This window comes from Peromyscus eremicus, chromosome 10 (assembly GCF_949786415.1).
Source record: "Peromyscus eremicus chromosome 10, PerEre_H2_v1, whole genome shotgun sequence".
In the NCBI taxonomy this organism is placed as follows: domain Eukaryota; kingdom Metazoa; phylum Chordata; class Mammalia; order Rodentia; family Cricetidae; genus Peromyscus; species Peromyscus eremicus.
Window position 1 is genome coordinate 92803872 of NC_081426.1, and position 72089 is coordinate 92875960.

Genomic DNA, 72089 nt, shown 5'->3' on the forward strand with positions numbered 1-72089 from the left:
ATACATATACACATATAGTTTTAATGAACCTTTCTCATCTGGGCTGATAGAACTCCAAAGACCATCTAACAAAAAATAAAAACAAATACCAGATATGAGAATCCCTCTTGTGAGTTGTTGGCCAGGGCTGTCTAAGAGACTCCTAAAACATACAGTCTATTGCTATTGCCCTTAGTTATCCCCTGGAGGTGGAAGGTAATTCCCTATTGCTGAAGACACCATGCACTTCAGACACAGGTCCCAGAGTCCCCTGAGCTGTCACTGACTTGAATGCCCCCTCCCCACTCCTGCCCTGAGGACTATCTTTCCTGGTACTAGAAGGCACATGAAAGTTTCCAAAGGAGAGAGACACAACAGTCCTCCCTAGCAATGACATCATGAACCACATCGGTGATGACCTGTCCAGTAGCCCTGTGGGTGAAGTAGTGGCACACAAGGCCTGGCAGTAACTGTGGTGGTTTGAGAGAAAATGGCCCTCAAAGGAATTGACACTATTAGGTGGTGTGGACTTGTTGGGGTAGGTGTGGTCTTGTTGGAGGAAGTATGTCACTGTGGAGGTGGCCTTTGAGGCCTCATGTATGCTCAAGGCACACCCAGTAAGATAGACCACTTCCTGTTGCCTGCACAAAATATAGAACTCTCAGCTACTTCTCAGGCAAAATGTCTGCCTGCATGCCACCATGTCCCACTATGATTATAATGGAGTAAACCTATGAACTGTGAGCCACTCAATTAAATGTTTTTCCTTTATAAGAGTTGCTGTGGTCATGGTGTCTCTTCACAGCAATAGAAACCCTAATTAAGGCAGTCACCAACAGCCTTTCATACTGGAAATCTAGGTAACTAACCAGTGCTAGTGAAGTCACTGTTATTAGAGGGGAACCTATAACCGTAATTTACTAAACCAGCATAATCCTTAATAACACTCTGTAAATATTTGTCCTTACACCCATAGATAATTGTAGTCTGTACCTCTCATCAAGGAAAATGCTCTTTGCAATGGATAGAGACCATTACAGAAAACTACAACCAATTAAAATGCAGTTTGGGGACACACCTCCAATGGATGCATCTACACACTTTCTCACCCAAGACTCAGAGAACATTGTGGAAGAGGAAGGAAGCAGAAAGATTAGGGGCTGGGAAGATGGCTCAGAGGTTAAGAGCACTGACTGCTCTTCCAGAGGTCCTGAGTTCAATTCCCAGCAACCACATGGTGGCTCACAACCATCTGTAACGAGATCTGGTGCCCTCTTCTGTCCTGCAGTCATACATGCTATATACATAATAAATAAATCTTAAAAAAAAAAAGATTATAAGAGCCAGAGGATCAGGGAGTTTGCTGTGATGTTGCAGGATATTTAATCAGACTGTGAGAAAGACACCTGATTGGTTTAATAAAGGGCGGAATGGTCAACAGCTGGGCAGAAGAGAATAGGCTACACTTCCCAGCAAAGAGAGGAATTCATGGTTATGAATCTAGATGTGCAAGAGATGCCAGTAAGACCCTGAGCAAGTCAGATGCACAGAATGGAAGAGAGGTAAAAAGCCGTGTGGCAGACCATAGATTAATAGAAACAGGTTAATATAAGTTATAAAAGCTAATTGGAATGAAGCCTAAGCTAAAGGCCAAGCTTTCATAATTAGTAATAAGTTTCTCTGTCATTAATTGGGGGCTGTTGTTCCAAGAAAGTCTGAAAAGAATGTCCTACTAACTACACCAATAAAATCTCATCAACACAACTGCCCAAATATGGGCTGAAGAGGAGGACACCCATGAACATGGCAAGTGCGTGGAGAAAAGTCCAGGAGGCCTCAATTGTACACAAAGAACTATAGGCAGCTGATGAAAGCTGGGAGCAGGAGGGGTGGTCTTCCCCAGGGAGGAACACACCAACTGGTTGTCTAATACCAAATGGTCAGCCCTGAAAACATACATACAGGTAACATTATATGTACTCAGCAGGTTATATTTGGAAACACACACACACACACACACACACACACACACACACACACACACGCTTACAATAATAATTTAGGAACAAGAGCCCATGCATTTGAAGAGAGCAGGGAGGGGTATATAGGGAAAGGTTGGAGGGAGGAAAGGAAGGAGAAATGTTGTAATTAAAATACAATTATAAAAATAAACAACAACAAAATCAGTAAGAAAAGTGATAGTTGGTAAATTTTAAAGACTAGCATTATCTAATAGCACATCTGTAGATGAATCTTAAATGGTCTTTTTAATAAAAAAAAACCCTGAAACCAGATATTGGGGTGAATGCTGGAAGATCAGAGAAGCAGAATAAGCCACAGCTAACTTCACCTCAGCAACTTCTGAGCTGATCCTGTTTCTTGAAACTGGAAGCATCTATGTCCTTATCTGAATGGATCTCAGCTGAACTGCTGCTAAAAGCCTAAAAGCCTCTAGTTCTTGGTCCTCGTGCCTTATATACCTTTCTGCTTCCTACCATCACTTCCTGGGATTAAAGGTGTGTGTCTTTCCCAAGCAAAGACATGAGATCTCAAGTCCTGGGATTAAAGGTGTGTGTCACCACAGCCTGGCTCTGTTTCCAGTGTGGCCTTGAACTCACAGAGATCTGGATGGATTTATACCTCTGGAATGCTAGGATTAAAGGCGTGTGTTACTACTGGCTAACATCTATGTTTAATATAGTGGCTGTTCTGTTCTCTGACTCCCAGATAAGTTTATTGGGGTGCACATTTCTTAATAAAAAGCTGAGACAACAAATCTTAAAGCACAGAAAAATATCAAAATAGATATCACTGGACTTAGAATATGTTCCGTTTAACTATGAGAATCTGAAAGTTGTCGAAGATTTTATGGCAAAACTGTCAGGAGTGGAGACTATGAAGGCACAAACAGGAAAAAGGAGATAGTAAGCTTCACTACAACCATTCCCTTCTGGTGAGCTCCAAGTTTGGGGCCTCAGGGTCAGAGTCCTCAGCCTGATATTGTTAGTCATCCTAATCCCACCATAATCCTGGCAGTGTAGGAAGCACGCTTTGTTCATTTTAGCAGTCACTCAGACAAGTAGAAGAACCCAGGGTGTGCACAGTCTTCTAAGCTTCCAGAAGGTTTCTCTCACTGAAGGGGGAGTTTACTCAAACAGTGTCATATGTACTAAACTCTAAATGGACAGTACACATCACATGGATAGCTAGGATTCCCACACTAGGGTACAGAGAAAAATGTGGAAATTTTGTCATTCAACTATCATGAGACAGAGTAACTTTATGAGCAACTGTCTCCTAAATTTTCAAAGTACTCTTTTCCAAAACTACAAATTACAGAATATATACATTACTAACACGAAGAAGTAAACTCCAGGAGATAGAGAGATGGGTCAGCATGCTGGCTACATTTCCAGAGGACCAAGGTTCAATTCTCAGTACCCACATGGCAGCTCACAACTGTGACTCTGGTTCCAGGAAACCTGACACCCTTTTTTGGGCCACCACATACACAAGACATGCATGTGACATGCAGACATATGTGGAGGCAAACATTTCTACACATAAAAGAACAAAATAAATTTAAAAAGAAATGAACTCCAACACTGTAGCACCCATCACTGAAATAACTACACTAGAGACAACCATTCTAACTATAACTAGATAAGAGTGAAAAGGAAAGAGAATGAAAAAGCAAAGCAAATAATAGCACAAACAGACACACACACACACACAGACACACACACACACACACACGCACACGCATGCATGCACACACGCACACGCATGCACGCGCGCACACACACACAAGCACACATACACACACACTCACACACAAACACACACAGACACAGAACCAAATGCGCACACACACAGGCACACAGACATAAATGCACACACAGGTACACACACTCATAAAGACACACACACACAGACAGATACATACTCACACTCACACACACACACACACTCAGACAGACAGACAGACACACACACACACACACTCACTCACACACACACTCTACTATGGCAAATCAAAGTGTAGGCCAAGTTCCCTGGATCAGAGACAGACTACTGAGTACTCTGCACACACTGAAGAGAAAGCATTAATGCTTACAGCACAGAACAGCAAATATTCATCCACAGATATTACTTCCCTCAATAAATATATACTATTAAAGAATATTAAAGTACAAATAAGAAACCAAAGTCACCCACCAGTATTTTATCCAGCTGTGTTTGTCCAGTAGGGTTTGTTTTATAGAGTCTGTGATACTGATTTTCATTACATATATATTTATAGTCGTTTGTAGTGGATTGCTCCAATTATTAATATGTACTTATCTTTATTTTTCCTAACTTTGGCTGGATATCTGATTTTTCATCCTTGCACTTTCAGTCTCCATATACCTTGCCAGCTGGTTGAGTTTCCTGCTGCAATAAACAATTGGTTATTGTTTTGCTTTTCAATTCAGCCTGCCAGGTGCATCTTTTACTCCAGAATTGAGACCATTTTTAGTTAGGTTAGTGTTAAAATGTTTGTAGTGAATGAAATCCTATAATTTGGTGAGTTTCTCTTCGCGTGATTTTCTGTTTTGGCTTCAATTGCTGTGTGTTCTTTTCTCTCTCATCTTAGAAGTTTGCTGACTCACTGGCAGTTTGCTTCCTATTGCAGTGATAAAACATCATGATCAAAATCTACTGGGGGAGGAAAAAGTTTATTTGGCTTACACTTCCTCATCACAGTCAACGCTGAAAGAAGCCAAGGGGGAACTTAGGCAGGAACTGAATGAGAAACCATGGAGGAACATGGCTTACTAGTTACTCCTCATGGCTTCCTCAGCCTGCTTTCTTAAACATCCCAGGACTCCAAAGTGGGCTGGGTCCTCCCACATCAATACCTCCCACATCAATCATCAATCAAGAAAATGCCCCACAGACTTGCCAATCCGATGGAGGCAATTCCTCAGCTGAGGATTCTTCCTCCCAGATGACTCCAGTGTGGGTCAAGTTGACAAAAAGCTAACCAGCACACTTACTGAGTCAATACTGCTGATTCCTGAGAACTGCAGGAGTTATTTTCTCCTGAGCTCTTGGGATTGTAGCTTTCTGTCTTCTTCCTTTGTGATTTTATTTTCCTGGGAGTGTCTTCCTCACGGCAGCCTCAGTGGTCAGCATTGCTTTAGTTATGTTCATCCTGAAGGTCTTTACAAAGGACAAATTTGCTGTAGTCACATTGGTTGTCAGTTCTTTCTTAAGTGCTCAAAATACATAGTTCCACGCTATGGCCTTCAGCATTTCTGTCAAGGACTGTGCTGTTGTTCTGATTGGTTTGCCAATCAGGTACTTTGTTTGTAACTTGGCTCTTCTCTTAGTAGCTCCAGCATTCTTTTCTTGCTCTGCACTCTCTGCATTTTACCAAAAATGTAATATGGCGAGAATATTTTCTCATCATATCTATGTGGTGGTGTAAATTACTTCTATGTGAACATCTTAATCTTTCAGTAGATACAGGACATTTTACGATATTCCTTCAATGAACAGGTTTTCTATGTTTTTGGTCTCTATTTCAGCATTCTGTTCTAATGAAACATTCTTGTTTGCTCTGTCATGTCCTGGAGGTCATCACAAGTTTTTCTTTATTCTTTCTGAATGCGGTAATTCATTAACCTTGTCTTTGAAGCCCTGGTATTTTTATCTTTCAGTTAATTTAGTCTGTTGTTGGTTCTTTCTCCTGAATTAAAAAAAATTATCTGTAAACATTTCCAAAATTCCATTTAAAGAATTCTCTCTTTATTTATTACTTGTATCTTGTATTGTTTTGCTTATTTCCTTCCGTTGTCTCTTTTTGAAGCTGCAATCCTTTCTAAGTTAACCTCCTGAATGATTTCATCAGCATTCTATTTAATCGAGTATGCTTAGATTCAACTGCTGACAACTTATAATCATTTGAGGAAGTGATATAACCTAGTTTTCTCACATCCTTGTGTTTCGTTGTTGTGGGTGGTGCACCTGTGGAGTGAACATGTTTTAGACATTGATGTGAGGACGTGCACAGTCAGCATTCATCTGCCAAGAGCTTAAACCTCAGCAGGGTCAGGATGGAGAAAAGGAACCTCAGTAACAAGACCAGAACCAGCTTCCCCACAGTTACCATAATGGATATAATAAAACATGAAGTTATAAACTAATAAAGGTAAAAACAACACTAACAAAATAGTTGAATAAAGGATGTGTAGAAAGAAAGGTTAGAAAAAGAGAAGGAGCAGAAGAGAAAAGAGCAAGAGATTAAAAACAATATGGTTACATAGTTAAAAACATGTAAATAAAATAGATAAACCACAGGCCTTCCATCCTGACGTTTGGAAGGTGAGGCAGGAGGATTAGAAATTTGTGGCAAGTCTGAACCTTCCAAGGAGACCCTGCCTCATAGTCAACAACAGTAAGATTAAGGAAAGACAAGACAAGGATTTTTTTTAAAGATTAAAAATTTTTTAAATCTTAAAAGTAATATACTATATGAAAATTACACATAACATTTTAGTATCTGGAAGACAGAGACCTGGACGAGCCTCTCTCTTGATGCTCTCATAGAATTTGCCAGGTCTGGGGCATTGGGGTCATACTCGGTGCGTACCATCCTTCTCTGCTGCCGCCTTCCCGGCTGATGCTGTACACAGGACACAGGTGCCTTAAGCACAGAGCATCATTCACTCTAAGACCGACTGTCTTTGTATGTTCTTTGCCACTGCTAGTCCCAGAGGTCATGTGGCCTGTAGTCCAGGTAGACACTTCCAATTGTGGGTTTGTCTAATCCAAGCCTTGTCTCCAGAAGGCTTTGGGGGAAGTGGGTGTGAAGTTCAGTGTGGAGTTCCACAATGGAGAGATGTCCTGGGAGCTGAGCTGTGTGCCTAAGTAAGCATTTTCAAATCCTATCCAGCAGCAAACCACCATGCAATAAGGAGGAATCTGTGGAAATTGGATCATCCTTTCACTGGGGTTCTGAGTTCTCAGCCCCTGTCTGCTGCATACAAATTGCAGCATGAAGCAGTTTCAGAAACCAAAGAATCTTCCAGCCACCTGCTCAGAACTCTCAGGCTCAGCAGTCGTCCACAGGAGCCATGTCATTCCCGCTACAGGAGTCAGGGCTGCCTGTCCTCATGCCTCCACAGCCTGAGCCAGGAGTGTGTCTGTCAGTCACTCTCACCTGCACTACTGTCCCTCATGGCTGCCCACCACCCAGCGCATCCCAGGGCACCATGACATGTGCTTGATGGTTTTGGATCCACACCACAGCTCAAACTCAGAGAATAGAAGCTCCTGGGTTTAGCACTGTGAGAGACCGAGTGTGCAGAGCTCAGGCTGTGCCCATCTGTGTTCCTTTGTATTGTATAGGACAGTAGTTTTCAGAGTGTGCCTTGTCCTGGGTGACTGACTCCATTTTATACAGCAGTGGTTTGCTTCATTTTGAAAGCAATGCTGAGGCAAAATGACTCAATACCTTATATGTGCAAATGTCCAGCACAGATAGTAAGACATAGATTGATAAATAACTTATTAACACAAATGAACTATTCCTACCTATAAATGTATTAAGCCAGGAGCACCTAGACCCATGATATTTGAAAACCTTGCCTAAGAAACCAAGCTTGTGTCCTTGTCCAAAACACCAGAGCAATGAGCACTGTCATGCCCTCACTTGGATCACACCCACTGAGCCATCATCAGGTCACCTGATGTGAGCATCACTAGACACAAGGCAACAAACTCTCAACCCCGTCTTAGGACTTCTGCTCACCACAACCACATAAGTGAAGTGGCTCACTTGAGCTCCCATTTGTTCAGACCCTTGTGCCTGGAGTCAGCTCTGTGCTATGGAGCAATCTGTCCTTGAACCATCTCTGTAACTTGAACTGACACTGTGTCTTGAACCGTGTATTTTGGCCACCCTGTTCCAGAATTGCTCTCTATGTATGTGTATCTGCTACATGATTTTGTCTTCCACAAATCCACATATCTGAACACCTGTACATGTGCACACACACAACCCCCACACACAGAGGAGATGTGGTAATGGTGGTCATGTGTTCTACATTTGAATTTATATAATGTATTATGGTTTTGAAGTAAGACAAATCTGCTCCCTCATCCTCCCCTTCTTCCTTTATGAATTATGAATCACATTTATACTCTACTCGTTAGGGTGCATTTGTTTCTTAGGAATTGGGTGTCTAAGGGGAGTCTATGTACTCGGTTCCGTCTGGTTCTCACAGGGTCCTTAGATAATCACAGCCAAATGTCCTGTTCATCAGGAAGGAATCTGCCTATGACTTCACAGTTTAAAACAATACTAAAGTGTCCTGTGCTGTGTAATAATTTTTTTCTGTGTTCACCATCAACATAATATTGCTGTTCCTTCTACAGGAAGGAAGAACCTCTGGAGATGTCTTCCAATGATGACCCTGTTGCAATCCCGATGATAGAAAGAAATCCCAGTGACCTTCCTAGAATGGACACCAGTGACCCGGACACATTGACTGGAAAGGCTGTGTTGAGTTTTCATAACATCAGCTATCGAGAGACAATACAGAGTGGCTTTCCATTTCGTAAAAAAACAGAAGTGAAAGAAAGACTGTCAAATATCAAGTATGTGCATGAACTAAAGAGATCAATATACTGAACAACTCAACAAACACAGACTTTTTCTATTATCAATAACCTGTATATGTATGTGTATATATCTGTTTATGTATATATATACATATATATATATATGTTTGTGTGTGTATAAGTGTATGTGTGTATGTGTATATATTTGCTTGTGTGTGTGTATGTGTGTAAGTGTTCACACGTGCATGAAATAAAGAGGTTGCAACATTGAACAACTTTTTCAACCAACACTTTCTCTATTATTAATAAGCTTTGTATATATTTTTTTGTGTGTATGTGTATATATTTGTTTATGTGGGTGTGTAAGTGTATGTGTGTGTATGTGTTCACATGTACAGATGTGTGCATGCTAGGACACACCCATGGCACAAGGCCATCACAGGACAACCTTGAGCACTGGTCTTCACCTTCTACCGTGTTGCAGACAGAGTCTCTCACTGTTCAGTGCTGGGTATGCCAGGATAGCAGCCTTCAAGAGTCCTGGGATTCTCCTGTCTGTCTCCCGTCTCTCCATAGAGCATGGAGTTATGGGTGCCCACTTCTGCACCCAAGGTCATGTGAATTCTGGGTGTTTACCTTAGGTCCTCCCCCTCACACAGCAAGTGCTTCACTCAGTGAACCATCTCCCAGCCTCTTCTTGTCATACATAAAGATAGATTCATGATCTATTGTCTGAATATGAAATAACAAATGGGAACATAGTATGTTTTCTATAAGCATATGCCTTTTTCAATCTGAATATTCACTATGTTGAATAAATCAATTAGTTTTTTGAGACATAATTTGTGCTTTTGCTCTACCTATACATTAGTAAATAATGTCCTCTACTTGAAGGGTGTCTCCCAATTCTAAACTGAGCATATTCTAATCTCCTTATCAGGGAAGGAAATCAACATTTTGTGGGTGTGTATTAACTTTTATATTTTGATTAAGGTAGTGTTTTGTTTTGTTTTGAGTGTTAAACTTGGCAACAATCTTTTGTCCTCTGAGTGATTCTTTCTAGTCTTTGGATTTCTACTTAAGGTGCATTGATTTTGGTTTGATCCTATTTTAGTAGTAACAACACTGCTATCAGTATTCCATGAATCACTGGTTTCTTGTGATGAGGTTTACGAGGCAGCAAGCAGGGCTATATGAAGATAATGATCATCAAACATGAACAAGAAGCTGTTGTGTACTTGACACATAAAGGCCATATGTGTAATTGAGTCTTCATGAGAACCTGCTGCTTGCTTCAAGGAACACTGAACTTAGATGCACCATGTTTTAAAAAGAGAAGTCATTTAAATAATAAACAAAAAGGATTTTGTGATATCTGAGGCATATTTCTGATGAGTCCCCACTAGCAGTTGACATCTTTTGTAAATAATAGACCTCTATTAATATTTAAATTATTTCCTATGAGTTTGGCTTATTTTCTGTATACAATTTCATTCAATTACAACAGAATATACAGTGTAGACACTAAGCTAATATAACTTCTTTTAAATAGAAAAATCACCCATAATATGTTTTTGTGCTTACAGTGGGATCATGAGACCTGGCCTCAATGCCATCATGGGACCTGAAGATGGGAGCAGATCTTGGTGAGTATAACGGAAAGCACATGTGAGCCCTTTGTATCCAGTTTCTGTGCTGTAAAATCACTTCCACAGGGGTTATTTATGTATTGTGTGATTGTATATGTGTAAGTCTGTAAGTATTGTGAGTATATCTGTGAGTATATATGTGTGAGTCTGTAAGTATTGTGTGAGTGTATATGTGTGAGTCTGTAAGTACTGTGTGAGTATATCTGTGAGTGTATATGTGTGAGTCTGTAAGTATTGTGTGAGTATATCTGTGAGTATATATGTGTGAGTCTGTAAGTATTGTGTGAGTGTATCTGTGAGTGTATATGTGTGAGTCTGTAAGTATTGTGTGAGTATATCTGTGAGTATATATGTGTGAGTCTGGACCCATGTGCTGTGGATAATGTTCAGGAGATGCATTCTAATTTTCTATCAAGAACAGAAAGTCTTACAGGGTCCACTTTACTGATAGGAAATGAGAGAGTGATTGGCATATGGTGTTGGATCATATTATTATCTAATGTGGGGAAAATAATATTAAAATTAGAAAGATGAAGCACAGTTTTCTGGGAACAAGAAATCATCACCAGGGCTAATTCTCAAAATACAGCAGCACATTATGAGTTTGAGTCTCAAGGTCAGATTGCAGGGAGGGATGGTCATGTGGATCATGTCTTGCACTCATAATTCTGGGCTGTATTAGAGCACATAATGAGCAGAAAGCAGTGTGTGTGTGTGTGTGTGTGTGTGTGTGTGTGTGTGTGTGTGTGTGATGTCAGTTAAACTTACGATATGCAGAATTTTTGTTTTTCGAGTAGCTAAAAGGTGATAGCTTTTACTGAAGGGAGAAAGTAAACTATACAACATATATAACCCTTTGTAGGTTACTAGATGTTTTAGCTGCAAAGAAAGATCCACGTGGATTATCAGGAGATATTTTGATAAATGGAAAACCTCAACCTGCTAATTTCAAATGTACTTCTGGTTATGTACCACAAGTAAGTGTTCATGGGTTTGTAATTTTAGATTTCCTTTGCTTCTGTATGGTTAGATGCTCAGCTTATAGATTTGTGTGTTTCCAATCAAATATATGACACATTTGTAGGCCCAACTTTCTCTACACCAGCTTTTCCTAATGACTCATTAGCCTGAGGCTGGCATTATTAAATAGGAAGAAGGGGAAGTATTGGCGTCTGGCAGCTGTGGCTCAGTACTGTAGCTAGAGTTTTCCTGCCTGGCCCACAGTCAGGACAAATCTCTCTCACCTGCCAGTCCAACAGCCACTCAGACCCGACCAAGTAAACACAGAGACTTATATTGGTCACAAACTGTATGGCCGTGGCAGGCTTCTTGCTAACTGTTCTTACAGCTTAAATTAATCCATTTCTATAAATCTATACCTTGCCACATTGGCTCGTGGCTTACCAGCATCTTCACATGCTGTTTGTCATCATGGTGGCTGGCAGTGTCTCTCTGACTCAGCCTTCCACTTCCCAGCTTTTTTCTCCTCCTTGTCCCGCCTACACTTCCTACCTAGCCAATGGCCAATCAGTGTTTTATTTATTGACTAATTAGTAACACATTTGCCATACAGAACATCCCACAGCACAGTACTAGTAACTGCAGCTGTGATTTAATTCTACAAAGGACTGCTGTTGTCCGATTTTGCCATTCCTTCGTCTTTCTCCACTGCATAGAAGGTGACTTCTGCAAATAATTGCAGGTAGCAGTCACCAAAATCCCTGTGCTCTACCTGGAAGGCATGAGGGGGTGAAAATGATTACATCAGGCTCTCTACTTGAAATTAGTAACACTGAAGGCTTATTTTTTCAGTAGAATATTACATTGTGTGTGGTTTATATGAAGATTAAGTTACATTTGTTGGAATGATTGTCTTAGTGATAACTATATTTAATTGAAATACTATTTAACCTTAAGAATGACGTGGTGATGTGCACAGTGACTGTGAGAGACAATATAGAGTTCTCAGCAGCTCTTCGACTTCCAATGACTATAAAAAGATGTGAAAGAAGAAGGCGAATTGATGAAGTCCTTGAACTTCTGGATCTGGAAAAAGAGTCAAATGTCAAGGTAATGTGAAGAAAAATCTTGAAAGACTCAGGGCCAAAAAAGAAAAATATCCCCATGTTGATAAAATGACCCTCTATTATCAGTTTTCTATAATGTGTGTGGTCCAGGTGGCTGTTCTCTGAATTAAGAGTAAATGACTGGTTACATGATGTAAAGTGGAGATTGAGCTGGGAAGCCTTCTTAGCAATGGTTAAACCTGGGAATGGAGTGTGATCCAGGAGGGAAAAGCATTCCTCACATGGCCATTTCCAAGTTTCCTCACATGAGCCTCCTCTTCCTCAAACTTAAACTCTTGACTCATGGAGAATCTGACAAGTGCTTTCTTCTGTTTATTGTCTCTTCCCCGAGGACTTGTCCCTTTGTTGTTTCAGAATGTTTTCTGGACTGACATATGACGTGTTTCACTCTGCATTTATTTCCTCCAGGGTTGTACTTGGTCTCTTTAGCATTTACTTCTGACTTGTTCAGTGCTTGTTATTTTCTGTAGCCTTTCTGTGTTTTTATCCCATCCTGTCTGTGGCGGCTAGTGTTAACTGTCACCTTGACACAGTCTGGAGCCACCTGGAATCATCTAGAAGAGAGTCTCAATGAGGAATTGTAGCCAGTTGGCTTGTGGACATTTCTGAGGTGACTGTCTTGATTTAGTTAAGCGATGTGAAAAGACCCAGCCCACTCAGGCAGCACCATTCTTTGTGTTTGGGTCCTGGGTGTCATGAGAATGGAGAAAGTGAGTTGAACACTGACAGGCCTGCATGCATTCATCCTCTCTGTGCTCTCGACTGGCTGTATCCAGCTGCATCAGCTTCCTGCCTGGACTTCCCTGCAATGGTTGACTGTACTTTCAAATTTTATGCTGAAATAAACCTTTCACTCCTTGTTTACTTATTTAAGATCATTTTATCAGTAACTAGATGGAAACCTAGGATTTCCTTTTGCCCCTGCTCCCTCCTTCCTTATCTTCTGTCAATATTTAGTACCAGCTCCTGTGTTAGGTTTTAATGGTACAAACTTGAGCAAGAGCAACAGAGTGGACCTGGTGACTCCTGTGAGGATTTGTGCAGGATCAGGAGGGGTGAACTTCACAGCTAACTATATCATAGCTAACTAGTTTCTTACTAACATATTTTAAAAGACTATTATGTAATACATTATTACTAAATACTTAATTATTCTTAATCTTTAAAAATTCCATTCTTAACTATCAAAATGAATAAAATCCTTATATCTTCAGCCTGTCAGGTCTATAACCATTTGCAGTCCCCAAATGTTTTTTATTATTATATTGTTATATTTTTATTATTATATTGATTAGGTACTTTATTTTTTAAATGTTTAGAGATTACACTATCAAGATTGCTTCACACTTCTTGTGTCCTCCAAACCATCCTGTCTCTCACAAGAACATGGACTCATTGAGAAATTATATGTAGATGTCTGCTGAGCAGACATTTGGTTGTATGGATGGAAATGGGCTCCCCAGAATACAATTTGTATGGATTAACTCCTGTGGTGACTCCTCCTTAGAGGCAGTGAGGAATAGAAGATAATGGCTATCGATTCCCATTATACTTCTCCACAGTCATTTATGAGATGTTTGTCTTGTTGGGAAGAACAATAGAAAAGCTCCATTTACCATGCTTTTTTTTTTCCTGAGTGATGGAATTTTTGTTTGTTTTGGTTCTGTTTTATATTTACAATAAAGTTCTTTCTTTGGTTCTGTTTTTAACAGTAAGTACTCACTGCCCTAAGTTGTTTACTTTTTTTAGGGACAACATACAAAGATGTTTTTTAACTTCTTGAAGTCATGAAATGTAATGAATTGCCAGAACTTTAATATAATTTTTTAATAATAGATTTTTAAAAAATTGTGTGTGTGAGTGCATGCATGCTTGTGTGCATGCGTGCGTGCGTGCGTGCATGAGTGCATGCGTGTGTGTGTGTGTGTGTGTGTGTGTGTGTGTATCTGTGTGTGTATGTGTGAGTCTGCCTGAATGCCATAGCATACACATGGAGGTCATAGGATACCTTTGTCAAGGATCCTCTCTCTCCTCCACCTTGTTGTTAGTCAGGGTCTGTCTTGTTCTACTGATGCCCTACACCCATGCCTGATGCTCCTGATCCACCTCTCATCTCACTGTAATTACATCTTGATGGAATTATGGATGCATTCCACTGCATATAGCTTTTATATGTGAGTTCCAGGGATTGAACCCAGGCTTCAGGCTTGTGTGGCAAGTGCTTTTCCCTCCAACCTTTCATAAGATTTTGATTTAAGAAATGTAGAGGCAATATGTAGTTTCTGTAAAAAGTTTGACTGTTGTATAGCCAGCACAATAGTACACTTGCTAATACCAGCCTCCTGGGCCCATGAGTGTTGACAACAGCATGCTCACTAAAGCTGTTTCTCACTTCGGCATTTTAAAAGAACCTTAGGGAGTATCTTACTCCTGAGTACTTAATTACTTTTCATCCATAAAAATAAGAACATCTGCTTATCTAGAAACTCTATTCTTAACTATCAAAATTAATAATTCCTTTATATTCTCAGCCTTGTCATGCCCACACTCACCCATATCCCCAGACATCCTTTGTTGTATGTTGTCAGTAGGGCTTGATCATGATTTTGGTTATCATGTTTGGGGAGAATTGTTCCCTATTTATGTGTCCCCATGAATCTTGATATTCCTTCTCACCTTACACAATGACATTGACTGGTCCAAGATTGTGACAGTTTGACCTATAGACAATAGCATCCTTTGGATTTGCATACAAGGATGAGTCATGAATTCTGTGGTGCTGTACAGTATAAATGTCAATTTGCAAAGTCTTAAGGAAGTTAAAAAGGTCATAAAAAGGCAATGTGGAATTTTTGATAAAAAGCAGTATGTGTGTGTGTGTGTGTGTGTGTGTGTGTGTCTGTGTTGTGTTGTGTAATGTGTATATTTGTATGTATGTTGTGTAGAGTGCCTGTGTTGTGTGTGTATGTGTGTGTTGGGAGGGTGTTAAATGACTAAATTACTAGAGATACTTCATCTTCTCCTGTCCCGTCTTCCTCCTTCCTTAGACAGAGATCTCACTGTGCCAGTCTTGGAGTATGATAACTCATTATCCTAGAACATGTGAGTTGATAAAGAACAAACAGTAACTGTCATTAGCATGGGCTTCATGTCAAGTCTGACCTCAGCCTCTTTCTACTCACATGGAAAAGAGAAAGTTCTTCTTCTCCCAGGTGCCCATACTCTGCGTCTTGGGATAATGATATAACAAAATCTTTATTGCTGGAAAAGGCTAGTTCACCAAATGACAATGACTGTGAGTGTTCTTGTTGATAATGATGGTTCTTGTTGCTTTAGCCTAGATCTAAAGAGCTCAGGAAAAGAACCAGTATAGCAATGGAGCTGGTTGCTGAGCATCCCATCTTATTCTTGGATGATCCCACCACTGGCTTAGACTTGGTAACTACAGTAGATGTCATCTTGGTTATGAAAAGGTAAGTGCCAAAGGAACATTAAGTTTTATTCACTTAATACCTGGACACTTGTGTATATTTATGTGTAGGAGATTCAGAAGTAAGCATCAGAATTTCTTCCTTGATTGTTAGAGGGAAACTTCAGTTAACAAGTAACACACATCAAGAACAATGAGACAAGAGCATAGGGAAAGATGGCTGTGGGGAAGGTGGAGCACTGCTTTAAATAAGTGTCCCCATAACCCGCAAGCATGTGATAAGTGAGCTGGGGATGAGTGGGTGAGATCTGAACAGAGTGCTGTACAGAGGGGAAATGCATTTGTTCTGAAGCAAAGCATGTTCGAGGTGTCTGGAACATTAAATAGCCCAACTTGACTAGACCCGGTGGCCTGAGGGGATGGAAAGTTGCTAGTGTACTTCTAAAGACACTATAGACTGGATGACTTGATAGAAGTTAAATTTATTACAGTTCTTGATACCAGAAGCCAGATATTGAAGTATCCACAGGCTGTGTCTCCTGAGGCCTCGGTCACTGAGCTGTGGATAGTGTCTCCTTCCTCTTCATGTGTCTATGCCCTGATCTCTTAAAGGACACCAGTTACATTAGGACACACTAGTAATTTCATTTAAACTTAATTACCTTTTTAAAAAACTCTGTTTTCAATTATTGCCACATTCTAAGTTTTTAGATGTGAGTCTTTAACAAATGAGTCTTTGGAAGGACACAATTCAGCCCTCCACATTCACAGTTGAGATGAGGCAGGTTGGTTGGGTTAGATGTAGATTGCCTGGACCACCTGGGTTTCCATGTCAGGGGATGTGAGAAGGCTTCTGAGTTTAGAACAGAGCATGAACCATGGAGAAGGTTGTCCAGTTGCATCATGGGGATGTAAAGATGTCAGCAGGAGGTTAAGCTGTGGGGATTCCTTAGCTAGGAAATGGTGTGTTCTGGAGTGCTTTGAAGATGGAATAAATTATGGTGATATTTTATTTGTACTGAAATGTGATTTTTTTTTTTTTTTGGTTTTTCGAGACAGGGTTTCTCTGTGTAGCTTTGTGCCTTTCCTGGAACTCACTTGGTAGCCCAGGCTGGCCTCGAACTCACAGAGATCCGCCTGGCTCTGCCTCCCGAGTGCTGGGATTAAAGGCGTGCGCCACCACCGCCCGGCCTGAAATGTGATTTTATTTGTATGTTAATAAATAAAGTTGCTTGGGGGTCAGAGCTATTAGCAATACATAGCGAAAGCTGGGCGGTGGTGGTGCATGCCTTTAATCCCAGGACTTGGTAGGCAGAGCTAGGTAGATCTCTGTGTGTTCAAGGATACAGCCAGCATTGGAGACACATGACTTTAATCTCAATACCAACCATAGAAGACCTGGAGGTCTGTACAGACAGGCAGTGACTAGGAGGTCATGTGGTTGGGTTTACAACCAATGAGAAGGCAGAACAGAAACTCTATTAAAAAAAAAGACAGACATAGGAAGTAGCTCTCTTTCAGAGAGGTACAGCGACAGTGAAGGGTAAGGTTTTTAGCTCTTAGCTATTGCTCTGATCTCTTGGCTTTCATCTCTGTATTGGCTGTGTGTTTCTTATTTAATAAGACGGTTGGTTACATCTACAATAAATAGCATTATCTTTGGGATTAGCTCTGGATGTGGTAGCTGGGGGAATGATTCCTAAGTTCTAGGTCCTAAACCTGAGGAAGAATGAAATAAAAGAAATGGCATTTCCTTCTCTCAAAAAAGAAGTCTGTGACTGAAACATTTATAGAAAAAAGTGTAAGGGTTAGGTTTTTACATTTTAAAAATTAATAAGAGTTTCAAACTGAGTGAATAACCCCAAGAACCATATAAGGACTGTCCTATTCCCATGACCTGGGCTCCTGGCTGTTGAACTTTACTGCACTCTCTGTCTGTCCTTCCTTCCCCTTGTTCTTTGTTTTGTTCTGACATCACGGTCCATCACCCTAAACACTCCTGCCTGTCCCTCCAAGAACCACATCATCCACCGTTGCACCTTCCCAGTGAGGGAGTCAACACCTGGGGCCTTGTCACCTTCTAGTCTGTAGACTCCTCAGGTGTCACACCTTCCCTGTCTGTCCCCTCTCCTGTCTGCTTCAGGACACTCTAAGATCAAGTTCTTGTTCATTTTCAGTATGGAATGCTTCTCTCGGTCCCTGTGTCTCATGCCATGGCTAGTCTTAGTGCATTGCATGGGTCATCCTAAGTAGTTTCTCCCAATGTTCTGGGAGCAGACTCAGGCCCTGATATGCTGTGTTCTCCTTGGTCTTCAATACTCCTGGAAGTGCATCCTCCATGGTAGGAATATTTTATTTATTTATTTATTTATTTATTTATTTATTTATTTATTTATTTATCTATCTATCTATCTATCTATCTATCTATCTATCTATCTATCTATTTAGTGTGTGTGTGTGTGTGTGTGTGTGTGTGTGTGTGTGTGTCTATATCTGTATATCATGCATATAGGGGTCAGAGAAAACCTCGGGAGACTTGGTTTTCTCCTTCCACCAGGTAGGTTCTGAGAATTAAGCTCTTTAGACTTGGCATCAAGTGTCTTTACACATTGATCCATCTCTCTTTTCTGTCTTGAATCTTGATCATCTCTTCATGCTGGTGGTTGCTGGGTTATATCATATGAAATTACAATTTTTTCCTTTTGTGATTACTAACAGTCTGACAGGGAACAGTTGGCTGTTTGTCATTATTCTGCTCCTTATCTCATCTCCACCAACCAGCTGTCCTGTGAATTAGTAACTCTTCTTGTTTTAATCACTTCACCAGCTGACATGTCACTGTGTGGAAAGGTTTCTGTCCCCAGTTCCTATGTTGTACTGTAATGTGTTATTCTTCATTATTGTAAGTATTAAATCAATCCCTCTTTGGCTAGTGGAAGCCCTTTCATTGGGAGGTTTTTCATGTTTTAATTTATTTTTTTTTTAGAAATTTATACAACATATTTCAATATTGTTCCTTCTTTTGACAAGGATTCATATATTTAAAATAAAATTTTTAAATTAAATTATTTGACAAGAGCTGTAGAGATGAATTAACAGTTAAGAGCACTTGCTGCTCTTCCAGAGGACTCAGGTTAAATTTCCAGCACCCACATGGCAGCTCACAACCAGCTGTAACTCCAGTTTTAGGGGATATAATGCAGGCTTCTCACCTCCACATACACCAAGGACACATGGTATACATACATATACTTAAGGCAAAACACCCTGTACAATAAATGAATATTTTTTAAGAAATTGCTGACAAGGATATATATTTTTAAAATAAAATTCTATTTTCGTGTAACAAAAAACCCACCTTCTGTTTCTGTAGGTGTGAATCTGCATGTGTGATTCTGTATGTGTGAGTTTGTATGTTTGATTCTGTAGGTGTGATTCTGTCTATGTGATTCTGTAAGTGTGACTCTAGGTGTGATTCTGTAGGTGTGAGACACTCCCCACATTTCCAAACTGAATGCTGTGGGAGGAGATACTGAGGCCACAGACCCTAGACCTTACTTTGAGGAAGGCTCGTGCTGTGTGTGGCTGCTCTCTGAGTCTTTGCAAGCTCTCTACTACCATCCACCTAATGAGCCAGCTTATGACAGAAGGGCTCTTCCTGAGCCTAAGCTGCTCTTCCTACAATCTGTTTTAATATTTTAATTCCACACCTGTTATTTATCTTTCTCTGTGTCCTTTTTTATCTACCTCTCTAATCCTCCCTGTCTCTTCTCCCTGCTTTCTCCCTTTCTCAAACACGTTCAGGCACACACAATCCTTGCTGTGTAGCAGTGAGCTCTCATAGTTTCTTGGACAGACATTTTAGTTCACACTGTGTACAGCTGGTTCTTTCTCTTCCTAGCTGCTGGTATTCAGTTTTACCTGCAGATGGATTGCAAATCTACTTCGCTTTCAAGGAATCCTTGTCCACTTCTGTCCACCTGCATTGATATTACTATCTGGCCTGGCTGTCTTTGAGGCTATCTGTCTTTGGATACAGTAACACCTCATAGTATATGCTTATGAGATGCTTTTCTTGAAGTTTCATAGTTGTTCATTTCTCTGTAGCTCAGGCTGACCTCACTTTCTTGCCTCTGACTTCTAAATGCTGGAATTCAAGGTGTGCACCACACTTCACAGCTTTCTCATTCTCTTTTCCTTGTCTCCCTCCCTTCCTCCCTTCTTCCTTCCTTCCTTCCTTCCTTCCTTCCTTCCTTCCTTCCTTCCTTCCTTCCTTCTTTCCTTCCTTCCTTCCTTTCTTCCTTCCTTTCTTTCTTCCTTTCTTCCTCCCTTCTTCCCTCTATCCCAACCCCTCTCTTTCTTTCATTCTTTCTGTTTGTCTTTTTGAAACAGGGTCTCATGTACCCTAGCTGGGCCTTGAACTCCTGATCCTCCCAAGTGCTGGGATATTACAGATATGCCACCATACCCAGCTTTTATAGAAATATTTTCATAGCAGGTTTAAACACCTTTTTTGGTTATTGTTTTTCCTAACAGAAGATATGACTCCCTGAAATGGTAGTTTAGCTTATTTTTTCCTATTATGGAATTAAACCAAAGATCAAATCCCAGATTTGCCCCTCACTGTGACTCCCTGGCTTGTTTCCTGACCTTTTAAGCCTTATCAACAGAAAGGTGGAAATTGTATTAGACATGCCATATGCCGATATTGTGAAAATTGAGATGAGGTTCTTGCTGAAGGGTTTAGCAGGAAGAACAAGTGGTTAGTAATGTGAATAACATTATCAGAACAATGAAAACCAATTCTTGAAGAGGTAGAATGTGTAAATGATTGAAGGGAATTGTGCATACAATCATAGTTGTAATCTTTGCTCTGTCATGGGTTCTCAAGCTTGAGTGAACATGCCCATCACCTGGGCTGCCTGTTCATGATATGGATTCCTTGCACTGACTCCCCAATATTCCGATTCAGTGTCTGAGAAGACTGTGCACAGATCTACATAGTAACACTCTAGTGAACCCTGGACTACTAATGTCCCACACTTTACAAAGCTAGTCTTTTAAATAAAAGCTTGGAACTTGGTTTTTCTATTAGGTGCATAATACAAGTGAGAAGAGGTATTTTTAAGAAAAATTCAAGCTGAAATGGGAACGAAGAATATAACTTCAGAAATAAAATATTTGTTGAGAATTTCAAGGTTTGGCTGACCAGTGACTTATGACTTTTTCCTCTATGAACTTAGGTTGTCTATGAGGGGACAGACAATCATCTTCTCCGTTAATCAGGCTCAGTACTCCATCTTCAGATTTTTTGATAGTCTCACCTTAGTGGCCTCAGGAAAAGTCATGTATCACGGGCCTGCACAAGAGGCGTTGGAGTACTTCACATCTATAGGTATGGCTGGGTTTTGCTGTGAGATCTCCTTCATTCACGGGATCTGGGGAGAGAACAGGGTTTCTCAGGAATGTTCCTTGACCCTCATGCAGGTTTACTGTGTGTGGCTTTCTCCATTTTAAATACCTTTGGTTAATTTGGTGACAGGACTCTGTTAGTTGTGCAGCACAGGCTTGTTGTTCAGGTCTCTTTTCTTTCTGCTGTCCTGTGTCATGTCTGTGTTACAGTATTTTTCCTAGGCCTCTTGTTCTGCTTCCAGTTGTGGTGACCCTCTTAATTAATATGCTGTCCTCAAGTCTGGTTATCTGTCATTGGAACAGCTTTGGAAAGCTCAGCATCATCGTGTTCTTGCTCAGGTAGCAGATGGTGGTTTTCAGTTTTCCCCTAGTGTGATCTGACTCTGAGGAGCTGTGGAGATGTTACTTAACTTAGCAATAACTTGGTGTTTCAGGTTTAGGCAAAGCTTGGGGGCTGTAGTGGCTCAAGTCTGACTTCTGTGGACTTACATATTGGTCTGCCTGTATTTTTCAGAGTCAGGTTGGATGAAGACATACTTTGTAATGGTTCATGCTGTCAGTTTCATCTTAGAGAAATATGAATATAGTTATGGATGATTCTCTTTACAAATATAAGTTAAATATTTGTTGTCCATCACTCATTATTTGTTTTTGGTTAACCTTTGTCATTTAAAAATGTGTAAACGTTTGTGAGTCTTTGGAGTCCAATAAAAATGTAGGCCAAATTCAAATGATTGTTTCATTGGAAGAGTTCATACAAATATGTATAACATACACATAAGCATACATATATATTCATAAATGTGTATATACATATATAATATATATTAGACTTGGAAGCAGATATTATTGAAATATTATGCTTACATATAAGGGAAAATGATGTTGATGGGGGAGGGGCAAGAATTGAAAGAAGTTTTAGATTCTGTCTCCCCTCCCCATCCCACTCTCTGAAAGAGGGTCCTCAGGTTTGTGTTCTTGGCCTACCTTCTTTGTAGGTTATGAATATGATTCCCAGAACAACCCTGAGTTCTTCTTCCTGGACATCATTAATGGAGGTTTCCCTGCTATATTAGACACAGAAGAATACAGTCATGCTGGTATGTGAATCTTCTAGAGTCAGATTTTTGCTTAACTGATTTCATTAAAACACAACAGTATGGTTCATTAGAATCTAGTTTTTTAGCTTTTTATGTTAATTCAGTGTCCTAAAATTAACTAATAGAGTTTGCTGTCTGTTAGTGTTTGGTATTTTTTATTTAATTTATAAGAGACAATTTATATGCTACTGTCAGTTGTAAAGAAAATTTCTGTTGTACTCACTGTTTGTCATATTATCCTTGTTATTGTTTTAGATGTGGTTTGCTTATGTAGCCAGACTGGCCTTAAATGTGTGCTCTTTCTACCTCACCTCCCAATTATAGGTATTACAGGGTTTATTGGCTAGTTTTATGTTAATTTGACAGAAGCTAAAGTCCTGAGAGGAAGGAACCTCTGTTAAGGAAATGCTTCCATGAGATTGGGCTGTAGGTAAGCCTGTAGGGCATTTTCTTAATTAGTGATTGATGGAGGAGGGTCCAGCCCATTGTGTAGGGCCATCCCTGGGCTGGTGGTCCTGGGTTCTGTATGAAAGCTGGCAGAACAAGCCAGTAAACTGCACTCCTCCACGGCCTCTGCCTCAGCTCCTGCCTCCAGGCTGTTGTCCTGTTTGAGTTCCTGTCCTGACTTCCATCAGTGATGGACCACCATGTGGAAGTGTAAGCCTAATACCCTTCCCCCCACTTGGTTTTTGGTCATGGTGTTTCATCACAGCAATAGAAACCCTCACTAAGACGCAGAGATATGTCACCATGCCTGCTTTTTTTTTAAATAACATTTTAAAACATACCTGGCAGTTTACACATTTGCATATACATTCACGTTTGGCAGAAAGTAACTCCGACCATGGGAGACCAGCTCACACTATCAGCTCAGGGTAATAAAAGGAATGCCTCAGAGTAGCAAAGGATAGGAAACTTTTTTATCTGAGGGTATTTAGGAATAAGTTTTAATCTTCCTATGAATGGTGAAATAAGGAAACACACGCTTACTGGTGGTAACTTTCTCTTTTATTTCTTTTTTATTAATTTTTATTTTTATTTTGCAATACAATTTAGTTCTACATATCAGCCACGGATTCCCTTGTTCTCCCCTCTCCGGCCCCTCTTTTACTTCTTAAAAAATGGTCTCTGACTCTTTCTGTCTCCACACAAATACATTCCACATTGTTACGTTCTCCATAAAGGAAAGTTACATTCCACACTGTTACATCCCTCACTCAGCACACACACACACACACACACACACACACACACACACACACACACACACATTCATTCTTCCTTCTGCACAACTCTTTTCACAGCAGTTCTCTCCATAGCTTTTTACTTTTCTCTGGCCATTCAGCTGCATCCCTCATTCAGCACATACCCACACTTTCTCACTCACTCACTCCTCTTCATCTTTATTCTACTACATCTCCATTCTAATATGTCTCTATTCTACTACACCTCTATTCTACTACACCTCTATTCTACTACATCTCTATTCTACTACATCTCTATTCTATTAAATCTCTATTCTACTACATCTCTATTCTACTACATCTCTATTCTATTAAATCTCTATTCTACTACATCTCTATTCTACTACATCTCTATTCTACTACATCTCTATTCTATTAAATCTCTATTCTACTACATCTCTATTCTACTACTTCTCTATTCTACTACTCATTACAAATTACCAAGTATATATAATCCATTCATTAGCAACTTGTTTGTAAAAACTACAAACTCTCAGGGACAAATATTCTGATAAGAGTCACACTTGGCAAAGACTTGGTCAGCTTTGGTGACTGACAACACCTGTAGGTTGTAAAAAGTGCTGTCTGTCTCTTAAAGGGATAGCTGCAAGGGTGCAAGGGAAGAAACTAAACCAATGAGAGATTTAAGGAAAAGGCAAAGAATATGTGTACCATTTTATGTCATTAATAATATTCAGATATGGTTAGTTAGTTAACAGCCTTTTACTGTTAATCACTTAAATCTCAGGACCTATACATAATTAGTCTACTGAGCCTAGAATCTTGCATTAAAAACTGAGTAGAAATAAATACAAAGTGTTAATTATTTTTTTAATCAAAGCGGGGAGGTGCCGGTGGAGACGCTTAGGGCAACCTAGGTGTTATTGATCTCTTGAAGGACTAAGATATACCAAGACCAGACACTGCACTATCACTTCTAGTCCACTGTAATTCTTCTGAAGGATTTTGATCCAATAAGACAAGGTTTGATCCAATAAGACCAGGTACCTGCAATTCTGCTCTGTGAAAGATCCACAAGGACACCTACTCTTGTCAGTGGCTAAGGATGGAGAACAAGACCTCTAAGTGCCTACAGTCCACATGGAACAATAGATCTAGTATGAAGCATATCTTAGTATGTTTCTATTCATCAAAATTATACACTTAAATAAGAAGTCATCTTCCTGACCACCCACAAATATGTGTGCCCATAAAATTGAGATGTAATCATGTGATTACATGTACACATTACATGGAAATGATGGTAATGGGGAGATACCATAGCTGTTATTGCATAAGTGAAATTACAGATGAAAGCAACAGTATTCAGAGTCAGTGGCCTGCAAGCCTTGCTGGACAGGGTACCCCACCGAGAATCACCCCTGTGGTGGGTGGACACCTGAATTATCAATTGGTGTGAATAGTTGCTGGCAGTGGTTCCTGACAAGAAAGCAGGGACCAGACTTTAATGTTACGAAGCATAGATCCATAAGGGAAGGAAGACTTGGTTAAGACTTGGGGTCCAGATAGGAAGAGGTCATTCAGTTTGCTGTGTCCATGGGATAATGGCAGTAGTCAGGTCAGTTAAGTCACTCTTCTAATGTGTTAAGGAATTACACAGCAATGATTTTATTATGCTCAAAATATGGTGGCCTGAAGATGTAAGTCAGCGGGTAGAATGCTTGCCTAGCGTGCACAAAGCCTTGAGTTTGGTTCTTAGCACAGCATAACCATGTGTGAAGTGCATGCCTGTCATCACAGCACCTGAGACAGACACAGGAGGACCCAGAGAAGTTTGGTCCTTGGCTTCATAGCAACTTTAGGGCCAGTCTAGGGTACATGAGACTGTCTCAGAGAAAAACTGATACATAATTTGTTGTTCATGGTAAGTGTCTCAGAAAAATCAGTTAAATTGTTGTCTGTTTCTTGTCTTTATCCACTTTTACCCCAAAGCCGACAAATATACAGAGCTTTCTGAGAGACGGCACCAAGTCACAGAAAAATTAGCCAATATGTATGCCCAGTCCTCCTTATACAGAAAAACGAGAACTGAGCTGGATCCACTCTTGGGGGAACAGAGGGCAGGGAGGAGCTCAGTCTTGGAGGAGATCACGTGTGCCACCCCTTTCTGGCATCAGCTTGGGTGGATTATCTGCCATTCATTCAAACATTTCCAGGATTTTACATGGATCACTATAATTCAGGTAATCTGATGAATTATTTTAATTGCATTGTAAAAAACTCAAGTGGGAACAATTTGTGTCTGAGTCAGTCTACTTCAGGTTCACATTTGTCTTCTACTCTCATGTAATTTTCATTTCCACTTGGCATATAGAAATATTCAATAAAGCAAGTAGGACACAGTTAACTTTTTACTTACAGAGAACAATTTTATTGGTGATTTTTTTATTTAGAGGAACTATAATGACTAATCCAAGTAGGAAATTTAATTCAGGGAAGGCAACAACAAATTCAGCACACCTGGTAGTTCCTCACACCTGTCTACTTTAATTCACCAGTGCATCCTACAAGTTCAAAGTCCAGGAATGAGTCAGGGAGTCAAAGGCTTCTGTCCTGATGTAACTTTTCATGGGGTGGATGGATGGTAACTAATAAACAGATAAAATTGTAGCACGTCAGATGAAAGAATGGACTTTGGAGAAAGTTTAAGTAGGAAGGGTGGAGGTGACTGGGGAGGGAAAGGGGGTTGATCTGTAGTTGAAATCATGGGATGAGGAAACAGGGCCACTGATCCCCTCTGAGGAGCCTGTGCATGCACTGCCTGAGAGATGAGCCCAGTGCAGAGTGCTGTTCCTTATTGGAGTCCAGGGTGAGAGCAGAAGCCACTCAGAGTGCAGTTCACACACAGATAGTGACTGGACTGAACAGTGCTCTTCCCTGTCAGCTGACTGGGAACTGGGAGGAAGTGAGGTTCCACTTTTCTTTAAACCGGCTCTGTAAGAAGGATCATCATGCCTTAAGATTTTTTGTTATTTTAACATGAATGTCACACAGAAGTGTGGTTCTTCCAGCTCACTGGGCCATCACTTTTTCATTTATATTTATTTCATGATGTTGAGAATTCTGCTGTGTTAGTGTTTGATCCTGGGGCCTCAGCCATGAGAGGACAATCACTCTACCATGGACCTACCTCCCTGTCCCTGTCCAACTAGAACTTATAGTCAGTTCTGTTGTTAGTGTGTTGTTATTTACTCTCAGGAATTTAGTTTCTGTTGAACACTGAAAGTCATGTGTTGTTGGCCACAATGAAACATCACTTACTTCTTAACATGTGTGCTGCCCTTTTCAGATTTCAATGCTGCTTCTTTCCCTGCATGTATATGAATATTCTTACCATTGGAGTTATACTATCAGTTTCTCCAGACACTTTGGTCTTTACTTGGGCATTTATGTCATAAAAGAGGCATTTTTGTGTCCATTCTTTTTTGAAAAAAAAATTCATTATGATTGGGAAAAAGTGAGTTACATTCATCAAATTGTGTTACACATTGTTCAGTAGTGAGGCAATATCATGAGGTAAGAAGTGTGTGTGTGTGTGTGTGTGTGTGTGTGTGTGTGTGTGTGTGTGTGTGTGTGTGTTAGCCATGCTAGAAATTGAGGACTATTTTTTAAAACTATTTAATTTTTTATGTATGGGTGTTTTGCCTGCATGTATATCTATTCATCATGTGCATGCCCATGGAGGCTAGAAGAAGGCATCAGATCCTCTGGAACTGGAGTTACAGAAGGTTGTTAGGGTCAGTTTGAGTGCTAGGAACTAAATCCCAGGCTGCCTCTGCGAGAGCAGCAAGTAGTTTTAACTACTGAGCTTTATCTCTAAGCCCTGGGATTGGTTTCTAACTTATCAAATTACATAGGAGGATACTTTCCCTTAGATCATAATATTCTACTTTTAAAACATCATCAGAGGAATAATAGTTAGATTTTTTTTCAAATAACTTACAGCATCATGTAGCCTTACTCCTTTGTTAAGTGAAGCACCTTTTAAAGCCATTTTAACCCCAAACCAAAGCAGTGCAGGTCCTTGTGACTGTCTGCACAGACTGAGTGGATGGAGGTGGATGAGGGTCTGCAGGAGTTGGCAGCTTAGATGAGACTTGAGCACAGACCGCTCTGGCTGAGGTTGATGGAGCAGCAGTGACAGAGATGAGGGGCAATGGGGCATCAGGTGACCCAGAGGACGCTGTCTGAACACTGTGGTGACAGCAATAGTGCTCGTTCCCACACATGCACAGACTTCCCAGAGGTGACACAGTGAGGACCAGCTCCCCCCTTCTTAGCACACAAGATCCCACTGCTAGGAACTGGGTTGTGAGTCATCTCCAGTTTTGTTATTTGGTCTGCAGTTGAGGGGATCAGGGCTAGGTCTAGTGTATGTTGTGCAGGGCTCTGCCACGGAGCTGTCCCCTGGCCTGAGTGAACTTGTTTCTAACTAGAGTAAAGAAAGACTGAGTTCTTTAAACCACTTAAAGTACAAACTGCACATGTTCGCTGCACCAGAGCTGAGGTCTCAGTTTAGGTGAACACTTGTCACTTACTTTGGTTCGTCCTGTAACCTCCCCAGGTGCCTGCATTCTCTCCACCCTGTGTCATCCATGTTTCAGAACCTGAACTGAGCCCTTCACTGGCCGTTCCTGGTGGAGCACTGGGAGAAGTCTTAGCTTTTCCAGGGTCTGTGCTGTCAGAGCCTCAGATTGCAGAGACCTTCAGTTTAACACACAAGCAGTCTATTAACATGTGTGTTTCATATTCTTCCAGGGACTCTGGCCAAAATGTAGTGTTTATCTCACTGGAAAGATCTGATTAGGAAACTGTATATCCTAAAATAATGCACAATGTATAGAATACTTTCTATTCCTAATGGAAGTCTTTTCTTTTATCCTATTTTCTTTTTGAAAGCTAATTATCACAGTCATACTGGCTGTGATTGTGGGTACCGCTTTCCGTGTCCTAAGAAATGATTGTACAGAAGTCCAGGCCAGGTAAGCAAATTTGGATCCTGATTTTGAGAAAAATGTTGTTACTTTGTTCACGTTTATATAAATCCATTAAGAATAGGAATTCCTGACAAGAACAGAGTAAACATCTTGCCATGTAATAGAGTGTTGGTGCATTGAAGGCTGAGTGGAAGAACTCACTTTTTCACATGTGTTTGTGTATAAATAATATGAAACTCTACATACTACACACTTGACATTTTAGCAGTTTTAGTGTATGGAGTACCTTCATGTTATGTGACGATGACCATACTCTAAATGTAGGGCACTTTTTCATCTTCCCAAATGGAATCTGATAGCTCTAAAAGAAGACTCTACATACTACCCACTCCTGATTCCTGGTATCAACCATTCTACGTTCTGTCATTGATTATGACTAATATGGGAACCCTGAATTGGAGCTACACAAGTATCTGTGTTTTGGTGTTCTTTGGGTTTTGTTTTTGTTTGTTTTGGCTGGTTTGTTTCCATTGCTCTAATGGCCTCAGGCTCATCAAAGTGTGGCATGTGTGTGGATTTCTTGGGCTCTGTAAGGCAGAATAGTAGTCCATTGTGTGTGTGTGTGTGCTGTGTTGCTTCCCATTCATCTGTGTCTGGAAATGTGGTTTGCTCTCACCTTTGGCTGCTGTGAACCGTGCTGCTGAGTGTGCAAGTACATCGGTTTGAGCTCTGGACTTTTGCTCTTTAAGGTAGAAAGCTTGAGTTGCCAAATCATAGGCCATTGGGTTAATTGTTTGAGGAACTGCTGTCCTGTCTCCAACTCCACTGAACTATTTTATATCCTCACCACCACAACACAAGGGCTCCAATTGTCCACATCCTCACCTAAACTTATGTTTTTTCTTGTTTTGAATAAGATATCTAACAAAAAAAAATCACAATTCATTGGATTTTCATGACTTGTCTGCAATTTCCCATTTTAAATAGGAATGTTTTCTTTTCTTTCCAAAATTATTTATTTCTTTAGTGCATGTATGTATGTGGGCATGTGTGTCCTACAGCATGCACATGGAGGTCAGAGGACAATTTACAAGAGCTGATCCCTCCACAACATGGGTTTCAGGATTGTACTCAAAGTCATCAAGTCATCTTTACTGCTGAGCCATCTCACTGGCTCTTCATTTTTCCTTGCTATTGAGTTATAGTTATTTTTGTTTCTGAGATGTGAGTCCCCCACCAGGTATATGATCCACATACATTTTTCCCTTCTGTGAATTTCCTTTTTATTCTGTTTATAGTGTCTTGGTGCATAAATGTTTTTAGTTTACATATTTATTCATCTTTTGTTGCTCCAGTGCCAGTTTTCTTTAATATATTTGCTTTGTTTGATTGTGAACATGGGGTAATAGGATAGGACTCACTTTTTCTTGACTTGTCTTATAGATGTCACCTTTGTGGTCCTTGTCTAATTTGAGCTATAATGTGGCTTTTAAGATATCCTTTTGTGTTAAATCTTTTTAATGACTATAGCATATTCCAAAAATAGTTTTTAATCAGGATTACAATTTTCAGAATTTTCTCCGTAATTTATGTGTGACATACCACTGTTTGCCCAACAACCTCACTGATTGACACACACACCCTCAGGGTACCTCCCATTGGCCACAGAGCCTTGACCATGGAGGTTCCTTGAAGGAAACTAAAGGAAGCTTCTGTTGTCATGATGTGTGTGTGTGTGTGTGTGTGTGTGTAAGAGAGAGAGAGACAGAGACAGAGAGAGGGAGAGAGAGAGGTCTTATATATACAGGTTTGTGTGGGCTGCCCTCATGTTTATGTGGGTGTGTGCTCATGTGCATGTTGGTGAGCATACACGTATCTGCATGTGGAGGTCAGAGGTTGATGCCAGGTTTTCCTCGATGACCCTCCACTTTCTTTTTCCAGGCAGGTCCCTCACTGGATCTAGAGCTCATTGACTTGGCTAGGCTGACTGGCCGATGAGCTCCAAGTGTCCACCTCTGTACCCGTCATCACTGGAGTTACAGATGAGAAGTACTGTGCCTGGGTACTTTTATATGTGTTGTAGGCATTTAAATTCAGGTCTTTATGGCTGCATGGCAGACACATTACTGAAGAGGTCACCTACACAGCCCCACAAATCTGTTTTGATATGTGGAAAACACTGATTAATTTTGAAGAAAAGAATGAACATAAAAATTACTTCTTCAGGCCGGGCGGTGGTGGCGCACGCCTTTAATCCCAGCACTCGGGAGGCAGAGCCAGGCGGATCTCTGTGAGTTCGAGGCCAGCCTGGGCTACCAAGTGAGTCCCAGGAAAGGCGCAAAACTACACAGAGAAACCCTGTCTCGAAAAACCAAAAAAAAAAAAAAAATTACTTCTTCTATGAATTGCCTTCTATGTGGATCAGAAGTTAGTCTGCAGTGAGATGCTCTGTACATCTGTTTCTATCTGTCCTCTTTTCATATTCCTCATGGTAAAAGTCTGAATGCTTTACAAATCTGCTAGTTCTTGGTTTGTGCCCTGTGTAGACGGCACATCCTAACCCAGCAGAGCACAGACCAGACAGACAGTGTAGACACTGTCACAGGAAGCATTCAGACATAAACTCTGAAAAACCTCATGTGCAAATGTTCTTGGAAAATGGAGACATAAAGAAGAGCTTTCTTACTTGTTTCATTATTATATTCTTTTTTAGAAATTGTGAAATGCTCTTAATTTGTATTTTCCACTTTCTCTGCTACCAGTATTTTATAAGAAGTTGGAATATGTGGCAATGGCCTTTGCACGTGGTTTATTTCTATTGTCCTGATTAGTGGTTGACTCTTTGGGTTAGTGTTCTGGTTAGTTTTTTTTTGTCAACTTGACATCAGTCAGAGTCATGTGGGAGAAGGAACCTCAATTAAGAAGATTCATCTATCAGATTGACTTGTAGGCAGTCTGTGGGACATTTTCTTAATTAGTGATGAATGTGGAAGGGGCTAGGCCACTGGGAACAGTGCCACCTCTGGGCAGGTGGTTCTGAGTTGTTTAAGAAAAGCAGGCTGAACAAGTCATGAGGAGCAAGCCAGTAAAGAATACTCCCCTGTGGCTTCAGCTTTCATCCCTGCCTCCAGAATCCTGCCTTGAATTCCTGTCTGACTTTCCTTGGGGATAGACTGTGACCTCATATACATAAGCCAAATACATTCCATTCTTCCTAAGTTGCTTTTGGTCAGGGTGTTCACCACAGTAAAAGAAACCTAAGTAGGACAGTTCAAAACACTTCCTCACCATCATCTATAGAAAAAAGCTATTAAATTAACCTCAGGGTCAATATCAATATTTACTTTATCATTAATGTTCAAGAGGCGAGAGATGCTTCTCATTATTGTATCCAGCAAAGCCGTTATACTTTGTCCAACTGTATAACTAGGAACTGGGTTTGAATTTTGTGGCATATGGACTTCTTTGGCTCAACAACATTATAGAGTTGAGATGGCAGCCAAACATTAAGGAGAAGTCATTGAATGAAATAATTGGACACAGACATTTATCCTGTGCAGACTTATATGCACATTTAAAGTCATTTACCCAAAATGCTAGTGAGGTCTGATGTTCATTGGAATGCTATGCACAGTAATCAAGTTAAGGAATTTAAGTGTCTACCATCACATAAATGATAAAGAAAATGTGACTCGCCAGGCTAACAGAATGGATACATAAACAGGATCCCATCCTTCTGCCGCATTTAAGAAACACACCTAAACTTCAAAGACAGATACTACCTCAGAGCAGAAGGTTGGGAAAAGACTTTCCAATCAAATAGACTTAAGAAGCAAGCTGGTATAGCAATCCTAATATTTAACTAAATAGACTTCAAACTAAAATTAATCAAAAGAATTGGAGAAGGACATTGCATGTTCATCACAGGAAAAATCCACCAAGATGAAGTCTCAATTCTGAACATTTATTCCCCATATTCAGGGGCACCCACATATGTAAAAGAAATATTACTAAGACTTAAATAGCCCATCAAACCCCACACACCAATAGTGGGAGACTTCAACACCCCACTCTCACCAATAGACATGTATGCCAGACAGAAACTTAATGGAGAAATAAGGGATCTAGCAGATGTTATGACTCAAATGGACTTAATATATATCTACAGAACATTCCCCCCCAACACAAAAGAATATACCTTCTTCTCAGCACCCTATGGAACCTTCCCTAAAATCAACCCCATACTCAGTCATAAAGCAAATCTCAACAGATACAATAAAAATTGGAATAACCTCCTGTGTTTTATCAGACTACCATGGCTTAAAGTTAGATTTTAACAACAACAATTACACAAAGCCTACAGTCTCATGGAAACGGAATAATGCTCAACTGAATCACCAATGGGTCAAGGAAGAAATATAGAAAGAAATTAAAGATTTCCTAGAATTCAATGAAAATGAATGTACAACAAACCCAAACTTATGGGACACTATGAAAGCAGTGCTAAGAGGAAAGTTCATAGCACTAAGTGTTCACATAAAGAAGTTGGAGAAATCTCACACTAGTGACTTAACAGCACACCTGAAAAAACAAAAAGAAGGAAACTCATCCAGGAGGAATAGATGCCAGGAAACAATCAAATTGAGAGCTGAAATCAATAAAACAGAAACAAAGAGAATACAAAGAATCAATGAAACAAAGAGTTGGTTCTTTGAGGAAATCAACAAGGTAGACAAGACCTTATCCAAACTAACCAAAAGGCAGAGAGAGAACATCCAAATTATGAAAAGGGGGACATAACAAGAGACAAGGAAATCCAGAGAATCATCAGCTCATACTTCAAAAACCTGTACTCCACAAAATTGGAAAATCTAAAAGAAATGAACAATTTTCTGGATAGGTACAACATACCAAAATTAAATCAAGACCAGATAAACAATTTAAATAGACCTATAACCCCAAAGGAAATATAAACAGTCATCAAAAGTTTCCCAACCAAGAGAAAAAAAGGGAAAAAAAAAAGCCCAAGACCAGAGGATTTCGATTAAGAAATTTACCAGAATTTCAAAGATGAGTTAATACCAATACTCCTCAAATTGTTCCACACAATAGAAACAGAAGGAACATTACCAAACTCTTTTTATGAGGCTATAGTTACCCTGAAACCCAAACCACACAAAGATGCAACAAAGAAAGTGAATTATAGACCAATCTCCCTCGTGAACATTGATGCAAAAATACTCAATAAAATAGTAGCAAACTGAATCCAAGAACACATCAAAAAACTTATCCACCATGACCAAGTGGGCTTCATCCCAGAGATGCAAGGGTATTTCAACATATGAAAATCTGTCAATGTAATAACCATATGAACAAACTGAAAGAAAAAAAAAAACAAAACCACATGATCATCTGATTAGATGCTGAAAAAGCCTTTGACAAAATCCAATACCCCTTCATGATGAAGATCTTGAAGAGATCAGGAATACAAGGAACATACCTAAACATAATAAAGACAATTTACAGCAAGCCAACAGTCAACATCAAATTAAATGGAGAGAAACTCAAAGCGATCCCACTAAAATCAGGAACAAGACAAGGCTGTCCACTCTTCCCATATCTATTAAATATAGTACTTGAAGTTCTAGCTGGAGCAATAAGACAACAAAAGGAGATCAAGGGGATACAAATTGGAAAATAAAAGTCAAACTTTCACTGTTTGCAGATAATATGATAGTATACATCAGTGACCCCAAGAATTCTACCAGGGAACTCCTACAGCTGATAAACACCTTCACTAATGTAGGAGCATACAAGATTAGCTAAAAAAAATCAGTAGCTCTCCTATATACAAATTATAAATGGGCCAAGAAAGAAATCAGAGAAACATCACAATTTATAATAGCCACAAATAATATAAAATACCTTGGGTAACTCTAAGGAAGTAAAAGATCTGTATGACAAAATCTTTAAGTCTCTGAAGAAAGGAATTGAAGAAGATATCAGAAAATGGAAAGATCTTTCATACAATTGGATAGGTACGATTAACATATTAAAAATAGCAATCTTACCAAAAGCAATCTACAGATTCAATGCAATCCCCATCAAAATCCCAGCACAATTCTTCACAGACCTGGAAAGAACAATGCTCAACTTCACATGGAAAAACAAAAAAAACAGAATAGCTAAAAGAATCCTGTACAATAAAGCAACTTCTGGAGGTATCACCATCCCTGACCTCAAGCTGTACTATAGAACTTTAGTAACAAAACAGCTTGGTATTGGCATAAAAACTGACATGTGGACCAATGGAATCGAAATGAAGACCCTGACATTAATCCACACACCTGTAGATTATAAAATGGAATTTTTCTTTAATGTAGAAGGAAACCTAGTCTCCAACAAGGTCCCCCATCATTTTATCTGGATATCTAACCACCACTGTGTACCTAGATAAAGAGAGTCACTGACCTCTGACTGTCAGTTGAGAAGGTGTAATGTGGCAGGCTGTTAGGACACAATCATGCATCTGTCTAGAGGAACTTGACATGTGTGTCCAGGAAACAGATAACTGCAGAGGGCCTTTTATTCCCCTCCTCCTGCTTACCATCCGCTATCACAGGAACACAAATTACATCTTCATAAATAAGCATGACGGAAGTTATTTTTTGAGCTCTTTAGAAACCGTGCAGGAAGTTGTTGGCCTATTTGAGGGATAATCAAGGCTTTAAAGATGTTTCTACAGTCCATGTCTATAGTAAGCTGTTGAGTAGAGATTCCTCCACTGTTCCATATTTTCATTCTTATTCTTCTGTAAATCAACACAGCCAACTAAATACAAAAACTCCTTGGAGTTTTATTAATCTTTATGTTTCTCTCTTTATACATTAGGAGTGATGCTTACCAACTTTGTTAGTTAAATTGAAGTGATGGGTTGGGCTGCCATGACTGAATATCACAGGCTCAGTAAATTTAAAAGTAAATGTGTCTCCACACTGCAGTGTGAGAGTCTGAGGTGAGGATTCTCTCCCAGGCTCTTCCTGTCTGGCCACCTTCTCTCAGCCCTCTCCTGGCAGACACTGCATTGCTGTTTCTTCCCCTAAGTTTAACACAGATCACATATGATGCTCCAATCTCATGATTTCAACTAAAACTAATGCACTCCTAAAAGACATACTCTATGATCATTATATTAATGGTCATTATCTAATTGTTGGATTTTAGAGGACACACTTTGATTAATAGATACCTCTGTGGAGACAGCGAAGATGAATAATTCACTCGACTCATACCATCCAACATTTTTACCAGAACAATTCCACATTATCCTTGTTTGTTTTTTAAATATTTATTTTCTTTTTATGTGTATGACTGTTGCCTGCATGGATGTATGTGTACCATGTATGTGACCTGAGACCTGTGGAGATCAGAAGAAGGCATCATATCCACTGGAACTGGAGTGACAGGTGGTTGTGATCCACCATGTGGGTGCTGGCAGCTAAACCTTGGTCCTTTGCAAGAGCAACAACCACTCCTCACTGCTGAGGCATCTCTCCAGTCCTGCTTTTTTTTTTTTTTTAATCTTTGTGATGTTTTGTATATAGAGAACAAGCTCACCTGGGATAAAACCATTCTAATGTTGAATTTGCTGTTTCTTTTGCCTCTTTTCTCTCTGGCCAGAGCCAGCCTGCTCTTCTTGCTCACAGGCTTTGAATGTGTCAGGAGCTTGTCTACCAGGGAGCTCTTCACGATCGACTGTGATCGCTTTCTGTGAGTAGCCCCTGCTCCAGGAGCAGGCAATGGGGACCAGTTGCTTAAATTCATAGTGAACCTAAAATGTTATCTCACGAAATCCCAGTATTTTCCACCCCCTTTCTATTTGTTTAGTTGAAAAGTAAAGAAATTATAAAAGTTTGTGTTTACCATTGTTGTGGCACCAGGTGTTTGGAAGAATGTAAAGAGATGACTAATATTAATAAAAAATGGATGGGAAATCAAGAGCAGAGGTGTCTGCTGCTCAGTGAAAGTTTCCAATTTGGGGTGTGGTCACCAGATCTCAGTGCTGAGAACAGTACAGTAGTAGGGCCTAAAAATCACTGGAAATTTATAACCTCCCGAAGAAAGATGTCAGGGTTCCACAGAGCTTATGTGCACTGGGTTCAGCGGCACATTGGAGTTGGAGAGGTACAGCTGCACAAGAATGAGAGTCTCCTCTTGATGGAGGGCTGGAAAGAGCCAGACAGTAGCTGTGTAGAAAAGGGCTGTTTATCTCCTGTGCTTTTCAAACATGGAAGAAACTTTTCCTGGTGGCCTATGCTTAGAATTCACTTCTCTCAGAGATGGCCAAGATTTGTCTCCAAGTGCATGCCCAGGAGAGGAGTCCTCAGAGAGGAGCTGAGGGCCTCGTTCAGTAGTTAGAGTGCTTGTGTGCCTGAAACCCTGTGTTAGATTCCCAGTACCACAAACCCTGACCGTGGCTGTATTCCTGTAATCCCAGCACTTGGGGCCAGAGTAGAGGCAGGAGGATGGTCATCCTTGCCTGCATATGAAATTTAAGGTCAGCCTATACTGGTGAGTCTGTAACAAACAAAACAAAACAACAAAACAAAAACCCCACAGAGATACAATGAAGACACTGGGAGGGGAAGAGCTTAGGATCTGGAAGGGCTGGAAGGGAAAGGATTAGATTTGGTATCTGGTAAAGATTCACAGTTGTACAGAGAGATTACTGAGGAGTACATCTGTCCTAAAATGAGAGTAGCTGGAGAGAAAGATGTTGTGTCCTGAAGCTGCACTGTGACCTCAGAGTGACAGTGTCACCTTCTTCATGAGAACTGGAAGGAGATAAGTCTCCATGACCACTGTCTGAGGTGAGGTAGGAATGAGCTGCTCCTCAGGGACTCTGAGTAGAGTGGACACATCGGGCTGTTTCCCTGGAGGGGCTGTTGTGTGACCAGAGTGGACAAAATGGGGAGAGTTCGCTGATGGAGAGAGTCATGGTGAGAATGTCGATGGTCTAGGGATGCTGGTCCCTAAGATGAGGATGTGTGTGGGAGTCAGCCTGGAGCACAGGGGACAATGTCCTGTTAGGCTCCCTGTGGTGGCAGAAGTCAGCTTAGCCAGCATCTCTCCTGTGCCTTCTGAACTAATCTAAGGATGTATAATGTGATCTTTGTCTCTGTAGACATGAGCATACCAGTGGATACTACAGAGTGTCGCCATATTTCCTTGGGAAATTGCTGGGTGAGCTGGTACCCAGGAGGTTATTACCAAGTATTATATTTACTGTTATAGTATTCATCATAGTAGGTAAGTGACAAAGCAAGAGAATGCATCTTTACTCTTGGGGGAGTGTGTTTTGGTTTGTACAACTGTGGCAAGCCTGAAGTAGAAAAGCATGTCTCCAGTGTGTGCCATCTAAAACAGGTGTTCAGTGTGAGGAAAGTCTCCAAGACTTGCTCACAAAATACTACAAAAGCTGTTATGAAACTGTTTTTATGAGAGATTCTGTGTATTATAATGAATGTAGAAATAATGTACTCATTTGAGACAGTGCCAAAGAAGCAAGATCAGTTATGAGATATCTATCTATAGGTATTGTTAAAGATTTATTTTTCTTTTATTTATGCATTTGAATCTCTGTCTCTCTCTGTCTTTCTCTGTCTCTGTCTCTGTCTCTGTCTCTGTCTCTGTCTCTGTCTCTCTCTCTCTCTCTCTCTCTCTGTGTGTGTGTGTGTGTGTGTATGTGTGTGTATACACTAAGTGAATGAGAACAGTTTGTGAGATCTCTTGGAATTGGAGTTACAGGAGAATGTGAGCCACCATGTGGGTGCTGGGAACATAATCTAGGGCTTTCATAAGAATAGCATATGCTCTTAGTCAGTGAGCCATCTCTCTAGCCCAGCTGTATATTTTCCTATGTTTCTGTGTAAGTGTCTACATATGCAAATAAAATATTGAGACATGGATAATGTCTCATAAATATGTACATGTGTGTAAAATATTTAAATGTATACATTATCTTCCTCTACCAGCTTACAAAGAGAGAGGACAGTAAATTTGGTGTTTTTGAAATTATATAATATAAATATTATTTAAAATATGTGCACAGACTGACATATGAATATGGTCAAGCTTCATTTTAGACTGTTTCAAATTTCCATAATTTTTACACATGCCCACACACTCACATAGACACACACATATACATACATAGAGACATACACACACACAGGCACACTCACACACACAGATACACACAGACACACACAAACACAGAGAAAGATAAGCACTGATAAAGCTTAGACTTTGTTTTATAAGAGATTTATTATTCAGAACCAGTCATTTAGGCCATGGGATGGCTATGGGAAATGTGCTTGTCCTGCAAGCCTGACAATATGAATTTGATCCTCAGAATCCACAGTGGAAGAGAGAATCACTCAAGAAAATTGTCCTTCAACTCCATAGCACATGCACACCATGGCAATTACACAGCATAGCACATGAACACCCATACCTACACATGTACTGCACATAGCACAATAATGAGATAATAACAATAACTTTTAAAACAGTTAGACATGGAACTCAGCTCCCCCATGATCTAACTTGTCTCTGTAACTGTTTTAAAAACACAGGACTGTGTATGACTCATAGTATTAGCTCTATAAAGATTACAAATCAGCTTGTGGAACCCATTGCCTTCCTGCATAGCAGTTACATGGTGATTTCCTAGGGAACACTAAAGTTGGAGGCATCCTCCTGGCCTCTAGATGTCAAAACCACTGCAAGGTTGTTTAATTCTTGCCTTAGTTAGGTTTCTATTGCTGATAAACACCATGATCAGAACCAGCTTGGGGAGGAAAGGGTTTATTTCATCTTACAGTTCAATGTACTTCTAGAAGGGAAGTCAGGGCAGGAACTCAGGGCAAGAACCGGAGGCAGGAAGTGAAGCAGGGGACATGGAGAAATGCTGCTTACTGGCTTGATCATAATGGCTTCTTCAGTCTGATTTCTTACTGAACCCAGGACCACCTGCCTAGGGATGGCATCATCCACAGTTGTCTAAGACCTCCCACATAAATAATTCATGAAGAAAATGCCGCCATAGGCTTGCCTACAGGCCAATCTAATGCAAGCATTTTCTTCATTAGCGTTATCTCTTTCCATATGACCCTAGCTTGTGTTAAATTGATAAAAACTTACCAGCACAGTACTGGTCCCAATTACCTTATTAATGCAATTATAATAAATACAAGACAATATGGACATGAACACTTTCTACTGGTAATTCTTCTGTGAGAGAAGGCAGCAGAATTTTGGGCAGTTGTATTGCCTGTAGCTCTACACGTCAGGATCTCATAAATTGCTCATAATTATGTCTGAGAGAATAGACATTATATTGAAAGATGTTTGTGGCAAGAATAAAAATAAAGCCATATAATTATTCTGGAGAGGCTCATTGGATAAGAGCACATGCTGTTCCTTCAAAGTCCCCAAATTTGGTTCCCAGCACCCACATCATCAGGCACATCAGACAGCTTTCACTACAGCTCTAGGGGATATGATGCCCTCTTCTGGCCTCCAAAGGAAACTGCATACCTATGGCATACATTCCCACAGATACACATTAACATACACATGAATAAAAATAGAATAAATCTTTTAAAAAATGTATAACAGCTTTGTGTACTCACATGGAAGAAAGCAATTAAACTGAAGACCCAGAGTAGTAGGGTGGCTATAAAATTGTGAGTAGTCTTTTTGGTGAATGAAGTATTATTTGAAAACTGTACTATTGTCTGGTGTTAGGTCGCTGGACTGACCCCACTCTTTTCTTTCTAAGGAGTGAAAACAGATGTGAAGGGTTTCTTCACTATGATATTTACCATCATGATGTTGGCTTGCTGTGCCAGTTCCCTGTCACTGTTTTTAAAAACAAGGGAGAATGCAGCAGCTGTACCAACACAACTCATGGCTGTCTATTTTATATTCATGCTGGTGTGAATTGTGTTTTTCTAAGAGGAAAATTTTCCTTGTGTTCATTATTGCACATGGACATGCTTGACACATACGTACTTGGGACATGAGACCTTATGTTAAAGCTTATTATGGTCTGTAGGAGAGAAGGAGCCGCCTTTCCTCCCAGGCTTTGTGGCTACTCTCTGATGTCGGTACCATGATGTGGTTAACATGACCTTTGTAGTGAACTCTTACTAGACATTTCTTGGGATCATATTACAAAACCATAATCAATCGGATCTTCAAAAAAGTGATGTGTTTGGCTGATTCCCCCAGAACAAGGCAGATTGCAGCCTTTCTTTCATGCTGGTGTGAGAGACTTGTCTGCTGTATTAACCACAGCAGAGGTGATTCGGATTATTCAGTAATCTAATGGGAAGCAAAGGTCATGGTTAATGTAAGTGTTCATCACAAGGAGTCTATCTCAGGACTCACTTGTATTCTGTAAAGGGTTAGAAATAGTGGAAGATTCCAGACTCCTAAGTATTAATCAGTCTCCTGAATTAGCATACTTCTGCTCCTCTTTCTGTAATTGGTTAACTTGTCTTAATCTTTCAAGCACCTAAATTACACACAGTTGGTGGTGGTGTTGGAGAGGTTCTGGAACCTTTGGGAGGTAGAGACTTGATGGGGAAGCTGTCCCTGTGCAGGCTGAGGGGCTTCGGGTGTTTATAGTCTTGTCCCTCTTTCATCCCATCTCTGCTTTGCACTGTCAATGAAGGTGTGAGCCTTCAGCTTCCTCTCACACTTCCTAGCCCGCTGCCTGCTGCCATGCCTGCCTGCCAAGATGGCCTCTTGTCACTCTGGAAAACTTAGACCAAAGGAACTCTCTCTTCTACAAGTTCCCTGTCACAGCAACAGGAAAGTAACAGCTACGTTTCCTGTCACTCTCTCCATTCTCCCCTCTCTGACTCATTCTTTGCTCTGCTTTTTGTAAACCCTGAATCTACTTAGCACTGCCCATATGTACCTGTGTGTAGAGCCATCTGCTGGAGCATGGGTAGGCTTGCAGGGGTCACATCCATCAGCTTCCAATAGCTCCTCATGTAGGTGTAGGACTGTAGATTAATTTCTAAATGGTTTTAATAAATAAAAAAAAAACCTCAGGTGCCAGATATTGGAGTGAGTTCTAAAAGATCAAAGAGACAGAACAAGCCACAGCAAGCCTCACCTTGACAACTCCTCATCTGATCCTGTTTCCACGAATCTTCAGACTGAAAGCTTTTGAGATTCTTTTCCAAACGGATCTCAGCTGAACTGCTGCTAAAAGCCTAAAAGCTTAAAAGCCTAAAAAGCCTCTAGTTCCTGGTCCTCATGATTATATACTTTTCTGCTTCCTGCCATCACTTTCAGGGATTAAAGGTGTGAGTCACCATGCCCGGCTGTTTCCAGTGTGGCCTTGAACTCACAGAGATCCCGATGGATCTGTGCCTGCCAAGTGACAGGATTAAAGGCGTGTGTGCCACCATTTTCTGCCCTCTATGTCTGTCTAGGGACTGTTCTGTTCTCTGACCCAGATAAGTTTATTAGGGTGCACAATATATTGGGGGACACAATACCACCACATAGGACTTCATGTCCGCCTCTCCCCTCCATGCAGGGATTTTCTCTGTCTTGATCTTGTACAGGTGTTCCCATGTTGTCACACTGCACTGCATTCCTATGTGTCACTGCCCAATAGTGACAGGAGAACCCTGTTTTGTTGTAGTTGTCCACAGCCTCTGGCTCTTACAATCCCTCTAGCCTCTTATATCATCATTCTTGATCCTTGGGAGGAGGGGTGTGATACACAGATGTCCCATTCAGGGCTGGATGCTCTGTAGTCTCTTTTCTGTGTATGGTGACCTCTGTGTTAATCACTGTCTCCTGCAAAAAGAAGCTTCTCTGATGAAGGTCTGAGATGTCCTAATCTATGGGTGTCAATAGAACTCATTAGAAGTCAGTTTAATACCACATCCATTTAGAAGAGTAACAGTAGATTCTCCTCTGGGACCTATGACTCAACTAGACACAGCATCATAGATGATTTCTATCTTGTAGAGCAGGTCATAAATACAATCAGAAAATGAGTGGTCTGTCACTGCCATTATAATATATCCAGTGTCCCCCATATATTTCCTTCACCACAGAAAAACAAAAAGCAGAAAACATCCAGGTGGGATGGTCATTGTTTTAGCATACTTGCAACTTCACCCCATATCCCCTGGAATCCCCTCCCCCATATTTCAGCATTTCTAGTTAACTGCCCATAGTTACAACACCCAATCAAGATGTAAGTCACCCTATACAGGAGACAAACAGTAAACAGATGGAAAGTTCTGCTCTGTCATATTCAGGATTGGACTAGTAAAGGAAGCCTTGGCATTCTGGTTCTTAGAACTAAAAGCCTGAAACATCCTTGGGTACTCCTTTTGGGGTATGGTGATGGTGTTTACACCTCCCTCATTGCTGTGGTGCTGGACTCCTAGGGCTTGGGCCAGTAGACAAACATGGTGCTGTGGACCAGCCCATCTGTAGGAGATGGGCTCTGCTGCCATCCCAGAGCAAGGACCCCACAGCACAGAGGAAAGAACAAGGGCAAGGAACCATGTCAAGGAGTTCTGCCCATTGTTAGTTCTGGTCCTCCTACCCCAGAGTGCAGAATGGAAGCCTAGTCACCTTCCAGAGCCCAGAACTGCCTGAACATTGTTATGGAAGATTTTAAAAAATGAAATGCGGATCTACATTGACTGCAGTGCATTGGGTGGAGGGTTAAAGAGGATTGAATGTGTGTATATAATAATATGGGTCAAGCCTATGTGATCCCTCCCATTTTCCCTTCTCATGTGTGATTATATATTTAAGAGGGGAATATGGCTTCTGGGAATAAGTTTTTCCCAGAGAATATATGGCTAGAAATTTCAGAAGAAGTACACAGGTTATTACAATGTTAAACTGTCTCCTGGAAGTCTTCCTACATTCTGTGAAATAGATTGGCCTTTGTTGGGTTAGGAATCCAGATGAAACTCCACAAATACCAAAGAAACAAGTAAATAAATAAAAGAAAACTTTAATCTACACTGGTAGGAATGCACCACCTCCTTGAATGGATAGAGGCCTCCTCCCTTCCCCACACTGCTGCTGGTATGATGAAGACTGTCTTAGAGTAACTCAGAACTAAAGAGATTTGTTTCAGATTAAAATAGCTCTCAGAAGGGCTGGAGTCTCTCTCCACATGAATGTTACATGTGTCTCCTATCTTAGGGAGTCAACAGCCCTTCCCACCAGGGAAACTAAAATCAGTTTCTCATCAATTGTGTTGAGGATCTCTCCTCCACTTTGCTTTCTCTTAGATTACAAAGTTTTCACCCAGACTCCTCTACTAAAATTTCCAGCCCAGGGTTTCCAGCTTGGGGACCACATGCTGCTAAAAATCTGAAAAACAAAACAAAACAGAAATCAAATTCAAAGAGACCTGGGAAGCCCCTTCCTGTGACATTAACTGAGACCACAGTCCAGAAGGTTGAAGAGGTGGGACACTTTACACCCAAGAGAAAGGCTGCTGACATCATTGCCCAGAGGAAATGGACAAGCTCAGCACAAGGAAAATGTTAAGATTGAAAAAAAATCCTGCTTATCATTTTTAAACAATAATAAAAACTTCTTAATGTAACTAAGAAAGTTTTTCTACTAACAGTTCAATTTGATGAGTGTCTAGTCTTACCCTTACTTTAAAAAAAATACGTAAACAGAAAACTTTCTTGGATGGACAAGTTAAAATTAATTCTCAAAAGAAACCTAACAATACCTCATTACCTAAAGTACCTGTTGGTAGAGTTCACTTTGCTTTTACATTTTGATAAATGTGCTTATAAAACTGATGTAGAGAATTGAATACTTATGTGAACTGTGTTAACAGCACAGGGCATGTGCCCAAGGATTGATTGCTACTCTTATGTGGCAGGACATCCCCAGGCTCAAATATCCTTTTCCTTGGAATGGGACCCCAAGAGGAAATGGCATATTGTCCTCTTTATGAGAGAAGGACTCATGGGGTGGTGAAGTTTGCCAGAGTCTGTTGCTCTTGTTCGCAGATGTGCAGACAGGTGCACTGAAAGCCTATTATCAATAGCAAAGATGAATTATTCCTCATGCAACACTGGCATGGATTCTTTCACCAATGGGTGGTGATACTTCCAGCAGTTTTGTTGTTCAGGATTGTTTTGCTAATCTGGATCTTTTGTATTTCCATGTGAATTTTAGAATTTTTTTCAATTTATGTGAATTGTATTATAATTTTTATGGGTATTGCATTGAATCTGTTGATTACTTTCGGTAGAATGGATATTTTCATATTTATCCTACCAATCTATAAGCATGTGAGGTCTGTCCATCATCCAGTATCTTCAGTTTTCTTTTCAGTATCTTAAAGTGTTTATTGCACAAGTATTTCATTTGGTTAGATTTATTCCAATATACCTCTTCCCCCTCATTTCTTTGATATTTTTGTGAATGAGATTGTTTTCCTCATTACTTTCCTATATGTCTGTAATTTGTACTTAGAAAGCTCCCAACATTTCCATGTTTGTCATGATGTTTTTTCACAGCCACAGGAAAAGAGCTAAGATAACTGGTTATTGTATAAAGTTTCTAAATGGCACCTGAAAACTAGTTACGGAGCCAAATGTTGCATTTTCTGTAGAAGCATTTGGTCAGAAGCAGTCTGAATGCATGCACACACAGTCACTATTTTACATACTCTACTATACCTAAGACTACATAGGACAAGTTTTATGTGAACTTCAGAGCTGTCCCTTATTCTTCCTTGTTCATCATTCATAATAAATTAGATATTGTGAGGAATCTAAAGAGGATTTTAAATGTGTAAGATGGATGTATTTAAAGTTTAAAGGGTGTGCATAGGTTACATGCCCTTTTAAAGATAAACAGCATAAGCATCTGAGAGTTTGGCCCCTGCAGAGTGGGGTGGCAGATCCTTCTTTTAAAAACCATAAAGAGCCTTGGCTTTGCAAAGAGTGAAGAAATCTGTTTAGAGTTAACTGAAGGAATGTTTTAAAGAGGTGGTGTGAGCAGAAATAGTCAGAAGGATGAAGAGGTCTTGAAGAGGGAGGCTCTTGTCTAGAATTCTTAGTCACAGGACTGGTTCTAATTGGTGTTTCTATTCTTTGTAGTATATCTCAGGTCCGTCACTATATTTAGGAAACTTACTAGCTGGGCTCTCATGGATTCAATACTTTAACATTCCTCATTACGGATTTACAGTAAGTTGTCCTGTCTGTCACTGTACTTGGGGTCTCTAACTGTAGCAACTGAAATGAATCCCAACCAAGTCCTTTCCCCAGCTGTAATCTCTAACCAGAAGCTGCCCAGGATTTTCCTTCCAGGAGCAAAAGATGAGAACTTTACTGTTAATTCTAGCCAAAGTTCAGTGATTCATCTGGGGTTTTCCCCAGTCACATGTTATTTGAGGGAAGTAAAGGGTGAGAAAAACCCCAGAGTAAAGGAAAATAGATGATATAAAGAAAAGCATACAGTAGTGATTATGCCCAATAAGGAAATAATGAAAGGATCAAGAACTAAGATATATAGTTTATGTCAAGAAATTAAAAGAAATAGAAACCATGCCATACTCGTAGCCATATTGGCTTTGCCAAGCTTTCTCTGCAGTAAAGTGTGTCTTAACAGACTTTCTTACTCACATAATCTCAACTGGTTTTGATAAAAAGAAGCAAGAAATATTGTTAGTATAAATCATAGTATTGTTTTAATTACAGTGTATATATGGTTATAGACTGGGCAGAGAAGGAGGTGCCTGAGGTAATCCAATTAGAGAGTCCACCTCTTAGTAGTTGGGAAGCACCATCATTTCAATGCTAAGCCTCCTGCTTGTGGGGGAGGGGCACTGCTTTGCTGGGCAGACTGAACTTGGTGGAGGTTGTTCATTTAAAAATATATTTGGAAATTACACTCAAAATTGAACTTAAATTTATGGCTGTATTTATTCTTTAGAAACTTAGGTAAATATTAAACTATTTGCCTTTCCCTGTTCCTGTTTGTGTTACAGGCTTTGCTGTACAATGAATTCCTGGGACAAAACTTCTGTACAGAACATAACACAGCAGAAGTCAGTAGATGTCAGAACTATGTAATGTAAGCTTGAGTTCAGTGTCACAATGGGGACACAGAATGCTGCTAGACCTAGACAGGAAAACCCGTCCTTTCAGAATGAACGCTGTCTTCTGCCAGTTCCCCAGAGTGACTCATTGTAACCAATACACATGTGGATGTGTTTTGATCCTACTGCTCTGTGGTGTAGAATGTGCAAAAATGGTTCTTTGGGCCTTTAAAAAAATGGTTTTGGTGTCTTGATTGTGGATTTGAGTTCCTTGTTTCAGAACATTTGGGTTTGACTGAGGCCGCTCTGATAGTTTACAAGGGCATACAGTTTCCACATGTATAGATCATGGTACCTGTGAGCAGAGCCCAAGAATGGCAGGGCAGCAAGGACTAAGGTGAATAAGTTTTGCCTGCTAGCATGCAGGGTCTTCCTTCTGCCTCATGCTCTGGAAGATTTTAAGAAATCAAAGGCTAATGTGTGTGTGTGTGTGTGTGTGTGTGTGTGTGTGTGTGTGTGTATAAAATGTCCTACCAGAGGACATGTCCTGCAATGAAAGAAACATATATTTCAGTATTTTGAGAAGGCAATACCATTTTTGTCTAATACCATGAAAATAGAAACAAAGATTTTTTTAAATAAAATTAAAGCATATTGTTTTAAAGTTTTAATACTTTTCCTTTCTATGGATTGCTCTCATTGATTTGATTTTGATATATAAATGAGAGAGGAACATGCTGATAAGTTAAATCTCTCATGGATATTCAAAATAATAATGAATAATAGTAACCCAAATTGTGTTTGAATTACTGATAAGAAAACAAGTGTGGGGAGATATCTTATTTCCAATATTTCCTCTCTCCTGGTGTGGTCTGGCATCCTTCTCATTGAAGTTCCTTACCAATTTCTTGTCAGAAGGATGTTGATGGTGTTGTTGGTTGTTTTGCTCTTTTGCCGCCCCCGCCCTCCCTCCAGCTCCCAAATAAATCACACACAGAGGCTTATGCTTAATTACATATGTTATATATGTTCAGCCTTAGCTTGGCTTTCTTGCCAGCTTTTCTTAACTTTAAATTATTCCGTCTATCTTTTGCCTCTGGGCTTTTTCCTTTTCTTACTTCTGTATATCTTACTTTCACTCTACTCTGGGGCTAGCTGTGTGGCTGGGTGGCTGGCCCCTAGCATCCTCCTCTCCTTATTCTCTTGCTCCTTCTTCATTTTCACCCTTGTTTATCCTTCTATTTATTCTCTCTACTTGCCAGCCTTACCTATCCTTTCTCCTGCCTTGCTATTGGCATTTCAGCTCTTTATTAGACCATCAAGTGTTTTAGACAGGCACAATAACACAGTTACACAGAGTTAAACAAATGCAGCATAAAAGAATACATCACATCTTTGCATCATTAAACAGATGTTCCACATCACAAACAAAGGTAACACGTGTTAAAATAATATTCCACAAACAGATGGGTAGAGTGAAACCAGAGGTGGGTTATCCATAGACCTCATACTCACAAAAGATTTGCCCTCACAAGAGAAGGAAGAAATCTGCCCTCTCAGGAGATTTGGGAACTGTTAGATCCCATGAGATACACAGGGATGGATACACAAAGGGATGGAGACACACAGGGATGGAGACACACAGATATGGAGACACACAGGGATGGAGACACAAAGGGATGGAGACACACAGATATGGAGACACACAGGTGGTAATTCTAGTGTATCCAGAATTTTTAGCAGCAGCACCTTTTCTAACCTGTGTCAGGGCCCCTGCATCCTGCTGTGCTCCAACTGCTACCCAGGCTCTGTCTGTAGCCATGGGCTGCTGGGGATGTTCCAAAGCTGAGCATCCATGGTTGTCACTGCTGTCTTAGTTCAGGAGCTGACAGGAATTCACTGACTCCTGTCAGAAACCCTTAGTCTCTGCCAGTCCTGGTTCTAGAATTTGATGTTGTGTTCTTTTGCACAGCTGTCTACTGTGGCAGCAGAATTGCACAAAGCTTTAATCTCTTAGAGTGTCTGTGTGTCATTAGGAAACTGAGGTTTTCCACTTCATGAGAAACAAGTCCTTTATCCATGCCTTTGCCCTTTGAGGAGAGGGCAGCATTGCAGATTTAGAAATGAATGACACAGTGAAGACTACAAAGTTGGGTCTTAGTGTGACTCTGTAAACTGGGCATAGTTACTGAGCCTACTTCCTCTATACCTTTAAATAGATGCGATAGCTAAGCCTCTTTGGATGGTTTTTGAAATTAACAAAAGAACCTGAATCAAGTAGGTAAGATTGACATAATATATAACAAAATAGTAAACACATCGTTACTAATATCAATTAAATATAAAGAAGAAAATTTTAATGATGTGTAGAAACTGAGTTTTTGAAAGGAAGCAACAGTGAATGTACTGAATAAACTTTGACATTATTTTTGTGTGTGTTGAATTACAGATGTACTGGTGAAGAATTCTTGACAATCCAAGGTATCGATCTCTCATCATGGAGTTTCTGGAAGAATCACGTGGCCTTAGCTTGTATAATGATTATCCTCTTTTCAATTACCTATGTACAATTATTAGTTCTTAAGAAAAAGAGACATTTTTAAAAAACACTCAGTCACCAGAATGCAAGGAACTGATAGGTGAATCTCTGATAGGCAAGGCCAAGGGGACTTCAGCTTCTGAATGTCTCTTGCCACTGCTGTGCCTTCACATGTTTGCTCCTGCCATTTTTCTCTGGAATGAATTGTGTGAATGGGGGTCAGGGGAATCCCCACTGCCTTTAATGTTGTATGTTTATCTCATGGAAATATCCTATCCTTCTGACCATTTTTTCCTGTGGATTATTATGAAGACAATTTCCTCTTAACCCGCACTGTTTAACTCAAGTAATGATTTCATACAATAACAGTGGTAGTTTAAATAGAATTTTGATGATTAAGGGTTTTTAACACGTGTAGTAAGGAATTATGATAGAGGTTATTTTAGTGGGAAAATTATTATAGGTAAACATAAGACATAGTGTTGTCCCTTCCCCAGATGAAGCAGGGGCTGCAGAGGATAGAAAATAGGACAAGGAGGTGTCATCAGCTGGGACTTATGAGTTTCTCTTGAGGAGCCTATAGACTGTGGTTTAGGTGAATGATTAAGGAAAACAATCGAGTTGGAGGAATTAGCTTAAATTCTTTTTGATATTGGGAAATGTGTTCACGGATTTTGGTGTGCATTATAGATAAAATAAAGCTTTAAATAATACTTCATGTAACTAGAAAAAAGAATTGGATGCTTAGTTAAGATAATTGGGCAGAACTCTAAAATATGAAAAGTGAAACTAGTAACACATTTTTCTGGCAATTATAAAAACTACTGCCTTTGTAACAGTTATAGCTGAAGGCTCCTGATCTATAAGAAATCTAAAAGATAAATGTTTAACTGTATGTGGGTGCTTTGGGACAGTTTGTTTTTCACCTGTATTATGTAAAATGTTTACTGTTGTAAGGGAAATGGGAAACATGTTAATTTTTTACTGGTATTCATTGTAATTATTCACTTAAAAATAGAATGTAACCACATTGTAATTTTTATATTGCTTGAAAGATTCTGCTGGAGTGTATAAGCTGTAAGGGAAAAAAGAAGTTAGAAGGAAGACATCAGGAAGTAGTGAGAAGGAAGTCATCAGGAAGTAGTGAGAAGGAAGTCATCAGGAAGTAGTGAGAAGGAAGTCATCAGGAAGTAGTGAGAAGGAAGTCATCAGGAAGTAGTGAGAAGGAAGTCATCAGGAAGTAGTGAGAAGGAAGTCATCAGGAAGCAGTGAGAAGGAAGTCATCAGGAAGTAGTGAGAAGGAAGTCATCAGGAAGCAGTGAGAAGGAAGTCATCAGGAAGTAGTGAGAAGGAAGTCATCAGGAAGCAGTGAGAAGGAAGTCATCAGGAAGTAGAGAGAAGGAAGTCATCAGGAAGTAGTGAGAAGGAAGTCATCAGGAAGCAGTGAGAAGGAAGTCATCAGGAAGCAGTGAGAAGGAAGTCATCAGGAAAGAGAAAGAAGAGAAACGTCAGGGTAGAAGAACAGAACAGAAAAAGGATAGAGTAGAACAAGCAATGGAAACAATAATACAATGAAGAACTAAGCTTTGACCCTCAGAAAGTCCTAGTGTATCAGTTTGTCTGTCCAGTATTCACCTACTCTGCATCTCCTCTTCAGTTTCTCTAACCTGCTGAAGGCTTGCCACCCATCAACACCCTAGGTGAGAACCTGATATGTTGGAGATTTGTGTGTGTGTGTGTGTGTGTGTGTGTGTGTGTGTGTGTGTGTGTGATTCCCCTTTTTGCTGGCCCCAGAGAATCAAGGATTACACTCTCAGATAGAAAAGTCAATGGAGCTATCAGTCCACAGACTCTATGGCTCCCTTCAATTCCTGGGGTGCTGAACTTAATTTGCTGTTGTTGTTGTATAAAGCTAGCCAAAAACCAGCAACTGGAGTCTTAGGCTCTATGGTGAAAATTTTCTACAGTTGTTTAAAGAGATGTGATGGCAAAATGTCTTTAAATATTTATAGTTATACTCATGGACCAATGCTACAGCCAACATTACCCAGAAAACATTCCCACTGTAATGAATGTACTGTGGTAAATGCACAGACTCATGGCTGCTCCAGGTACCAGAGTAAGTGACACTTGAGTGCTTAACCCTAAACAGAACACCTTTCCACCCCTCTAGAGCTCCAACTTGTGTGAAAGATGAGTGGAAAGAACACACAGGAGACAGAAGATGAGAATAAGGGCAGGAAATACTATATTGTGGCATGACACACATAGTCATTGCAACCATGGTTTGTCTCATAACATCTACAGCTACCTGCACAAGACTGGGTCCCTCATCAGCACAGCAAGGGTCAGAGAGGGACTCAACAGGACCATACTCCATTCTGCTGAACTATTGCTACTGGTAGATTATGGGAGAGAGGTAGTCATTGATTTCACATGTATACTCACAGAAGAGCCAGCTAGGATCCAGAGGATATTCTAAAACCCAGGGTCACACAGACAGCTCTGGTTTAACTATGGCTCACAAGACAAAACCCAAAGATATGAATGTGAAAAAGGGACTTGTAAAGAGGGGCATTTGAAGGGATTGAAAGGGAAATAATAAAGGTGGGAGGGAGTGAGAATGGCTGAAATATATTATATACATATATGGAATTGTCAAAAACTTTTAAATAAAGATTACAAATATAAAACAGGAACTTCTTGTGTATAGTATCTAATGAAGACTTTTTTAGTTGGTTTCTGTTGTACTTTAATCAGCAATGGTTATTTTTTTAATATCACAAAGTAGTAACAAACTAAATTATAAGTAAAAGTATCTAAGCTTCAAGATAATGTTATTAACTATTGCATATTAGTTCATCTCATCGATAACAATCATGAGAGGCGATCAATCAAATTTTTTTTTAACCTGGAAAAGGAAAATTTGTCCTAGAAAATCTTACATTCTTTACATTTTTACATCGTCATCTTTACAGTGAGAACATAACCTATCATTCCCCAAATGTAATAGCAAATGAATCCATCATTGGCCATTATGTGGTCCATAAAAAAATGTATTGATTCCATTTTAAAAGCATGGTTCTAAAATATGTTATAAAAACCTATGTTAATTCTAGGGTTAAAAAAAATCAGTGAGCCGGGCAGTGGTGGCGCACGCCTTTAATTCCAGCACTCGGGAGGCAGAGCCAGGCGGATCTCTGTGAGTTCAAGGCCAGCCTGGGCTACCAAGTGAGTCCCAGGAAAGGCGCAAAGCTACACAGAGATTAAAAAGACCACAAACAGGATATGCCTAAAAAGCAACATAAAATCATTTCCTAGCTTTGGACCCTGGGACTTTAAGATCAGGGTGGCAGCATGCTGGTGTTTGGCAAGACTTCAGCTAGGTAACTGCCCACTGCTCACATGGTGGAAGGGGCCAGGGAGTTGTCTGGGGAGCATTGTATAAGAGCACTAATTCCAGTCACAAGAGCTCTGCACCTGCCACTTACACATCTTATAAAAGGCTCCCTATCCTGACTCCACCAGCTCGTGAGTAGAATCTGAAAAATGAGTTTTTGAGAATGGTGAACATTTACTCCATTTGCAGGATGTGTTTGTGATCTTAGACTCATAATCTCAGAACCTTGCATCTTATTGAGCTGAAGATTTATGTATCTTTTCTGGTTCGTGAAGGATTGGGGACTCTGGTGACGACCTACGTGGATGCCATCAACAGTGGAGCTGTGCCTTGTCTGGATGATGCGGCGACAACTCTGGCCCAGCGTGAGAACTCAGCAGCTGTGCAGAAGGCAGCTGACCACCACAGTGAGCAGATGGCCCAGCGACTGAGGCTCCACACAGACACGCTCCAGGAGCTGCTGGGTGTGCACACAGCCTGTGAGGAGGCAGCCATTGCTCTCTTCTTAGTCGGGAATAAGTCAAGTTTTCTGATTTTTGACTTATTTCAAGTCTTACATCACAATACTCTTCTCATGAGAAATAGTCAAACTGACTTCCTACCGGGTTCTTTGAAAGTTCCTCTGTTCTTCCCATTTGGTCACATCTCTGTACATTTTCCTTGCAGGAATCCATAGCAAAGAAGGGGATTTGTGCAGAAGAATGAAGAGACCCTTGTGAAATACTCCTAGAGAGCTGAATCAGCTTTAGAGGCTCTAACAGAAAGTATTTCAGCCTCCATGTTTTCCATGCCTAGAGGTCACTCGAGAGAAGACTGAGCATAACTATTGGTGGGTGTCCATGAAAGGGGTGAAAGTGAGGAGCAGGGAGCACAGGACAGGGGTGAGGGTGAGGAGCAGGGAGCACAGGACAGGGCTGAGGGTGAGGAGCAGGGAGCACAGGACAGGGGTGAGGGTGAGGAGCAGGGAGCACAGGACAGGGCTGAGGGTGAGGAGCAGGGAGCACAGGACAGGGCTGAGGGTGAGGAGCAGGGAGCACAGGACAGGGGTGAGGGTGAGGAGCAGGGAATATGGAACAGGGGTAAGGGTGAGGAGCAGGGAATATGGGACAGGGGTGAGGGTGAGGAGCAGGGAATATGGGACAGGGGTGAGGGTGAGGAGCAGGGAGCTCTGAGGACAGCATGAGGAGGAGTCTCACGAGTGTGAACATGCTGCACCACTTGAAAGGAATAATAAAGCCTGAGGAAGTCAAGGCACCTTAGCTCCTCTTCAGTGTTGGAGATCAAAATTAGAGCCTTGCAATGCTGTCCAAACATCCCACTCCAGATCAATCTTTCATGTGTGTGCAGGTGTCTAGTTGTCTTGAATGAAAGTCTGACTGGAGAGTTAGACTGGGCTTAGAACAGGGCAGCAAGGGTCAGAGTGCGTAAGATACCACAGAGGGTGGTGTGGAGATGGTGCATATCCCGGGCAATAGCAGTGGTTAAGATTTCTGAGCAGGTGGTATGATTCATATTTTTTTTTTTTTTTTTTGCAATCATGTCTCTTGCAGAGAAAGAGTTGGAGACAGTCAAAAATGGTGATTAGCATTTCTGCCTGGTCCTGGCAGCAGGTCCGTCTACATATAGTCTGATTACAGAAAGATTTTAAGAGTGATTTATACCTATCATGAAAGGCAACAAGAAAGAGCGGGCGGGTCTGGGGATCTGACCTATAGGGTTCTCCCTCCACACTGAACACACTTCCAGCCTTGCAGGATTGCTGCCAAAGCCGGCCCCTGAAAAGGCATTTCCTGGAATGTAACTCTGGTGGAAACTGAAAGCAGCTGAGCATCTTCTGTAACTGGGGCATTTCTAGGAAATCAGCTGTTTCTTGTGTTAGCAAAACAGGAAAGCGGTTTTTTTTTTGTTTGTTTGTTTTTTGTTTTTTTTTTTTCAGCTCAATAGAGGTTTGCAACTACAAAATTAAAGTACAAAGGCAATTAAACCCCTTAGCCCTGTGGTAGTTTTCTTGTTTAAAAACTCTGTCTCTCAGTATGTCTGTCTGTTATTCTCTCATGATGTGTGTGTCCATGTTTGTATGACGCTTGTTTATGTGTGTAAGGGAAGGTCCACGTGTGCCATGTTGCTGTGGAGGTCCGTGCTCCCCATGTTGTTTGTTTTAAGTTGTGCAAGCTGGCCCACAGGTTTCTGGGTATTTTTCTGTGTCTGCCACTTGCCTTGCCACACTAGCACTCAGATTGCATATGCATGATACAGCATGTGCTTTCACGTGGATTCTGGGGATTCAAACTCAGGCACTCACACTTGAATGGCAAGGGCTTTACAGACCGAGCCATGTTTCCACACCCCAGTGTACATTTGTGGAACGTATTTAGAAACCACATTTTCCCAAGGGCATATTTATGTTTCACAGTCTAGAACAGCTTCTTTTCACGGACTGTGGTTTTGGTTGGGAACTTCACCAAAGCCTCACAATGGTCAATGTGTCCCTTAACGTCTGCTGTCTCCACTACTCTCCATGGTGCATGTCTCCACAGGGCTTCCAAAATCAGGGGAGCTGTGTTATTTTCAACTGTCCGTGTTTTCCCACAGCCTTCTTGTTACCTATTATTAAAACAGCCACTGGAAAAACACAGTAAAAAGGCAAAATCAGAAGCTTATTATTTTAAAATACAACGTGAAAATTCTTCATAAAAAAGGTTGTACTAGTGTTTATAAAATCTCCTGACATAACTTAGGAGGGTGTGGGGGCATAAATAAGAATATAAAAACAAGAAGAGACCTAAACAATGGAAGAAGAGAAACAGCAAAGGAAGAAGAACCAGGCTCTAAAATATTCTGTGAACAAGGAGATTGGAATACTCAGGACGCCAGGAATAAGATGGAGCAAAAGGTTGAATGTACTCTCAGGACATGTATGTCAAGGATGTTCTGTCTTTGCTGTTTGTTGTGTTCGGTTTCCTATAGATGAGGGATGCTGGGGAAATACACAAGGGCTAGACACCTACAGATGAGGGATGCTGGGGGAATATACAGAGGTAATGATCTAGATGCCAAAATGAGACCCCTGTTCTGACTTGTTAGCAATGTGGAGTAAAGTCTTACAACTGATGATGGCTGCCACCCCACCTTGCAGGTAAACCACCTCTGTGCTTCTGAGTCTGCAGTCATTTTCTATGTCTCTTTGATCATCTTCTCTACAGGCTCATAAATAGAAAACTCAGAACACTCTGTGAGGGGAGCTGAGATTACATCTTGAAGCTCATCAGGCTCATTGAAAATTGTAGCACTTTCTTTTTATTTTAAAAAATACTTTTATTGAAAACTTTTTTCCATACAATATATTCTGATCAAGCTTTCCTGTCCCCCAATTCCTCCCAGCTTCTGCCAATCTCCCCACCCACAAACCCATGACTTTTCTTCCTGTTTTTAGAAAACAAACAAAGCAAGCAAACAAACAAAACCATAATAAACACGCACACACACACAAACACACACACACACACACACACACTCTATAAAAACACAAAATCAGAAACCGTAATAAACAAAAAGTCCAATAAGATAACAAACACTCAAACAAAGCAATATCAGACAAAAAGCACAAAGATGCCATTGCGTTTGTTTGTGTTGACCATCCACTGCTGAGCATGGGGCCTACCCTTACATGTGGTTTGTATCCACTGGAGAAAACTGATTTTTCCTTTGCAAGTGGGTGTCAATTGCAGATAGCTTCTTGGTGGAGGTGGGGACCAGTGTCCACTGCCCCCTCTCAGTACTGTGACCCTGTCTGGCTTGAACCTGTGCAGGCCTTGTTAGTGCTGCCATGGTCTCTGTGAGTTTTTATGTGTCACTCCTGCTGTTTCTATAGGATACTGAGTCCTTGGAGTCATCTATCCTTTCTGGGTCTTGCACTTTTCCTGCTTCTTCTTCCACGTAGCTCCCTGAACCCCGAGGGGATGGGTTTGATGAAGACGTCCATTTAGTACTGAGTGCTCCAAAGTCTCTCACTCTGCACCTTGTTCAGTTGTGGGACTCTGTGTCAGTTTCCATCTACTGTAAGAGAAAGCTTCTCCTATGTGAACTGAACAAAGCCCTGAACCATGGGTATTGCAGTGTGTCATAAGGAACCACTTCATTGCTACGTTCCTTTGGCAGAGCGGTAGTATCTGGTTTTCCCCAGGGCCATGGCATAATAAGTCAGGTTCTTCATCACTTACATAGTGTCATGTATGGGTTCCATCTCACGGAGTAGGTGTTACATCCAGTGAAAAAGTGATTGGTTACTCCTAAGTGCACAACCCACAGTATTTCAATCATAGTTGATACTGTTAACTCATCATGGATATGGAAAAACCTGGTGCTGGATGCCAAATAGATTCCTTCTTCATTCTCAGATGGGAGTTAGCACTCTATTAGAAGTAAGGATGATGGTCCATGGTGAATTATAAGTCAGTAATGTAGTCACAAACAAAAGGGGGAAGTGAGTCAATATCCTACAAAAAAAGTAAAATCTGGTGTGGTGATATTGTGTCCCCCAATATAATGTGCACCCTAATAAACTTATCTGATGTCAGAGAACAGAACAGCCACTATATTAAACGTAGGTTTAGGCAGTGGTAGCACTGCCTTTAATCCTAGCATTCAGGAGACAGAGATCTGTCTGGATCTCTGTGAGTTCAAAGCCACACTGGAAACAGCCAGGCATGGTGACATACATCTTTAATCCCAGGGAGTGATGGCAGGAAACAGAAAGGTATATAAGGCATGAGGACCAGGAACTAGAGCCTTTTTGTTAAGCTTGAGGCTTTTGAGCAGCAGTACAGCATACAGTCCATTCAGATAAGAACTCAGAGGCTTTTAGTCTGAGGAAACAAGATCAGCTGAGAACTTGGCAAGGTGAGGTTAGCCGTGGCTTGTTCTACTTTTCTGATCTTTCAGTGTTCACCCAATAACTGGCACCGGGTTTGTTTTTATTAATAAGACCTTTTAAGAGTCGTGTTATAATCAGGAGAGAGAGCATGCTAACCCATCACCAAATTGCAGCTACATGCCTGAGCCAGACGAGCAGAAAAATCACCCCACTGACACACTCACCTCAGAATTGTAAGATAAGGAAATAACTGTTACCTTAAGCCACTAAGTTTAATGGCCCATTTTGAAGCAAGAGTAACTGATATAATAGTTATTGATTAGCTAATCATCTTAAGTCTTAGCACTGCTTGAGTATCTACACAGTAAGATACTTGAGAATATATAGCATCTTCTCTAAAATCTTCAGGACTTTAGATAGTAACAGGAACATAATTGAATTTATATAGAGATCCATCTCTCTCTGCCTCCATAGTGCTGGGATTAAAGGTGTGTGCCCCTATGCCTGGTGTATGAAAAAGTGCTGTTGTGAAAATCGCTGTTCCAGAAAAAAAAGTCTATAGGTTCAATATAATCTCCACTAAAATTCCACTATTCTTCACAGAAATAGAAAAAAATATTAGAATTATGCTAGAGGTATTATCATGCTTGATTTCAAGATATACAACGGAGCCACAGTGTTAGAAGCAGTACAGTACTGGCACAGATATAGAAATGCCAATCGATGGAATAGAACTGGGGACCAGGATATACTCACTTATATGGTAGTTCTATTTTTAGTCCCTGAGAAATTTCCTCCGATTTCAACAGCACCTGTGTTGGTTTACACAGCCACCACCAGAGAGGAAGGGCTTCCCCTCCCCCACATCCCCACCATCTTTGTTGCCAATTGTTTTCTCAATGGTATCCATTTTGATTGAAGTGAAATAGACCTTAAATCATTTAATTTACAAATCCCCAATGGGTAAGGATTTGAACACTTTTAAAAATACTTATTATCCATTGGGTTTTGTTTCTTTTTTCTTTTATTTCTTTTTTGCGTTTCTTCTGTTGAGAAATCTCTGTTTATTTCCATAGCTTAGTGTGTTATTTGGTTTCTTGATGTTTTCAGGTTTTTCTGTATTCTGGCTATTATTCCCCTGTCAAGGGTGCAGCTGGTGAGGATTTTCTCCCACCACATAATCCAAAGGACTCTGTCTCCTATTACAGAGATACTTGCCCATCTGTGTTCATTGCTGCTCTAGACATAATAGAGGAGATGGAAATTGCCTAGATGTCCAGTGCTAAGATGGCAGGGGTGATGAACTTAATGGAAATGTGGCACTGTAATAATCCATGAGAGGAAGATACAGACCACCACACTAATGTAGACAATTAAGTTTATAAAGTCCTTTAGTTTTAGCTGTTGACCAAGAATGTGCTCATGCCTCAAAGTCTCCTGGTGCAGAAGGTCAGAGTTACAGCATTTTAAAGGCAACACCTACAATTTCATTGATGCTGAATGAGAGAGATTATAAGCTTGCATGATTTGTTTTGACAGAACATGGATATTTCAGATACAATATAACACTTAATTTTGACTTATACCTTCTTTGGTTATTTTAGTTTAAGTTCATATATCACTAATTACTTTGGTTAATAAATCTGGACCATGGTGGTCATGGGGATCCCAAATGTGTTTCCAAGGCAGTCATCACTGTTGGGGGTAGACGGCTGAGAAGTGTCTGAGCTGACCAAAATGGAGTCAGGACAGGATGGCTTTGCCTTAGTCACTTCAGTACAAGTGTGCAATAGAATTGTATTCAGTTGTAAAGAAAATGAAATTTGCTGGAAAATTGATGGAATTAGAAAATATTATGTAGAGTGAGGTAATCCAAGTCTGGGAAAACAAATTTCACTCACAAAAGTTGGTCTGTCTTTGAAATTTTTAGATTTCTGTGTTTAACTTGGATGCCTGTAGAGGCCAGGAAGTGTGAAAAGGGTCATTACTAGGGAGGGCACTAAAATGTGTGTTATATGAAAATATAGAGGGAACTCTGGCATAAGAAGGTTTATTTGGGGGTAACAGAGGAGAAAGGAGGTGAGGGGGTGGAAGGAAGTTCATCTGAAACTGGATCTGTGTGAAAAAGCCATATGGAAATCTATAATTTTGTAACCCAATTAAACAAAAATAATTTAAAAACTGAGTTTGAATGTGGTGACCTGTATGAGTGGATAATGCTGCTTCTAGAGTCATGGGTTCTCAAACAAAAATTCTCATACCTTCTTAGGAATTGTTGACCCAGGAAGCTCCAGATGCCACAGAACTGTAAGGCAGGTGTCCCAGATCCACTTGGGTTTAGAGAAAGGCCAGGTTAGGTCTAGGGGGTGAAGAGAATCACCCAGAAAGTTGATCACATAGTTACTAAATCCTCGGAGTTGGGGATGTAACTCTGGCATACCTGGGGCAGGCCTGGAGCCCTGGGTTAGGTACCAGCACTGCTACACAATAGAAGTAAAAACTACCTAGAAGTAGACAACAAACACACAGAAGGAAGGACACGGTGACCTTTGGAAAAGGCGGCCATGATGGAGCTTGAGGGAAGCCCTGTGGTCCTCTGTCTTTCCTGTGTGTCTCACTGCTGCTCTCTCCCATTCCCCTCCTCTCCCCCACCTCTGTCCTTCTCCATTCCTCCTCTTCTCTTTTCTTTCTGCTCTTTTGTTTTCAAGGTAGAGGGCAGAACCAGTTTCACTTTGTAGCCCAGGCTGGCCAGCAACCTCTATGTAGCACAGGCTGTCCTTCAACTTGCAAACCTTGGGCCTTAGGCTGAGTCCTGAGATTATAGGTGTGTGCTCCTATTCCTCCTTCTGAAGTATTCGAAATGTTCTATAAAAAATCTGAGTTTCACTAATACAAATATGTCACATTGTGAATGTACATCAAGCTGTCTAGTCAGATTTTTTTATAATTTTGTATGTATGTGCATGTGTGGTTGTATGTGGGTGTGCATCCCTGTGGAGGTCAACAATAGTGTTATCCTCACTCTCACCCTGAACCTGAGGAATGAACCAGGGATTTCTGATTTAGCCAGAACAACTGGTCAGCAAGTGCCAGGGATGCCCCTGCTTTCCCTCCCACTACCAGGCTTTTCACCTGGTGCTGGGGATCTGAACTCAGGTCCTCATGCTTACAGAGTCCGGCCACTGCCCAGCTTGCACTTTCTCTGTATACCTTGTAACTCTGATAAAAGTTAACTTTATTAACAACTTTATTCTTTAACAATTTTGAGAACTTAATACATACGATGTATTTTAATCATACTCAGCCTCACTCACCCTCTACTGCTACCTTACAACAGAATTCCTTCCAAATTCCCCCTCCCAAAAACTTCTTCCCCATCCCCGCTTCCCCTTCTTCTTTCTCTCCTCCCTCCCTCCTTCTCCCTCTCCCTCCCCTTCTTCAATGACCACGAGTCCAGTCAGTGCTGCCCATGTACACATGGAGTAGAATCATCCCCGGATAGTCAGCACACCGAGGACCACACTCCTGAAGAAAACTGACTTTTCCTCTCCTGGCAGTCATCAACTGTCCAGAGCTCCTCAACTGGGGGGGAGGGGGGGGCTCGTGTGACCCTCCCCCATTCATGCTGGAGTGTTACAGAGACTATTAGAGGATGAAACTGACTTGTTTTCAACATTGACCTTTGTGGTCTATAAAGTGTCCTGTACTGCACACACTGCACCATCTGACTGCAGGTTCACAGTCTACACTGAGTCCCCTCTCCTCCTCTTGTTCTTTAGGGATAGAATTCAATATTTAGCTCAGGCACCTAAACCCCAAATCCTCCTGTCCAACCTCTCGGTTATAGGGATTACAATCGTGAACAGTGAATTATTTCTCAATTGGTCTCTTGAGATATAAAATGAAACTATAAATCAATTTATATTGACAACCTGGGCACTTAACAAGCCATATCCTGGGCTGTTCTGACCCCGTGTTTGTCCCTTTCTGTGGTAAGCATATATTCGCCTCCTGCTTCTTTTCCCCCTTCTGCTAAACACCCCCTCCCCTGCTCTCCAGAAACAGTTACTTTCGTTTTGTCTCTTCTGGATTCTGGATGCTGATTTCTCATCCTCCTGCACTGGTGTGGGCCTGACCCTTGGCCTTGTGCAGATTGCCCAGCTCTCTGGAAGCTTGCCCTGAACTGGGGTGCGCCAATCCCAGGGCCCCATAGGGCTCCTCCCCCACGGCGCCCCTCCCCCACGCCCATGTCCCCTGCCCTCACCCCATGCTGTCCAGGCAGACTACTTTCTTTCCTCTTTGGGAGCTCTCCTCCCATCCTGTGCACAAGGAGACTGGGCCCCTGCGTCTGACCCTGGTGAGTGTGGGCAGACAGGGCTGGGAAATCCTTTGCAGCTTCATTTGCAAGTGTGAAATGCAGACTACTGGCCATTTCATCTGTCTGTAGAGGGTATGGTGTTCACAGCGGTGCGTTGAGGATGTACAACCTCTGAACTCCAAATGTGTGAAGGTAAATAAAGTTAATGTTGGGTGGGTAAAGTTTTGTCAAGCAGTGAATTTACCACGGTTGCAAAAGGAATTTGTTAACACTGGTACTTAAGGAACCGGAACAATTTATTCTTTTTCTTTATCTCACGATTTAAAAATTGTCCAAAAATCTCTAGTTTGCTATATAGATATTCAACAACTTCCTACAACTCTTACTCAGATAGTGTGGAAAAAGCTTGAACAGACAGAAAAATTAAAGGCCAAAATAACCAGATTGTAAACCTTTCAGTGACTGTGTATCTGCAATGCTGTCTTCTTTTCTTGTGTAATACTAGAGATATAATTGCTCATCTGGTTTTAGAAACACAGAAAGTTTAATGGTGACACATATTTATTGAGCACCATGTGTCTAGGCCTGGGCATCTGCACAGAAGAGCCCTTCCTATGGTGTTAATATGGGCCTCTCCAACAGTGCATTCTCTTTAATAAACCTGTGTTAAAATGCATACACATGCAGAACCTTTTCTGCACATAACTGTGTCTAAGGATCTGTAAATGGCCCTCAGAGCTGAATTGAGTTACATTTTAAGTGATTTATTCATTTTTATTTACTGTGTATGAGTGTTTTGCTTGCTTGCATGTAAGTGCACTGCTTGCATACCTGGTGCCCCTGGAGGCCAGAGAGGGCACTGGATCCCCTGGAACTGGAGTGGCAGACAGTTGGAAGTCCCCATGTGGAAGCTGGGGATGGAACCCAGCTCCTCTGCAGGAGCAGAACCTAAGTTGAATTCTTGAGACCATAACAAGAGGGGGCTTGTCAGTCTCACAGCTCAGGAACAAGAAGGGGAAACATAGTGGCTTTTCAGAGAAGCTTCTCCTGCCTTTGCCTTTGAGGGACCATCTCTTGTGTGTGTTAATCTGGGATGTTGAGGAGACTCAAAGGAAGGCTGTGCCTAGAACCATCCCATAATGCCAGCAGCAGAGCCTATGCTAAGGGAAACTGTAGATGTCATGTTCCTTACCCTGTCACAGACACCCTTGATGAACAGCTCTTACTTAAAGACAAACCAAGATTTTATATGGGTTATGTGAATGTCATGTTAAGTATTTGGTAAATACTTACCTTATAGCCACATCACATATATTTTGGGAGCACCATGTGATGTTTCAGTGCATTTGAACACAGTGTATGATCAGCTCAGGGCAGTTTTCCGTACACCCTGGACATTCTGTTAACTATTTTTCCTTTAAGTTTGGTTGTATTTGAAAACTGTATGAAGTAGAAAGTCTCAGAATCAGCTGCTTGAGGAAATTCATTAGGATTAAGATGTATTATGAAAATTAGAGAACTGGAAAGTCTACCTTGCACATGCACACACACACACACACACACACACACACACGCACACGCACACGCACACGCACATGCACACGCGCACACACACAAGCTATGTTGGTACATAGAAAATTAAAATTTCTTTTCCACAAAATTAATGCCCAGCTCACTTCAGGATGTGAAACAAAAATTAATAGTCTAGATGACTTTGGCTTCACACGTTTTCTCTTCAGGAATGGCTTTATTGTAGTATAACTAACATCATATACCTCACCAATTTACAGTGCACAATTCTGTGGCTATGGGTATATTCAGAGGTGTGCAAACATATTTTCATAATCTTCCCTGCTTATTTAGATCCAGAGATGCTTTACCACAGCTTCTCTTGGTGTGTGTGTGTGTGTGTGTGTGTGTGTGTGTGTGTGTATGTGTGTGTGTTAACACTGTGTGTGAAGATCACAGGATAACTTTCGAGAGTCAGTTCTTTTCTTCCAACTTGTTGAGGCAATCTCTCCTCTACTTTTTTCCATGTTGGGAACTGTAGCTGAAGTTTTTTCCAGTCCTGCCTGGGCCTGCAGCCATTCAGACCCAAGTAAACACAGAGAGACTTATATTACTTACAAACTGTATGGCCATGGCGGGCTTCTTGCTATCTAGTTCTTATATCTTAAATTAACCCATTTGTATTAATCTATACCTTGCCATGTGGCTCATGGCTAACCAGTACTTTTACATCTTGCTTCTTTTACATGGCAGCATCTCCTGACACAGTCTTCCACTTTCCAGAATTCTCCTCTCTGTTTATCCTGCCTATATTATACTTCCTGCCTGGCTACTGGCCAATCAGCATTTTATTTATCAATCAATCAGAGCAACATTCACAGCATACAGAAAGAAATCCCCAGCAGGTACTCTAGGTTAGCTGGCCCTTCAGCTTCCAGGTGATTCCCCTGTGTTGGGATTTCAAAGGCATGCCACTGTATTCCCCTTTTCATAGTGTTCTTGGATTGAACTCAGATCTCCAGTCTTGTGCAGACAGCCTTGTAGCATGAATCTTAAAAGGTCTTATTAATAAATACAAACCCAGTGCCAGTTATTGGGGAGTGGTGATATTGTGTTCCCCCAAAACTGTGCACCCTAATAAACTTATCTGGAGTTAGAGACCAGAACAGCCACAATATTAAACATAGAGGTTAGGCAGTGGTAGCATATGCCTTTAATCCTAGCATTCCAGAGGCAAAGATCCATCTGGATCTCTGTGAGTTCAAAGCCACACTAGAAACAGCCAGGCATGATGACTCACTCCTTTAATTCCAGGAAGTGATGGCAGAAGGCAGAAAGATATATAAGGCGTGAGGACCAGAAACTAGAGCCTGGTTAAGCTTTTAGGCTTTTGAGCAGCAGTTCAGCTGAGATCCATTTAGATGAGGACACAGAGGCTTCCAGTCTGAAGAAACAAAATCAGCTGAGGAATTGGCAAGGTGAGGTAGCTGTGGCTTGTTCTGCTTCTCTGATCCACCAGTGTTCACCCCAATACCTGGCTCCAGGTTTGTTTTTATTAATAAGACCTTCTAAGATTCGTGCTACATTGGGGTGATTGCTGGAAGATCAGAGAAGCAGAACAAGCCATAGCCACCTCTCCTTGCCAATTCCTCAGCTGATCTCCTTTCCTCACACTGGAAGCCTCTGAGTCCTCATCCAGAATGAATCTCAGCTGAACTATTGCTCAAAATCCTAAAAGCTTAACAGCCTAAAAGCTTCTAGTTCCTGGTCCTCATGCCTTATATACCTTTCTACTTTCTGCCATCACTTCCTGGGATTAAAGGCATGTGTCACTCTGCCTGGCTGTTTCCAGTGTGGCTTTGAACTCACAGAGATCCAGATGGATCTCTGCCTCTGGGATGCTAGGATTAAAGGTGTGAGTGCCACCATTTTCTGGCCTCTATGTCTGTCTAGTGGCTGTTCTGTTCTCTGACCCCAGATAAGTTTATTAGGGTGCATAATATATTGGGGAACACAATAGCACCACACAACCTATTTACCTGCAGAGACATCTTGCTAGACCCTGGATGGTTTTCAGAGCCTTTTTCTTGGTATGTGGTTCAGAGGATCAAATCTAGAGCCTTCCATATGCCAGGCAAGTGCTCTGTAAGCCCTGTGGGATTTTAAACATAGAAACATTTCATCTGCAATTGGAATAATTTGACTTCTTCCTTTCCTGATGGTTTGTATCTCTCTCTCTCTCATCTTATTTCTCTGAAGATTCAAGCCCTGTATTAAATAATAGTTGAGGGAATGGTCACTCTTGGTTCTATCTTGTATTTAGAAGAACTAACTTAAGTTAGTCCCTATCCAGTACAATGCTGTTGGTAGGATTATCACAGTACACTGTATTGTGTGCAGGTGTGAGCTTTCTTTTCCTGATTTGTTCAGGGCTTTAATCAAGAATCCTAGAAAAACAGTCATCACAACACTTCCTCCATTCACAGCTCTCTCTAGAACCCTGGTTCCTAAGCAAAGGCTCTCCAGAAACTGTCCCTGTTTCAGAGGGTGGAAGTCAAGTGCCCAGGGGAGCACTGGCTTCATTTTTTGCAGGTAAACACCAATGATAACATCACAGGCACACAACAACAAAACATTAAATTCTATGCAAACAAAACTACATTATGTTTCTTCTGGAACTGAAAAGAAAGATAATTGATTTTTAAAATAGAAGATAATTTAATGGCTATGTTAGGAACTTGTGTATTTTTCCCTTTATGTCTTATTTATCTCAACATATTTTCTCATGAACTAAGTACAGAATACTAATTCTCTTTGAATTGTCTGCATCTCGAGGATCTTGACCTTTCTTTTTGGTTTATTTCAAAGTGTAAAGCTATAACTAACCACCCTAAGAGTACCAAGGGCTTCTCTGCACTTAACAACTTCAGACTTAATATTAAAAAAAGCAGTTTTTCTCCAGTCCACTTCTTGGGCAGGACAGCCACAGAACCCTTTTGGTACAGGCTGCTGGCTTAGTATTCACTTCTAACCTAAGGCTGATGTGCACACAGGGGAAGTGCACTTGAAGATACTTGCAGTGTTTTTCTTTGGGTAGGAGGCTGTCGACAGCAGAAGGTCCACAGGCACACTGGAGTGTTGTGCCAGGGGAGGAGAGGAAACACCAAGAATGAGTAACTGCACCCAGGCACACATTCCATGGGTATCTAGAGTTTTAGCTTTTCAACTCTGACCTCTGACAATGATTAAAGCAAAGGGCACACTAAGGCAAAGGCTGATTAGAAATTCCTGCAGGAGAGCTCCTGTCCTCTCCAGCCTGTGTGCTCTTACCTGCCACCTGGGAGTTTAGGCACCAGTCTACACCACAAGTCCCTACATGCAGGAGCCAAGGTTTATTAGCCATAGAATGCCATGTGATTCAATTACCAAAGCCTGTGACTTTTACGACCATTCTTTCTATTACCTATTGCAAAGAAACAGAAGAAAAGCAAAAGAGCACATTTCCTAATAAAAAGTAGAGGAATTAAATCTTTTTAAAAAAATTATTTTACATAACAATCAGTTTCCTCTCCCTCCTTTCCTCCCATTCCCTTCCCTCCACCTCCTTTCTACCAGCACCCCCATTTACTCCTCAGAAAGGGTAAGGCCTCCCATGGGGAGTCAACAAAGTCTGGCATATCAAGTGGAGGCAGGACCAAGCTCCTCCTCCCTGCCTCAAGGCTGAACAAGGCATCCCATCATAGGAAATGGGTTCTAAAAAGCCAGCTCTTGAGCCAGGGACAGATTCTGGCACCACTGCTAGGGCCCCCACAAATAGACCAAGGTACACAACTGTCACCTCATGCAGAGGGCCTAGGTTGGTCCCATGCAGACTCCCTAGCTGTCAGTCTAGAGTCCATGAGCTCACAGTACCTTAGGTCAGCTGTCTCTGTGGGTTTCCCCATCATGACCCTCGTTGCTCATATAATCCCTCATCCCTCTCTTCCACTGGATTCCTTGGAACTTGGCCCAGGGTTTGGCTGTGGATCTCTTCATCTGCTTCCATCAGTTACTGGATGAAGGTTCTATGATGACAATTAGGGTAGTAACCAATCTGATTACAGGAGAAGGCCAATTCAGGAACCTTCTCCACTATTGCTAGGAGTCATCTTTGTGGATTCCTGGAAGTTCCTCTGGCACCAGGTTTCTCCCTAACTCCATAATGGCTCCCTCTATCAAGATTTCTCTTTCATTGCTCTCCCACTCTGTCTCTCCCTCAGCTGGACCATCCCATTCCCTGATATCCCACCCCCATCCCCTCCCCTCTACCCTCCCCCATCTCCAGTTTACACAGGAGATCTCTTCTATTTTCCCTTCCCAGGGCAAGTAAAGTCTTACTTTACTAGGTAACAAGTCTTCCTTGTTACCTAGTTTCTCTGGGGCTGTAAATTTATCCTGGTTGTCCTTTGCTTTACATCTAATATCCACTTATGAGTGAATTTGTACCATGTTTGTCTTTCTTGGTTTGGGTTACCTCACTCAGGATGATTTTTTTCTAGTTCCATCCATTTGCCTGCAAATTTCGTGATGTCATTGTTTTTTCACTGCTGAGTAATACTCCATTGTGTTAATGTACCATATTTTCTTTATCCATTCTTTGGTTGAGGGACATCTAAGTTGTTTCCAGGTCCTGGCTATTACAAATAATGCTGCTATGAACATAGTTGAGGAAGTGTCCTTGTGGTATGATTGAGCATTCTTTGGGTATATGCCCAAGAATGGTATCACTGGGTCTTGAGGCAGATTGACTCTCAGTTTTCAGAGAAACCACCATACTGATTTCCAAAGTGTCTGTACAAGTTTGCACTCCCACCAGTAGTGGAGGAGTGTTCCCCTTACTCCACATCCTGTCATCACTGTTTTTGATCTTAGCCATTCTGACAGGTGTAAGATGGTATCTAGAGTCATTTTGATTTGCATTTCTATGATGACTAAGGATGTTGAGCAATTCCTTAAAAGTCTTTCAGCCATTTGAGATTCTTTTGTTGAGAATTCCCTGTTTAGATCTGTACCCCATTTTTAAAATATGGATTATTTGGTATTTTGATGTCTAGTTTCTTGAGTTCTTTGTATATTTTGGAGACCAGACCAGCCCTCTGTCAGATGTGGAGTTGGTAAAGATCTTTTCCCATTCTGTAAGCTGCTATTTTGTCTTATTGACCATGTACTTTGCCTTATAGAAGCATTTCAGTTTCAGGAGGTCCCATTTATTAGTTGTTGATCTCAATGTCTGCTACTGATATTATATTTAGGAAGCAGTCTCCTGTACCAATGCATTCAAGGCTACTTCCCACTTTCTCTCCTATCAGGTTCAGTGTAACTGGATTTATGTTGAGGTCTTTGATCCATCTGGACTTGAGTTTTTTGCATGGCAATGAATATGGATCTATTTGCATTCTTCTACACATCGACATCCAGTTATGCCAGCACCATTTGTTGAAGAAGCTTTCTTTATTTCATTGGACAGTTTTGTCTTCTTTGTCAAAAATCAGGTGTTTATAGGTGTGCTGATTAATGTCAGGGTCTTTGATTTGATTCCATTGATCCACCCATCTGTTTCTATGCCAATACCATGCTGTTTTTATTACTATAGCTCTATAGTAGAACTTGAAGTCAGGTATGGTGATGCCTCTAGAAGTTCTGTTATTGCATAGGACTGTTTTAGCTATCCTGGGTTTTTTGTTTTTCCATATGAAGTTGAGTATTGTTCTTTTGAGGTCTGTGAAGAATTGTGTTAGGATTTTGATGGGGACTGCATTGAATCTGTAGATTGCTTTTGGTAAAATTGACATTTTTTACTATGTTAATCCTACCTATCCAAGAGCATGGAAGATCTTTCTATTTTATGATACCTTCCTCAGTTTCTTTCTTCAAAGACTTAATGTTCTTGTCATAAAGGTCTTTCACTTGTTTGGTTAGATTTACCCCAAGATATTTTATATTATTTGTGGCTATTGTAAAGGGTAATGTTTCTCTGATTTTTCTCAGCCCTGATTATTATTTGTATATAGGAGGGCTACTGATTTTTCTGAGTTAATCTTGTATCCTGCCACATTACTGAAGGTGTTTACCAGCTGTTGGAGTTCCCTGGTAGAATTTTTGGGGTCACTTATGTATACTATCATATCATCTGCAAATAGCAAAAGTTTAACTTCTTCCTTTCCAATTTGTATTCCCTTGATCTCATTTTGTGGTCTTATTGCTCTAGATAGACGTTTTAGTACTATATTGAATAGATATGGAAAGAGTGGACAGCCTTGTCTCTTGTTCCTGATTTTAGTCGAATTGCTTTGAGTTTCTCTCTGTTTAGTTTGATGTTGGCTGTTGGCTTACTGTATATTGCGTTTATTATGTTTAGATATGTTCCTTGTATCCTTGATGTCTCCAAGACTTTTTATCATGAAGGGTGTTGGATTTCATCAAAGGCTTTTTCAGCATCTAATGAGCTGATCATGTGTTTTTTTTTTTCTTTCAGTTCATTTATATGGTGTATTACATGGACAGATTTTCGTATGTTGAACCATCCCTGCATCACTGGGATGAAGCCTACTTGATCGTGGTGGATGATATTTTTGATGTGTTCTTGGATTAGGTTTGCCAGTATTTTATTGAGCATTTTTGCATCAATGTTCATGTAGGAGATTGGTCTGCAATTCTCTTTCTTTGTTGCATCTCTTTGTGGTTTGGGTATCACAGTAACTGTAGCCTCATAAAAGGAATTTGGCAATATTTCTTCTGTTTCTATTGTGTGGAACAATTTGAGGAGTATTGGTATTAGAATCCTTGGAATTCTGGTAGAATTCTGCACTGAAACTATCTTGCCCTGGGCTTTTTTTGGTTGGGAGACTTTTAATGACTGCTTCTATTTCCTTAAGGGTAATAGGTCTATTAAATAATTTATCTGGTGTTGATTTAATTTGATTTATGTGGTACCTATCCAGAAAATTGTCCATTTCTTTTAGATTTTCCAATTTTGTGGAGTACATGTTTTTGAAGTATATCCTGATGATTCTCTGGATTTCCTTGGTGTCTGTTGTTATGTCTCCCTTTTTATTTGTGATTTTGTTAATTTGGATGTTATCTCTCTGCCTTTTGGTTAGTTTGGATAAAGGTTTGTCTGTATGTTGATTTTCTCAAAGAACCAACTCTTTGTTTCATTGATTCTTTGTACTGTTCTCTTTGTTTCTATTTCATTGATTTCAGCCCTCAGTTTGATTATTTCCTGGCATCTACTCCTCCTGTGTGAGTTTGCTTCTTTTTCTTCTAGAGCTTTCAGGTGTGCTGTAAGTCGCTAGTGTGAGATTTCTCCAATTTCTTTAAATGAGCACTTAGTGCTATGAACTTTCCTCTTAGCACTGCTTTCATAGTGTCCCATAAATTTGGATATGTTGTGTCTTCATTTTCATTGAATTCTAGGAAGTCTTTAATTTCTTTATTTATTTCTTCCTTGACCCAGTGGTGATTCAGTTGAGCATTATTCAGTTTCCATGATATTTTAGGCTTTCTGTAATTTGTGTTGTTGTTGAATTCTAATTTTAAGCCATGGTAATCCAATAAGATACACCAGGTTATTCTAATTTTTTGAATCTGTTGAGATTTGTTTTGTAATTGGGGTAATTATAGGTACAGGTGTTGATTTTTGTGATGTCTTTATTGGATGGGTTTTTTGTTCCTTTATTGTCTGTTTCCTTTATTGTCTTTTGGCCCAAATGACCAAAGGTTCTGGTGATTATCTGGTTGTCAGGTCCAGTAGGGTTGTCTCAGCTGATGTTTGTGTGTTTGGATGCCTAGATTCAGCTGTCGACCAGTTCTTCTGGCTGGTGTGGGTTTTCCTTGTGCCTATGGAGTTTGTTATTCCAAGTGGTGTAGGTTTTGCCTATGCCTGCTCTTCCAACTGATATGGGTGGTGAATGTTCCTCCAGGGGCTGCTCTTTTTCCCATTGGTGCAGTGGTGCCTGTGCCTCCAGGTGCCACACTGACCTGCTGCTGGGGCTCTTCCTTTGATTGGTGCAGTGGTGCCTGTGCCTGTGGGGGTCACTGATGCCACAGGGGATGTTTGGCCAGGGGGAGGACAGTGGGTTAGGTAGGGTGGGGAGGATGGGGTGTGTCTTGTAGGTTACAGAGTCCAATGGGTGGTGGTATTGGTGGAGTGGCCTGACTGTAGGAGTCCTACCTGCTAAGCAGCTGCTGGGGCTGAGATGGAATGGGGAGGCACATGGGACGTGCCCTGAGGTCTGGGGCCTGGAGACCAGGGCACTCTGGCTAGGAGACCAGTCACTCAGGTTATTTAAGAGCACTTTTCTTAGTAAAATGCTGAGGCATCAAATCTTTTTTTTTTTTTTTTTTTTTTTTTTTTTTTTTTTTTTTTAGACCAAGCTGGCCTCAAACTCACAAAGAGCCGCCTGCCTCTGCCTCCCAAATGCTGGGATTAAAGGTGTGTGCCACCACCGCCTGGCGCATCAAATCTTAATGCATAGAAAAATATCAAAATAGATGTCGCTGGACTTGGAATACGTTCCTGTTAACTATGAGAATCTGAAAGTTCTAGAAGATTTTACGGCAAAACTGTCAGAGGTGGGGACTACCAAGGCACAAACAGAAAAAAAGGAAACAGTAAGCTTCACTACAACCATTCCCTTCTCGTGAGCTCCAAGTTTGTTCTGCTTCACAGGGCCCCAGGGTCAGAGTCCTCAGCCTGATAACCTTAGTCTTCCTAATCCCACCATAATTCTGACAGTGTAGGAAGCATGATTTCAGCAGTCACTCAGACAAGTAGCAGAACCTAGGGTGTGCACGGTCCCCTAAG

General features: G+C 40.8%; 1 protein-coding gene across 1 annotated transcript; it reads left to right on the forward strand.

Annotated features, from left to right (window-relative positions):
* The first annotated feature begins 8422 nt into the window (after window positions 1-8422).
* Window positions 8423-49208, forward strand: LOC131920848 (ATP-binding cassette sub-family G member 3-like). The gene is made up of 15 exons (XM_059275310.1): window positions 8423-8625; window positions 10176-10235; window positions 11101-11215; window positions 12156-12308; window positions 15662-15798; window positions 20999-21150; window positions 22166-22267; window positions 25465-25715; window positions 28432-28514; window positions 36150-36239; window positions 37654-37778; window positions 40315-40469; window positions 45662-45751; window positions 46555-46640; window positions 49055-49208. Exons 1-15 carry the CDS (start codon window positions 8423-8425, stop codon window positions 49206-49208), a joined length of 1956 nt encoding a protein of 651 aa, XP_059131293.1.
* Window positions 49209-72089: the final 22881 nt, after the last annotated feature.

What these genes read in the sequence shown, in the direction of transcription:
- LOC131920848 (XM_059275310.1), top strand. Translation starts at nt 8,423, where the DNA reads ATGTCTTCCAATGATGACCCTGTTGCAATCCCGATGATAGAAAGAAAT. An exon ending in CTTCTGGTTATGTACCACAA is followed by an intron (nt 11,216 to 12,155) that starts GTAAGTGTTCAT and finishes TTTAACCTTAAG; the next exon opens with AATGACGTGGTGATGTGCAC. An exon ending in CATGGATCACTATAATTCAG is followed by an intron (nt 25,716 to 28,431) that starts GTAATCTGATGA and finishes TCTTTTTGAAAG; the next exon opens with CTAATTATCACAGTCATACT.